The sequence below is a fragment of the Epargyreus clarus genome, unplaced genomic scaffold (genome assembly GCF_041222505.1).
Source record: "Epargyreus clarus isolate Ecla_fem2 unplaced genomic scaffold, WU_Ecla_fem_2.2 ptg000008l, whole genome shotgun sequence".
Taxonomy (NCBI): domain Eukaryota; kingdom Metazoa; phylum Arthropoda; class Insecta; order Lepidoptera; family Hesperiidae; genus Epargyreus; species Epargyreus clarus.
The window spans coordinates 11,962,480-12,029,813 of record NW_027332216.1 but is presented as its reverse complement, the minus strand read 5'-3'; the positions used below and the strand labels follow the sequence as shown (position 1 = coordinate 12,029,813).

Genomic DNA, 67,334 nt, shown 5'->3' with positions numbered 1-67,334 from the left:
CTAATTTGTATATCGGATGAAAATAATTAAAAAAGTAATCCGACGCTTTTGAGATTTAACGATTTTATTACTTTTTCTTTGACTTATATAATAGTACACCGCATGATATGGTATGAAAAATTCACATCAAATTCCATCTACTTACTACTCTTCTACATCTGCTTACTACTGACTTAGAGCTACTATTTGGATGGAAGTGATTTCATATTATCATCTATCATAATAATACCTTTATCATTAAATGATAAAGGTATTATTCTGATAGCATTAATTAAAACGGGGAATCTTTTCATATTTGCACATGCGATGTCCATTATTTTAATAACTAATTAGATGATACACGAATTTGATGATGTGATAATTACCGATATGAACAGATTGGTTTGTTATTCACGATATTTAAGACTGTATTTTTTGTAAGAAACAAACATTTAAATGAACATCGTATAGAAGCAATAAGAAGCAAACATTTACTTAAGAATCGTATAGAAGTAACCAACGAGCACACGGTCTACCTGAGATCGGCCTCAGATGCATTGCTATTCCTAAGAACTAAGATGGAATGTTTCGGATAAGTATGGCTTTATAACACCTTTTAAACCGGGAATGTAACTCTTTACACTGCTGTTATTGCACAGAAATAGTGGCGGTGGCGTGGCGGTGATGCCGCCGGAGTCGAACTACAGAGGACTCTACCATCTTCAATATTGCATTCATCCGTATGTACAATTCCATATGTGTTTGCCTTAATTTGTTATGGGAAAATACATATGTTAACGAATATAACTACTTATATATCGCAACATATTATGTACCTATATAAAATAATATAAAAATTACGTGTTTACAAAATAATGAATTCATAGAGCCGGCGCAAAAATGAATGGAATTATCTAAAAACAAAAACAAAAGGTTAGAGGTTTATGATAATAGCCTATTTATAATATAATAATCTTCAAATGATAACTGATAGGCGATATAACTGTTTAAAATTAAGTGAATGTCTCGAAAATGATTATATTTGTATTTATTTAATTACTGGTTTTTGCCCGCGGCTTCGCCCGCGTTTAAAAGAAAATTATATAACATACTAACATACATAAAAAGATCATCACTTGATCAAATGCATAGTTTACGATTCAATCCTTACTAATATCGATTAAAATAATCGATGTTTTGGGTCCAAAAGATCGATTCTCCGATTAATCGAACTTAGATCGCTATCCCCAGTTCCCGTGGGATTTCCGGGATAAAAACTATCCTATGTCCTTTCTCGGGTCTCAGACTATCTTTGTACAAAATTTCATTAAAATCGGTTCAGTGGTTTGGGCGTGAAGAAAAGCAACCAGACAGACAGACAGACAGACAGAGTTACTTTCGGATTTATAATATTAGTAAGGATTGCGATTAGCGGGATAGCTACGAGTTTGGTGCCTGATTTAACAATTTCGGGAAGATTTTGAAATCTTTTAAATGTTGATTTGAATAGTATAGAGACAGGTTAAGATTTTGAGTTCCGAGTATTTAAGATGTATGTATGTTTGATGATGATGTATGTTTAGCATTTTCCTCAACTATCACACTAAAACTAACAAACCAAATTACTAAAAATGATCAGGGTAAACAAATATGTGAGAAAAAATTAGAAAATGTTAACATATTTATTTTTAAAACGTCTTGCATATTCTGGGACATATTTTTCCTTATTGCAAACAAGTCATAATAAATATTTAAAAGCATAGACATACATAACATGTAGTTTTGAATGGGTTCTTCATAATGTGGTATACATTCTTGTTCAAGTTATTGAAGATTTAAATGGTTTTATTGTTTAGAAAATAAACGCCAAATAGGTTATTTAAATATTTCCTACAAAAGCTTACAAAGTTTTATAATGATAATTGGTTGCAAACTAAGATATATAATGGTTAATAAGTTGGCCTGCATTGAAAAGGCATCCATAAGTTCCATCATTGTATCGTCGGTAATTCAAGAGTTTCAACAAAAAATAAAAAATTAAAGTTATTTAAGAGTAGAAAATTTTATGTTTCTCAATTTCGTTACGTCTCTATATGACAATCACAATATAGAGTCTTAAAATATTATGAAGAAGGCGTAGAGTTCTAATGTATCTAGGTACTATGAAAAAAACCTTTTATTACTTGAGAATATTTTGAAACTTTGTTTCCAACTTTTTAATATTTTCTACGTAGTGAGTAGTAAGACAGGATTATTTTAAAAACCTTTAATTTTTTATTGCTCTATTACTGGAACGATTTACGTCTATTCCACACATCTCCAAATCTCTCGAATAAATCCAAAACGAATTTTTAAATTCGACTTCCTAACCGAGAATAGAATCGAGATAATCGTAACACCATGCGGGCCCAATTTATAATTACAATCATCATAATTACAATCATAAACAGATCCGAAACGATATTTAAATTCTACATTAGAATCTTACCTAACCGAGAATCGAACCCGGAACAGATCGCAAACCAATATTCCAACTAATGCCACGTCTAACTTCACAAGTACAATTTCCTACTTACCAAACAAGATTCAACAAGTGTAAGAAGTCGAAATTTCCAAAAACCGCGTGCGGCGCGACCGCTTAGACAAGATGCGGACGCGTGGCTCGTGTCACGCCAAATGACATACTAATGTATATCATACATACAGACTCACCCTTATCACTATCGAATTACCGCTTGGATAACATCGCTGAACAAACGCTAATTATTTTTATTAATACTAGTTTTGACACGCGCCGCCGGTCACTCTCTGAATTCGTTTTATCGTATCTGTCGCATTCACTTATGTCTCTTCTCAGAGTGAGAAGGGCTTAGTAATCGCTTGACAGTGATAGCTGGTTAAAACTCGGCCTCTCAATCGGTAGGGTCAAAGTTCCATTCCCAGGCACGAATGAACAATTTCTATGCACATAGAATATGCAGTAAATGTAGAAAAATCTGAGACGCTTGCTTGAGATATGATCATCTAGCGTAAGATATCTAATTTGAAACCACCAGCCTCTTGCTTTTACTACTTTTCCGAATTTATGGTAATGAATGGGCAATTCGTAAATACTAATTCGATTGATTATACTCGCAAAATATAGTTATACATTTAAAAGTTATCGTCAAGTTATTCTAATAAACTGTTAAGAAGTACATAGAAAGGAGAGCTGCAATTTTTGTATGCTTCAGTTAAACAGTCTTGATAAGAGTTTACAGTTCAAATAATGTTTTAAATATACTCTTCAGTTTACTTAAACAAGTTAAACAGAAAGAGTCACTGCACCTTGCTTAGTAGGATAGTTTATAAACTAAGTATTTCTCTAAGAACTGTAGTGATTTATTAAACGAATGAATATGTTTTTTTTTTTTTTGTTAACGAGGGGGAAACCTTCAAAAGGTACCCGGTGCCGTGGGAGCGACACGGGGTTATGTGGCACTACTGCACTAAAACCCCCCCGGTGGCCGTCCTCGGCGCTGCGTAGAGGACTCCGGGATCTCCAACGGAACGCAACCGGAGTCCTCTTAGCGCTGTGCCCCGTCGGGCTCCGCCTAGGTGAGCTTGATACTCACCACACCGTCTGGTGTGCACGACGGTATGCGACCACACATACCGCCGTCCTTCCCGGAGTCGCTGGCCGGGCGGTTTGAGCTCCCACTCTTGCCGTCCGCAACCCCGGAAGCCCCCTTTTAGTCGCCTCTTACGACAGGCAGAGGATACCGTAGCCCTATTCTGGTCCCGGAACTACAGGGACAGAATGAATATATCTATGGCTAGATTATCTGAAGCGGTAGTAGTAAATTACTTTCAAAAGGAAACAGTGCTTTAACGACTGATTTACATTTGGATGTGCTTGGACTGTAATTTTCAGAATATTCTCATATGTATGTACCACGGATTAATACAGTTTAAAATTATATTTTTATGTCGACAATACTAGAGTTTCTACAGTAAAACCCCTTGTGGTTCTACTTCGGAGGCAGCAACGCCGTATCTATTTCTGCTTTAAAACAGTGTTAAGCAGTGTTAAGTACTTCTGTGTTCTGGATTGAAGGTTGAGAGAAGAAGGGTACACTTAATCAAGGCATTCGAAGGTAGCGTTCAGGGGTATCAAAGCATCTGTGAGCGACTTAATAACTTCAATCCTATATGAATTTTGATTACAGATATCAATGGGCAGCAGTGGGTATTTACCATCAGGTGGATTTTCGTGCAGCAGTGCTAACTGTGCCCAGCGGTGGAATAGTAATAGCTTGAAGACGTTGAATTGGCCTTTTTCAAATACGTAATGCAGTTGCAGACTAAAGGGGTCACTGGATGACTCTAGATAAGCTTTGAGCAACGATCGTCGTCATATCTTCCAGTCTCGTGATCAGTAAATATACTTCTATATGTGAGGTCTTTATCTCTTAATAAACATTTAAAAGATAAGAACGTTTGCCAGAAAATACTTCGAAACCCTGCTATTAATAACAAGTGTAATAATAAAATCAAAAATTAAAGTCTACTTTAATGACATAGATTAGTAAAGATACTTCGCCGCCTTGAAATTGAATGAAGCCACAAACGGCTTATTAGTAAGTTCTTTTTTGAATTGTTGACAAATAAAAACATTTTTAGAGAAAATTTACGAATAAATAACTCATACTGCGTAATTTACATAATAAATAAATAATTATTTCAAATATTTTAGGGACATTGTTGACAAGTTTAGCACGGAGACGTGGGAAAACTTTTTTTACGCAACTATTTCAATTCTCAAAACTGGGTACATTTTCTTGTTAGGAGTGAGTAATCTTTACTAATCTATGTTTAATGTAGACTACATTTTTTTAGAAATGTGATTTGAGTTTCCATAAGCTGCCTTATGGAACTCAAATCTTAATATGCAAATTAATTCAGTACTTTCAGAGACTAATGGCAATATTCGTATCTCAATCAGACTCTACATTTACATTATTTACATGAGAAATTCAGACATACCTAGGTAGGTATGTCTGAATATCTCATTTTAAGAATGTTTGTTTGTTTGCTTCGCTTAACTACAAAAGCGCTTGTGATGAAATGTTATATACACGTGGTCAGAGGTTCAGCAAAGGATATAAGATACCTTGTATCCCGAAAAAAAAGTACCATTCCCGAGGGATACATAAACCATCTGACTGCGAGCGAAGCCGATGATAAAAGCTGGTTATTTACTCGTATAATCAATTAATGTATTCTTAAATAGCAAAGTTCGAATTTGACTGTCTAATAAAAATAAACGCTTTTCTACACTCACAGCCCCACACTAGGATTCCCTGTGTAGTGGGTGCCATGGACACACACATAGACAAATACACAAACACCCAGACCCAGGAACAGAAATCGAAATTCATCATTTAGATATCTGTCTGGCCGGGGATCGAACCCGGGACCTATTGCGCGTCAGACCGGTATGGTGACCGCTCCGCCACGCGGGTCAATAAAAAAGGAAGCTAGTCGTAGATAAATAAAAATAAAACAAAAACGTCTTTTGTTTCACAATCGCATGAGTACTTCGCTACGACGCTAGCTGAGCTCAGCTCAACACGCGCGCATTTTATCGACTACGAGTTCGCGGCGTAAATAATTCATCGCGGCTCGTGTATAATTCATTTATTTGCTCCGTACAGGATTCCAGCCCGTCGAATGAATTGTTTTATCGAATCTCGGTGAGCGAGCTACTCGTACCTCTTGGATTTAGATTCGTGTACGATTTACAGATGTGAAACGTTTTTACACGTACCTACTATCATCATACATTTTAACAGACTTCAAAAAGGAGGTTTCCCAATTCGACCGTACCTATACTTAAATTTGCTTTTTTTATGTTTGTTTGCGGATAACTTCGTCGTTTATGAACCGATTTCGATGTTTTTTTTGTTGGAAAAAAGATATTTCCAAGGTGGTCCCATTATAAGGAAATCAGGGTATGATGATGGCAGACTTAGAAATATGTACTAAACGAACATTTATTTGAATTATTTTTTACTTTGTGGTGACATAGAAGTCAGTTGTATTTTTTGTAACTGAACTCTATTATAGGCTAATTATATTCGAATGTGACGTCATTAGCAATTTTAGTTGCTGTTATCAATGTTAAAACATCTCAGATTCTGTTTGCGGCTTAAAATGAGTAAATAAAAAAATATTTAAACAGCATGCGATGGTCACGAGCTTGTTTTGATATTGTACATATTTATATTACAAATGGCTGGGTAAATATAGTACTACTCAGGTGGTTGAAACTCGGCTTCTCGAACGAGAGGACCTCTAATTTTTCAAAGTTATGTGCGTATTAGAAATTAATTATCACTTGCTTCAACGGTGAAGGAAAACTTCTTGAGGAAACCTGCATGCATGAGAGATGTACAAATTATAATAAAAATAACAAAAAAAAAATAATAATTAAAAATTGCAATTGCGTCTTGAGCAAATGACCATTCTGAGGAGACACTTGCCCAGTAGTGGGACAGTAATGGGTTGATGAAGGGTAAATACAAATTACTATTCTATTTTTAATGTACAACAACTGTGTTCTAGTTGAAGAGTATAGTAACGGAAACACTATACCAGTATGACGTGTTGCAACTTAGTGTTTAGACACAGAAAGAAGTTCGAAGAAGAGAAATTTCTGTGTGGTCGTTACACAGAAGTACGGTCTTATTTAGGGTCTTTTGATGGGCGGCAGTGACTACTTAAGACCAGATGAATTGCACCATAATAAATTCTTTAACGGCTCCTATTAGATAAGACACGTACTTTTTTCTGCCTGCTGCTTCGATCTTTACACAAACTTTCATTCGGACCAGTGTTATTCCGAAGGATTTAGTTTTTGTAAAAAATTAAAATTATTGCAGATGTCCGGAATTTCATAAAATTAATTTATGCTCTCCATTAATAATGCCTCCTAAATTTACATCGGTTGCATTAAACTATATAATAATGATAGTTTACAATTTACAATCAATACATGATTGAGTTTTTTTAAGAACTTTCTATTTTATGCCGGGCTTAGATACTCGCGAATAATTGGCCGAGTATCCCCTGATCAATAGCGAGTATGTAAACCCCGCACACGATAACAGACGCGAAAATCTTTAATTCACGCTGAAAAATCTAGATATTATTACAAGCGGTGAAGCGAGTACCGAGTGGGTTCATCGGTACATATTTATACTTGTGTCTATTCGATTGGACTCGGCGAATATTCCGAGTAAATCTGGTCCAGTGAACCTGGCATTATAATAATAATGTTATCAGTTGAAAACATTCGTCTGCAAATATTTGCAAACAAAACATTTAATTTTAATAATTTCATTTAGATGCGTTTTTGCAGATGCTTGTAAGATGTTTTTTTAGATAAATATTTTATAATCTATAAATCACATGAGTGCAAAGGCGAAGGTATTGAACGCATCCACATGTGTGTGACGTATTGTCAATGTCGGCTGTCATTTGACTTTGACATTAGACAAACACCGAAGTAGCAGCACGTTTTCCTTGTTTTCTTCACATTTATCTTCTATTATTTAAAAAGCAATGGCGAATATTAGCGAAACTGCTATAAAGAACATCGGGAAGGTTCTAAACGATCCTGCCAGGCCAATGAAGGAGCGTTTTAGGGCTTTGTTCACGCTACGCAACTTGGGAGGAGAGGCTGCTATACTTTGCATCAGCGAGTGCTTCGTGGATGAGTCAGTGCTGTTAAAGCATGAGCTGGCTTATTGCTTAGGCCAAATGCAAGATAAAAGAGCCATCCCAGTGCTAAGGAGCGTGTTAGAGGACAAAAATCAGGACCCCATAGTGAGGCACGAAGCCGGTAAGTTCGATACGTTATCTAGGGAAGGGAACTCACGTACGCGATAGTATGTGATTAAGGATAAGGGTTTTAAATGTAAATTTTGCAACTTAGGTACTTTCTGATTATTTACGTATAATTAATAATATATGTGAAGTGTTCAATGTTTTTAATTTTATTTTTATTAAATGGAAGTTTAAAAACAGCATGCAGTCCAAAATGTCTATTAAAAAGGTCTATAAAGTATATCATTTCGTAAAAAAATAACTACTCTATGAATCCTATTTAAAACTAGATTAGAAATCATGGTACTACATCTGTCCCTTTAATATTTTTCAAACAGTAAGAATACTACATGTATATAGTTAAAGATTTCTACGTAGAGCAGAACTAGTTAAATAACCAACACTTCTCACATTTACATTATTATCTTCTGTACTATTTACTAACTTTAACTTCTTTGACAATTTACAGGTGAAGCTCTCGGTGCGATCGGCGATCCAAACCTCCGTGACCTACTGGAGAAATACCAGAATGATCCCGCCATAGAAGTAGCGGAAACCTGCCAGATAGCTTTACAAAGGCTAAAGTGGGTTGAAGAAGAAAGTTCAAAGGATGCCAATTTATCACAAAGTCGGTACTCGTCGATAGACCCGGCACCACCAAGCAGTGAGAGTGATGTGGAGAAACTCAAGGATGTCATGATGGATGAGAAGAAGTCACTCTTTGATAGATATAGAGCAATGTTTAGTCTACGTAACCTTGGGACAACTGAGAGTATTAATGCTTTGGGTGAAGGTATGATATTTTTTTATAATAGTACATGATCACATGTGAGCAGGCTATTAGACAGTAAGTGGCTACTGTCACTGATCTCTGTTAATAAGCCCTAAATAAGATTCCCATATAACTTCAGGTAAGATAGAGTCCTTGAGGTCAGGCTCAGATGCATAGCTACCCCTGAGGAATACAGAATGCCTTAAATGAGTATCCCTCTCTTATTGCTACCTTCAAACCAGAACATATGGCTTAACACTGCTATTAGGCATGTTAGTCATTAGGCAGAAATAGGTGTGGCGGTGGTGCTTCTGGAGTCAAGCCGCAAAAGGTTCTACGGCCTTAAATATACATTGATCATGTAGTGAAGTGAAACATTGATTTCTTAGAAAAGTGGCGATTTACGAAAATAATTACTGTTTGTGGCCATTTTTGTTTCAATTTACAATACTGAGCTTGGGTCTTCTAATAAATCCATAGAGATATGATAGAGCACATATCAAGACATATCAAGAAACCTGAGAACTAAGATTTATAATTTATTCCAATATAATCATTACAGGTTTCAAAGCAAGCAGCGCACTATTCAGGCACGAAGTGGCATTCATCTTCGGACAGATGCAGGACGAGCGCAGCGTGCCATTCCTGAAGAGGACTTTAGAAGACACCGCCGAGCACGAGATGGTGCGCCACGAGGCTGCGGAGGCGCTAGGTTCCATCGCTACTGATGAGTGCACTGAAGTCCTGAAAAGGTTTGCTTATTCAAATAGTTTTATGGCAAACAGCACATTCAGTAGAGAGAGCCTAGTGGTCGAAATACAGCCTCTCATGTTTAAAGACCAGGCAAGCAACTCTCATTTTTCAATGTTATATGCTTATTAGATAGTAATTATCTTTTGCTATAGTGGTGGAGTAAAACATTGCGAGTAAATCAACATGTCTGAGAGTTTTATAAAAATAATTTCGAAAGCCTCTCAAAGTTTCTCAAGTTGTGAGAAGTGTACCAATTCACACTTGGCCAGTGCAGTTGACTATGGGTAAACGTCACTCACTCTCTTAGAAGATATATGCCCAGCAGTGGGACAGTAATGGGTTAACAACGAGCATATTCTTCATGCAGAGCTCACTTTTCATTTCCTTGATTTAGTATTAGTTTGCTGGCTAACTTACATATGAGTGAACCATCCAAGGCCTCCGGTTTTTAGGTTTTGTTTAGTAAAATAAAGCCGTTTTAAAGAAAAATTTTATATTTTTACTTTTTTTTGTATCCAGGTACCTCAGTGACCCCCGTCCTGTGGTCAGGGAGAGCTGCGAAGTTGCCCTAGACATGTCCGAGTATGAGAACAGCCCTGAATTCCAATATGCCAACACATTACTTGCGGTTGAAGCGTGATGAAGAAAACCTGTTGAAAGAACATAGATATTTAATATTTTTATACAAATAAATGAATGTCGGGGAATGAAGAATTTCAAAAATGTGAATTAGAGTAACGAAATTTGAGTTATAATTAATTGTTAACTGTAATTTGGATATAACTGAACAAATTGTAAATTAATGTTGATAACGCCAGTTTGTATAATATTGTGATGCAAATATGAAGGTAAATGATAGTTGCTGTCTTCACAACGCCATTTATATCGTAACCGCTGCAACCACAGACCTTGTGGCTGTAATGGTGGACAACTTATATACTGATGTCTTTTCATCCGACTTGTGATCAGTGGATATCAGTTTGCGGGCATCTCCATAGCCGCACAAAACAGTTACCTCATGAATTTTGAAATAAAACATCTATTCCACAGCCGCGGTGGAGGCGGAAGAAATACATACCGTGTTTTTTCTGGTTTTTTTCGTGAGATTGGAACTTTATACTTAATGTCCTTTTTGATAAAAATTATGTTATGAAAATAGGATTAAATCTTCACATGTCATAGAACTGAATATGAATGTTGAAAAGATTTTTCAAGCGTAGCCTCACAACTCCTTGTGTGGTAAGGGAGACATACTTTTCCGAGGCGTTCCAGCTAAGTCATCAGGGGTAGGCCATCTGTGGCCGACCTCAGGTAGGAATCCTATCTGGGGCTGATTACAGATGTCCATGGGCAGCAGTAGCCTCTTATCATCAGGTGGACTGCATGCTTGTCCGCTACTCCTAGAATATAAAAAAAAAAAACCTATTTGTCGCATATATCTATGTGTGTAATATCAGTATTTATTTATTTAAATCGCAATTGTTATTATTAAAGTTGTAAAGTATATTCATCACCCAACCTGCATACTTAATTTAACATTCTCAAATTTAAAGTGTACAATATGAAAATGAATAATTATATTGCTTTATTTTCAGTATTTTTGTAAATAAACTGTTTGGTTACGATAAGAAAAGGTTTTTCATTTACTTTGTGAAACTGTATAGGTATTTATATTATAAATCCTTATGTCATATGCATACATTTTATCCACTTTCTATACATATAATATTTTATAGACGTTATGCAAAGTTGATTTCATCACAATGTAACAATATGATTGAAAGTTATAAAAATACAGAACAAAATGGGAGTTTACGAGTAAAAGTTGTTACATTTTATAATGCACCTGTTAAAAAGAGTATATTACATTTTTATAAATATTATTCTTGTGTTACTTCCAGTTGTGGTAAGTTGATCAATGTAAAATTTACGCAGCTAATATTGGATTTTAAAATAAATTAGTAGGGTCGTCAAACCATTGCTTGGTAGGGGGGTGTGGCAGCCGCTGACGAATGCTATTAGCGTACCCATGGTGACGATGAAAAGCGTCTACAGGAACACCTTGGCGTTTTAGCATTGGCGTTCTTTGGTATGGCAATCCGCAGTTGAGGGGTTTTGGCTATACCATGCTGGTTAAATGTAAATTCTGACTCGGACTTCTTATGCTTTAAAGAAAGTACATCCGCGTACCCTACTGGCACCCATACAATGACTTCATTTACCGACATAGCGAGTGAAAATTATTTTCTAATACGCACATAACTTAAATCAGAGGTAAATCAAATACCTGGGAATGGAAATAGAACCTCAGACTCCTTTATTGAGAAGCTGAGTTATCAGCGTGGGAGGTATAAATTTAAACTATGTATTTGTGGTTTACATATAAGTAATCCGTTAGAATAATTTTATAGAAAATCGACTAATACTCATTTATATTCATATGAACCTACGTTCACCTATTTCTGATATTGTTTAACGTTTATTTACCTCCCACGCAGTCTCGTTGAAATAGGTGTGTCAATAATCCTGTTTCGTGGAAGTAATAACCTACACCTACATGTTAAAAGTTTCATTGAAATAGGTTTAATAAAGGGTATTGTCTATGTTGGGACAGTACAGAGTTGCGGGCGAGAAAGGGGATTATTAAATGCTAATTTATAGAAAGTTTAGTATAGTAGAGGTGAGGCGTCGAAATATTAATACCTGTGTAGACTATGTATTGTACACGAATTCGGGGAATTGCAACTATGTTTATAAACAGTTCAAAATAATAAGTGTTATTACAAGGTCATGTTTAAACTTGTTTTTATTTGAAGAAGAAAAAAATAATAATTTGATAGTCAACCCGTAAGTATAGTTCGTGTAAAACTGCTAGTCCGCTCTGAATATAGAAATGAGTCGCGTCGCCATAGCAAATTGTATGACACCTGCTCGCAACAACTTCAGAGCGGACTAGCAGTTTGGCGCAGGATATAACATTTATGATTTATGCCTTTAACTTGTACACGTCATCATCACCATCATGTGCTGGCGTCGATCATCACGCCATCGAGCACGAGGGCGTCCCATGTTATAATTAGTTTATTTATTTCGATTTTATTTAGTTTTCAGATATGCTAGAAACAGAGCGGGCCTCATTCTTCGGTTTCACTCATGAAGTTCAGATACATAGTACAACGTTGGAGTTGGTCGCACAACTCGAAGATGCAGTATGGAGGCGAGCGCGGGGCGATCGGCGCGTGCGCAGATACTTTGATACATACGACACGCCCTTCGTGGGCCAGGGTAGACGGGTGATGGAGAATAAATAGTTAAAATACCATAATTGGGTTACGTGAAGTTATATGTGGCGTTCCAATTAAACAGAATGTGGTTAAGTTCACATAAGGCTTTTTATATCGAATCGTATACAAGCATATAAAACATTTGTTTGGTTAAAATTGTGCAAAAAAATAAAATATTTTAATGATGATGAGGCTAACATTTCCTATTGAATTGGTTAGGTTAGGTTGGAACATATAAGACAATATAAAATTAAGCGAGCAGGGTGCGGGAGCGCCCTGCGAGCGGGTGGGTTCAATCCAGACCTTTCCTTTATTTATGATCACGTTTATACAATTTTATATTATATTAATATAGACTTTAGATTGTCATCAGTAAAAAGGGTGAAAAAAAAGGTAATTATGGAATGTTAGCCTCCCCCGACGGAATATCATCAATGGTGACTAATTGAAGCCACCCATGCTAAAAAAATATTGCATTGATTTTCGGAAAAGTAGCCAAACTGCATAATTACCCGTTTGCCAAACCTCCACAAGGAGTCACAAATTAAAACGTGTGGATAGAGGGTTTAACTTGGTTTGTGTAGGTTTGCAAGCGCTTGCAGAGTAGCTTTTGATTAAGACAAATGTTTGTCTTAAGAGAAGTTTAGAGGGCGTGGCAAACACCCTGAAGACGGTTGACGTTGAGAAAATCAGTTAAGCGTAAACTATATTATCTAATATACTCGTAATATTGCTTACACTAGGTGTGGAAGTTTCTCACATCCATCTCCTGTTCCTGTTAGCAGCGGTTACATTGTAATATATAAAATTAGTGTTGTGTAATGGAGTTTCTTGGGGCGTTTCTTGTTTATAATAAATAAGAACACCTTACAAAAAGCAATGGTAAAATATGAACATATTGTAACACCAGTAGAAACTAAATTAGGTTGTACCTAAGTTTACTTAATACCTTTTTAAATAGGTATATGTTATAATATCCCTATATGTTATAATAAATATAGTTTAAGAAACTAAAAACACGCTTTTATGATAAAATCAACTAAAAAGTAGAAAATAATTTTCCATCTAAGAATCAATTAAGGAACAGTAAATATAATTGTGGAAAAAGTGTGGGGCGCTTTAACCTAGATATTTTCGTTACTCTGAATCTATTACCGACTAGGTACATCTCGTTCTCGGCATATAAGTGAAAGAAACTTGTAAAAATGTTCAATTTTTTCTAAACTTAGCTCGTAAGTAAATACCAACAGGTACATATCTAATAAAATAGCATTACATAATTTATAGAATAAAGTAATACGTTTAAAGGTGGTAGAACCCTTTGTGGTTCGACTCCGGCGGCACCACCGCCACACCTATTTCTACCTAATAACAGCAGTGTTAAGCGCTGCTGTGTTCCGGTTTGAAGGGTGTGGTAAGGGAGACAGACTTTTCCGAGGCGTTCCAGCTTAGTCCTCAGGGGTAGCGGCGCATCTGTGGCCGACCTCAGGTAGGAATATCTAATCCTATCTGGGGTTGATTACAGATGTCCATGGGCGGCAGTAGCCACTTACCATCAGGTGGACTGCATGCTCGTCTGCTACTCTTATATTATATAAAAAAAAAAAAAATACGTAATTTAATGTAACAAAGATTGTTTTAATAAACTTCTAATTACATAGAATAATGTAGTAAATACTCATATAATGCAATTCCAAGATTGCCTATATAACCTGTATACTATATAGGTTTACGAAACATTACTGATAATGTGTTATAGAATAATAATATACAATTTATATAAATGACACAACAATACCTAGCGTATGTGACATTTGCTAATTAATTTCCTCCACATAAGGGAAACGTGACAAGGGTTACATAATCTTAATTATAAGAACCGTGTCAGGTTTCCGGTACAGTCAAATTTAATGTTAATTAAAATTAAGTTTTGCATGTTACGCTTGTAAATTCTATAAAAAAAATCCTCAAAGTTATGTGAAGTCTACCAATTTGCACTTGGTCAGTATAGTGGATCATGTCTAACTCCATCACTTTGAGAGGACACCCATGCCTAGTAGAGACTAATTTGAGGTGGGGACGAGATATCTTTTAATCTTTTACATGGAAAGATGAGGCGAAAGGTGAGACTAATATAAATAACGCGAATTCAAAGGATTCTAGTCTTCAGTAGGAATGGCGATCTGAGATCGATTAATCGAAGAATCGATCTTTTGGACCAAAAAAACGGTTATTTTAGGTAATGGATCGATTCAGTGGATCGAAATTTCATCGTAAATGTTGGAGAATCATTTCTTTAGACTTCGATTTTTATTGCGATTTATCACACTTCGATTCGAATTGATCTTTCTCTTAAGGAATCGCTATCCCTAATTCAGTTTTGTGGTTGTCGCTTTAAGTAGGTGAACTGTTGATTTATGACTTTAAACATAAAATCATTCTAGAACATATTCAGTATATGAAAGGCTGGTCTCAGAACGATTAATGGTTATAGTAACACGCGCTTTCGTTGCTAGGCGAAGCTTAACGCGGAATGGGGTAACTGGTAAAACAAAGAAAAGCGCCAACTCATTACTTTGAGCAGTGATTCGGTAATTAGGCAATTACTTACGCGTCTGCGGGTTGAAAGCATTTGTGTTGAGCTGTCAGTACCTACTTGTTGCTAAATAAGCGAAAATTTCATTTTCCATCGTCTTATGAATTGAAAGGTTATTTAGGTAAATTAACATTGGTTTCAATTTCAATGTGCTTGAATGGTGGTAGAGTCAAAACGTTTGGAGAGGAGAAATACTACCCCCACAATCAAGGGTATAGATGCCGCCAAACTTACATATACTAGCTGACCCGGTAATCGTTGTGTTGCCATATAAATAAAAAAATGTTAACGCGTGAACAACCCTTATCACTTAGGGGTATGAAAAATAGATAGTAGCGGATTCTCAGACCTACTGAATATGCATATAAAATTTGGTGAAAATCGGTAAAGCCGTTTCGGAGGAGTACGGTAACTAACATTGTGATACGAGAACTTTATATATAAGATTATGAGATGACATCTTAATCGTTAGTTCTCGAAAGAACACGAAACATTTCTCCTTACTCCTCAGAGATAGTAACAATGACAATACATCGACGGCTGTAGGACTACCATGAGTTTACAAAAGTATTACTCGCTAGCGACTGCGTAAAATAAATGTATGAAAAATTGTACAGCGCCTCTGGTGGTTACTCGTAGAACTAAAATCCGTAGTGACGTAACTCGATACGTAAAAACCTATCGAAATCAAATCGCTCGCGAATGTCATTATGATCTATTGCCATACAAATTCGGTCCCATGAGTCATTAATTTGACAGACGTTGTCAAGAAATACCGTAACGATAGTAGTTATGTTATTCACTAGCAAAATGACAATAGTTTTCTATTTACCATTTCTATAGTGGCGTTTCTATGCCAACTCATGGTAATGCTACAGGATCTCAGTAAAGCTTAGATAATCAAACCAATTGTTTAATTATCTAAGCAGTAAAGCGTCACTATAATATTAACGTTATTATCGTAAAATTTGTTATGAAATATATTTACTATACCCATCGTCTAAATTAACTATAGCGAAAAGTGAGGTAGTCGTTTTTAATTATTGTAGAGAGGTAAATATTAAATAATATCCGTGCTCGGTAATTGTATGTATAAATGTATGCATACTATTTGCTGGAACATATTAGAATATTATATATTACGTAGCTAACAATACCTACTCGTATATTGTAAGTGAATATTGTTATGCGCGGTAACCTCCTCAGCTATAAATATGTTCGCATCCTTTGACGGTTCGTTGCAGTGTAACGATTTCACGAAAACACACGGTTATATAATTAAGACGTGACCGCAACGGCTTTACGGCGGTATTAAACATCAATTGTTTTAAGACGCGTTTTTGCGAACTTTAAACAATGACGTATGGGTGTACAGTCTGCGATTTTTCGAATGGAATATATTCATTTCCAACGTTACGGTAGATATCTATGGTGCAATTTTTAGGGACATGAAAGGTGAGCAAGCGAGCAAGTTTCCATTTTAATTATTTTCATTTGATGGACTTTATCTAAAAATGAAATCTATATTTTATTGTGACTAATTTAAAATTTATATTCTGTATTTTTATCATATTAAGGATTTAAGTTTCAATGATGATATTCTAGATGCGGCCGCGATGGTGGGCGCGGTTATGCCATATTAGACATAAGTACGACTTTGTATAAAACTATTCATATTTCACATATGTACCTACTCGAGTAATATAAAATGTGCATGAACAGTCAATGTAAACAATCAATAATATACGGTACATCGAAGTTACGCTAAAAATATAGAAGTAAAGCGGTTATTCTTGAGTATTACCTCCCGTATGTTTCCACCGGCACCACTGTTGTTCCACTCCGCTGAGCAGTAACACGAATTGCATTATACCTATAACACTACATATCTATGTCTTAGCAATAATTCACTTATGATAGTTTTATTGAAACCTATTTTACGCTTTGTAGTATTCAATAAACTGCGGAATGGTGTCCAATGAATATTGGCGAAGATATACATAATGTCATATAAAGGAGATGTTTCATTTTCGGCCATCTCATGTACACTATATCTAAAAAACACGAATAATTTGTATAATTGAAGAAAAATACACATATATTTTGATAACGTAAAGTATTCCTGTTTAAAAATATTTAAAATAAGCATTCCTCATTGAAATATTAAATATGGCGGAATACTGTCAATGTCAAGTTTTCAAACCTGTCGATGTCGGTCAGGGAACCTATGTGTACCCCACACATAGGATACTATACTCTTTGGATGTCGGTAATTCAGTATTTCACTGTTTTTGTCGTAAAGTTATTGTTACCTTAGTACTTTACAACCTGGCTTTTGTTTTGGGTATCCCGTCATTATTTCTGAAGTTAATTAATTATTTATAATAATTATAACAAAACCACCTTTTAAATAGTATCTGGTTTAATAGATGTAAGTGACATGTCAAATTAAAAAAGAAGAAGTTGTCAATTTGATATGTGTAAAAGTAAGCGTTGAATAAATATATACTGATGAGAAGATTCCATTTTAATCCTGAATATGTTTCTACTCTGTGCTGTTTACGATTTTGGACTGATTCTACCTTACTTGTTTACCCAGCTTATGGACTCTTGTGATTTTCGTGCGATCGCTGTGGATTGTGTTGACAAGGATTCAATATCATCAGGTAAAATATCAGTTAGTTGTATTAATCGTGAAATAATCGTTAATAATTTTAAACTAGAGAGGCTAATCTTTTTACATTTCTCTTTTTTTAGATAATTACATTAGCAAGACAAGAACATTCTTGGGATGACAAAATAATCAGTTATTATTGCAACTGCATCGCTGGGAAACAAACCGTACTCGTAGGTAGTTGCGCTCACATTATGACCATTGTTTGATGTTTGGGCTGAGCTCATCACAGGATATTACAGAACCTGCTACATGATTGGATGAAAATATTGATAAGGGAAGATATTGAAAATGAATAAATAATGTATCTAAGTGAAGAATAAGTAAAATATTATCAAATGTGTTCTTAAAGTTGTTTTATTTACACACTTAAATGTTTTAACTAAAATAAATTGGTATAGAAGTACATATTTTGGTATGTTTGTTTTAAGTCAAGATTTATGAAAGTAAATATAATTATTTTTTATCAAATATAGGCATTGTTTCTCAATACATACAATACAATATTTATATATCTACGCCCATGCGCATAAAAATATATTAAAAAGTATATAATGTATATAGTAAGTTAAAATAGAATGACAGATGACATTATTACTGTAATCACTACCGCCATGATGTTTTTCCACTGTTGTGTTGCAAGTTTAAGTGTAAATTATTGTTTTTTAACAATTAAACGAACATGATTTGAAGAAAATGAACCCCTTCGAATTGTTCTTTGCAAGTTTTCTTAGTTTTTAGTATAGTGTACAAAAGGTGGCCGGGAGCCCATACATTTTGAAACATCTCCTTTGTATTTGTAACATTGTTTGCGATTCGATTATCATTTATCTTGGAAACGTAAATGATCTATATCTCCCTGAACTTAAGCAAGTCTTAAATACTAAACAATATCATATGAAAAGACAGATTTTGACGCCCTCAAAACGTCAGTGACAGGGCTACACAAGTACCTACCCTGTTTAATACGTTACGATTTTTTTTTTATATTATAGGAGTAGCAGACGAGCATGCAGTCCATCTGATGGTAAGTGGCTACTACCGCCCATGGACATCTGTAATCAACCCCAGATAGGATTAGATATTCCTATCTGAGGTCAGTCACAGATGCGCTGCCACCCCTGAGGACTAAGCTGGAACGCCTCGGAAAAGTCTGTCTCCCTTACCACACCCTTCAAACCGGAACACAGCAGCGTCTAACACTGCTGTTATTAGGTAGAAATAGGTGTGGCGGTGGTGCCGCCGGAGTCGAACCACAAAGGGTTCTACCACCTTAAAATGTTACGACCACCACACGACCTACCACCTTACGATGTTATTGGATCGAATTACAAGCCATTCAAACACAATGAATTATATCTATGATACCGATTCGAGATTGGATCCTATGATCACATGAGATTAGAGTCTTACTCGAGGTAGGCTACATATGCGTTGCCACGCATAAGGCCTAACTTGAAACGCCTCGGAAAGGTAAACAACCTATGTATCTCCGATTTTCTGCAAGTCTGAAATACTAAACAATATAATACGAAAACACAGATTTTGCCGCCCTCAACCGTGCCTGATTGTAAGGCTACACATTTTATACGATATGGTGTCATTCGATCGAATTACAAGCCATTGAAATAAAATGAATCATATTAATGACACCGCTTCGAGATTGGATCGCGTGACGGAAATGTATCTAAATATTTTTTCATTATTTAACCTTAAATAAAACTCGAGATGTGGCTTGAGGTAGGCCACAAATGCGTTGCTATGCAGAAGAGCTACGTTGAAACGCCTCGGAATCGTAAATTACCTATGTGTCTTTGAACTCAAGCAAGTCTAAAATACTAAACAATATAATACAAAAGGCAGATTTTGTCGCCCATATTCGTGCCTGATTGTAAGGCTACACATTTTATACGATATGATGTCATTCGATAGAATTACAAGCCATTAAAACAAAATGAATCATATTAATGATACCGCTTCGAGATTGGATCGTGTGACGGATACATTTTTCGCGAGTTTTCAATTTACCTCGGTATTTAATAAATGTTTCAGAAGATTAATGTACGTTGCATTGTCTTTTACAGCATCCCAAATAATTTATCTTATTTAATGAGATATCGCTTCATAAGTGTAACTCGAAATGGTTTTTTATTGTCGGAGTTCATATAACTGGGAATAAAGTAAAAAGAGACTTTTTATAAAATATGGGAGTAGTAGACGAGCATGCAGTCCACCTGTTGGTAAGTGGCTACTGCCGCCCACGTACATCTGTAATCAACCCCAGATAGGATTAGATATTCCTACCTGAGGTCGGCCACAGATGCGCCGCTACCCCTGAGGACTTAACACTACTGTTATTAGGCAGAAATAGGTGTGGCGGAGGTGCCGTCGGAGTCGAACCACAAAGGGTTCGACCACCTTCTGAATCTGATCTGTGATCGGCTTCAAGTATAACCCCTGTTTTATATAGAGTTCAAATCAAATCAAATCAAAGGAGATGTTTCAAAATGTATGGGCTCCCGGCCACCTTTTGTACACTATACTAAAAACTAAGAAAACTTGCAAAGAACAATTCGAAGGGGTTCATTTTCTTCAAATCATGTTCGTTTAATTGTTAAAAAACAATAATTTACACTTAAACTTGCAACACAACAGTGGAAAAACATCATGGCGGTAGTGATTACAGTAATAATGTCATCTGTCATTCTATTTTAACTTACTATATACATTATATACTTTTTAATATATTTTTATGCGCATGGGCGTAGATATATAAATATTGTATTGTATGTATTGAGAAACAATGCCTATATTTGATAAAAAATAATTATATTTACTTTCATAAATCTTGACTTAAAACAAACATACCAAAATATGTACTTCTATACCAATTTATTTTAGTTAAAACATTTAAGTGTGTAAATAAAACAACTTTAAGAACACATTTGATAATATTTTACTTATTCTTCACTTAGATACATTATTTATTCATTTTCAATATCTTCCCTTATCAATATTTTCATCCAATCATGTAGCAGGTTCTGTAATATCCTGTGATGAGCTCAGCCCAAACATCAAACAATGGTCATAATGTGAGCGCAACTACCTACGAGTACGGTTTGTTTCCCAGCGATGCAGTTGCAATAATAACTGATTATTTTGTCATCCCAAGAATGTTCTTGTCTTGCTAATGTAATTATCTAAAAAAAGAGAAATGTAAAAAGATTAGCCTCTCTAGTTTAAAATTATTAACGATTATTTCACGATTAATACAACTAACTGATATTTTACCTGATGATATTGAATCCTTGTCAACACAATCCACAGCGATCGCACGAAAATCACAAGAGTCCATAAGCTGGGTAAACAAGTAAGGTAGAATCAGTCCAAAATCGTAAACAGCACAGAGTAGAAACATATTCAGGATTAAAATGGAATCTTCTCATCAGTATATATTTATTCAACGCTTACTTTTACACATATCAAATTGACAACTTCTTCTTTTTTAATTTGACATGTCACTTACATCTATTAAACCAGATACTATTTAAAAGGTGGTTTTGTTATAATTATTATAAATAATTAATTAACTTCAGAAATAATGACGGGATACCCAAAACAAAAGCCAGGTTGTAAAGTACTAAGGTAACAATAACTTTACGACAAAAACAGTGAAATACTGAATTACCGACATCCAAAGAGTATAGTATCCTATGTGTGGGGTACACATAGGTTCCCTGACCGACATCGACAGGTTTGAAAACTTGACATTGACAGTATTCCGCCATATTTAATATTTCAATGAGGAATGCTTATTTTAAATATTTTTAAACAGGAATACTTTACGTTATCAAAATATATGTGTATTTTTCTTCAATTATACAAATTATTCGTGTTTTTTAGATATAGTGTACATGAGATGGCCGAAAATGAAACATCTCCTTTATTTTGTAAAATGCTTCATATACATTTTGTCATCACTGACGTACAAAATTTTTAATAAAATTACAGGATGAATTATTATTATTTAAATATAAAATTATACACACAAATATCATAATTAATAAATTAGAATACATTATAATTACAATGTCAAGACTTTTAGCCATTTATACAAAAATAAAATTTCAATTTAATAAAACTTAATATTACATACTGAATAATTTAATCATTTTATGTCAAGAAATTCTTGCACATTGTAAAAACATTTGTCAATTAGCCACAATCTTAGTTTACGTTTGAATTTTGTTAGTTAGTTGGTCACAGAGGTCCATGCGCGGCAATGGTACTTGACCAATAAATGGAATGCTCATTTGCTCCGTCCACTAAAATGTAACTAACGTTTGCTACTTACATTTAAAATATTTTCATAAAAAGTATCTACTAAGATATTTATATATACAGGGTGAATTTTTAAAACGGGCCTTCAGGGCCAAATCCGAAACTATAAGGATTAGCGAAAAATGCTGAAAGGAGTTACGAGGCCGATTTTGATCAAAACTAAAACTGCATCATTAGTTTTTTAAAATATCTTTTTCCCTAGCCGGGAATCGAACGAGTTCATTTATAAAAAAAAATACACCCTCTATATTATTCCACCATCTGATAGTGTCGCTTATAAGGATCAAATTCTGGGAAGTAAAGTTATGTGACAAATTAAAGGAAAAGGAAAATTTTGAAGAAAATACATATTTTCCATACATTGCCATACTAATACTTAAGGATTATACATAACAAATGATTTATGTGTAATTCTTTAGAAACATACGTAAGTCATACCATTATAGAATTTGTTGGTTAATCAACTAATTATTCGATGTTATAACCGTGACATACGGCTTTTAGTATGAGTAAGTAATAGTTTGGCAAGTAAATTACCGCCGTTTTTTGTTTTTTTTTTTTAATAAAAATAGATAAGTGATTAAATAGTAAATTGTTATTGTTTGTTGTTTATAACTACGTTTCAACAGTAAATATAATTTTCTATATCTCTTTGTTTAGTTATCACTCGGATTTGACTCGAAAAAGACATTCTCGCAAATTGTCAATTTTACATCTGTATTAAACGAAACTCGGGCCATAGCAAGTTAAATCTATTATAATGGTCCTAAAAGTAACCTTAACTAAGTCGGACATAAAAATATAAATTCTTGAAAACAAAACGTCCATTTCGAATGATTTGAAACATTGAGCCAAAAAATTATTATTCCCGGAATGTTTAAATTGATGAATGGCGGGAACTTAACTGCCAAATTAATATAAAAAAATATGTATTTTCTTAAAATTGAGGCTTTTCCTTTAGTTTGTCATTTATCATTACTTCCCAGATTTTGATCCTTATAAGCAACACTATCAGATAGTGGAATAATATAGAAGGTGTATTTTTTTTCAAAATGAACTCGTTCGATTCCCGGCTAGAAAAAAAGTTATTTTAAAAAAGTAATGATGCAGTTTTAGTTTTTATCAAAATCGGCCTCGTAACTCCTCTCAGCATTTTTCGCTAATCCTTATAGTTTCGGATTTGGCCCTGAAGGCCCGTTTTAAAAATTCGCCCTGTTTCGCTGTGTCATTTACCATTACTTCCCAGATTTTGATCCTTAAAAGCAACACTATCAGATAGTGGAATAATATAGAGGGTGTATTTTTTTCAAAATGTGCTCGTTCGATTCCCGGCTAGGGAAAAAGTTATTTTAAAAAAGTAATGATGCAGTTTTAGTTTTTATCAAAATTGGCCTCGTAACTCCTTTTAGCATTTTTCGCTAATCCTTATAGTTTCGGATTTGGCCCTGAAGGCCCGTTTAAAAAATTCACCCTGTATATATACATAAACAAATTTACACATATTATGTAATCTATTGCTATATTAAGCAATAAATATAACAATATCATAATATATACACATATAAAATACGTATACAGTACATATAAAATCATATACCTATTATAAAAGTTGAACACAGCTTAGTTAGTGAGTTATATTTTTATTACTGTTATAAGATACATACTAACGAGTAAAATGTCTATAAATAAAAACTATTGCCCTGCATCCAGCGTTTAAATAAAAAAACCCATTCGAATCAAACTTCGATCTAACCCATCTATTTGCGTCGGCGATAAAAATAGAATTCACAAAACCTAGCATCTATCGGTATTTCCAAATATATCGGTTTGAAGTTTTCTATACAGGATTCCGTTTAATGCTCGTTCGATACCTTCCTTTATCATCGACCCTTTATTTTACAGTTGGGCACAAGTTTGCTCGTATAATGAGAAGGGCTTTACTCCATTCTGACCGAGTGTGGATTGGTAAAATTGTACACACCTTTTAGAACATTTTATGTACAGAACCTTTCAAGTAGATTAATGGAGAGATGGTATGTAAGCAGATTTCCTTATGATGTTACCTTCACCAGCCGAGGTCGTGTACCGATCCGATGATATATGATATAAAACGATATGAAAAAAAACATTAAAATATATTTCACTTCACCTTAAAATGTATCCTTAAAGTGATAATAAATTTCGAACACATGAAAATCGATTCAAAAAATTAGTGCTACCTCATTCGAACCTAATTCTTATCCCAAGCCACTAGTCTATTACAGCTAATATCCTATCCCCTATGTACATAAAACATTTAACATCATTTAGGACAAATGTTTCAGAAAATTACAGACGTTCGTTCAGGCATGGAAATCTTTTGTTGAATGTAGTCTCATTTCGTTAATTCAAATTACTGGGCCCCATTTTGATCATCCACGACCTTCCAACAAAGCTGGCCAAACTGTAAAATCGGATCCCGTAAAATTGAATTCGGGCGATATTGAAAACAAGAAAGGCGAAACATTATTCGGGAGAGAATAGGTTTAATCAGAACTCAAATTTATTTCTAATTCACAATCTCATTTTGAAGATCGACTTGGAGGAAAAGTCCATCTTTATGCCTATTATATATGTATGTGAAAATTATTTCGCGTAGTTTTCAGCATTTTTGTGCATAAACCTTGCATGTTTTACCTATAGTTGTGATATGTCTTGCCTAAATAATATTTTATAATTAACCCGTACATAGCTACAAGCTGCGAGGTAGATAGGTACATATATACAATAAGGTACTTTTTGTATTTGTAAAAAAGAAACTGCTTCCCGCTAGAAATATATGCGGTATCTTTGCCGTAGTCATACTATATCTGCCACCTTTTAAACGTACGTAACTTTTAATTTCAAAGTTTTCACGTTCAGGCGTCTGTTTCAGAAAATTTTATGTATTTCTAATTCACAATCTCATTTTGAGTGTGTACGCAGTGTTGCCTTAATACCGTATTGTACGATTCAGTACACAGTTTTAAGGAACTGTTTCAGTAATCCAATCTTTTATTTATATATACCCTCCTTGGAGCAGACAGCCGCGGCAAACTTTGTATTGGAAGTGTTCGAGACATGTGGCGGGACTCGTGTTACACCGTGCTGTATCCTTATAAGCGGGGAAAAAACCGTTGATAAATATAAAATACTCTTTTCTGTTCAAAGTCTGTTTATATCCCATACACGGATGACATCACGGAAACAGTCCGATAACTAGAGGCTTGGAAAATATAATTTTAAAATAGATATTATTGCGGTATTTATATATTTCGTTACCGTTGTTATGATCCATGCTATTAGGCCCAAATGCTTGCATAAACACAAAATTTTATGTATTTTAATGTGTATGTAACGTATTTTCTATGTAAAATTCTTGGAACATACTCCATCAAACTGCTGTTGCGATTGTTGAAGGTAGGTACGGATAGCAGGACGTATGTACAGGCGTTGTTAGACTGACAGTGTGAGTGACAGTTGTCTCCTACCCGCCAATGGTGTAAGGTTTCAACCGTCACACAGTTCTCTTCTAGCCGTCTGGGAGTGCGGACGTCCACGACGCGCGTGCATATTATACTTTCCGGTAAGTAAGCATTCAAATTAATAATTTTTAATTATTTCTTAGTCCCTATGTTCTTAACTATAGCAAACGCAGACAATCACAGAAGTTAAATACCCATAATTCCTGTTAACTGCGCAGTATGAGTTTTTACTTTTTTCTTAATAATTTCCTGTGTTGTCCGAAGATTAACAAGTAGACAATTTTATAAGTGTTTTTCTTAAATATCTGTATGTTTCGCAACGTTTAAATATTGCAATTATTAATATATTGGTTATATTACGGTACGGTGTGATGCAGGCCTCCACCAGAGTATCCAATAAGCACATACGCTACAATTGGCACTCAATGTAAAATGCAACATCAAATACAAGTGTATTAGTTTTTGGCGCAGCACTTACATTTTTCTTCATATAACATAGAATTTATAACATACAATGTATATATGTTTCAACGACTTTGTCTCTTTGTCATATCATGTTTCTAAGTAAATGTTTTATTATCAAAATATGTGTACGATTACATAAAATTGAAGTTTCTAAATTGATGTGATATTTTTCACGATATTAAAACATAAATAACTGTTTATATGCGACTCTTTTTCTACGCGCTTTTTAGAAAAATCTTTCATTTGATACCGCATCTTGGGCCGTCCGCCATAATAGATTTAGAAGACTTGACTAATTTAATTATACTTTGTCATCCAAATCAAAAGTAGCACGAGTTATAAATGCGACTCTGAAATGCGAAAAACCAAATAAACAATGCAAGGGTACAAGCTAGATCATTAAAGTTATTAAAATTTGTGAACGTTTTTAAACGTATTTCGTAAATCCTGGGAAGCCATTTCGGATCATCGTTTATTAAAGTTCAAAGGACTTCGTATAAGCGTTCTTTAATAAATATTTTTTTGAATGATTGCCATAAAATATTGACTATCGTATCATTAATGATATAAGGTACTATTCAAATTGAGTTCTTTGATATTCTTAGCAAATATTCGATATTCCTTTTAGCAAATACGCTTTGTTATGACTTGTATATTATTCGTATGAATAAATAAACGGTGGAAGCCGCTTGAAACTCCGCCTTTCTAACGAGGGGTTCGAGGTTCAAATCCCAAGTATGTTATAAGTGTATTAAAATGTCATGTCATTATTTATTTCTTATAAAAAATTAAAACAACAAAGAAGGGAAAGCTACACGGCTGTAAATTCCTTTAAATAATTGACTACGTGTGAGTCGAAGTCTACATATAACGGTTCTATAGATAAAGCAAAAATACCGAAAAATTTTGGTTTCTCGTATGGCAACCTCCTTTGTAACAACCTTTAGTTATTTTTAGTATTTGTTGTTATATCGGCCACGGTTATAAAGTCTCTGTAAAAAATTCAAGTGTCTATCTATTACGGTTCGAGGAATAGGCTCTGTGACAGATAGGCAGGCGGGCAGCGGAAGCTTATAAAAAGGTAACGTTTTTATTATTTTAGTACGGAACTAAAAAAAGATACGTATTTCAAATGTGTGTTTAGTCTTGACCAGGGCGGTGGACTATGGCCTATACTCCTTTTATTCTGAGGTGACCCGTGCCCAATAGGGGGACAATATGGTTGACGACTTATTCATAATAAACGAATATTATTACAATATATAAGTTACAATTCCTAACTAGTTAATAAAGTACCTGTACTAATATTGATCTAGTGAAGCAATCTCCTAGCTTCTTATGTTGAACTTTGAAGGGGTGTTGAAAGACAAATATTATTCTTTGTCCTTTCATCTTGTATTAAGCGGTCAATGACCTCTTTATATACTCATTCTTCATCCCCCTTTAATATGTTTGCCATTCCCATAGTCTTCGTTGAGAAAGCGACGAGACTTTGGTATGATTATGGGTGATTATGACGTCATTACAATGCCATTGTGCTTACTTCTAATCTATGGGTTGCTTAATGTTTTGGTACGGGTTTGGTCATCATTTCATTATTTCCACTGCGGAGGGTTTGTCTTTTGTTTAGGGTTCCGTACCCAAAGGGTAAAAACGGAACCCTATTACTAAGACTTCGCTGTCTGTCCATCTGTCCGTCTGTCACACGGCTATATCTCCGGAACCGTAATAGATAGACACATGATTTTTTACAGAGGATGCATAACTGTGGCCGCTATAATAAAAAATAAAATAAAGTTGAATATTAAAGGGGTCTCCATACAACAAACCGGATTTTTTCGATCTAACTGTTAAACCGTACAAGGAAGACGGTTCAAATTTTTACAATTCGTTTACTACTATAACGGGTATTATAATAAATACAAATAAGAACCATAAACAATATTTAAATAGTTATTTTAGTTTCATTATACGTTGTTTACGTATCATTCATCATCACCCCAACGCCATGTATTGTTGCGGCATATAACTAAGTATTATTGAAAATGATAAAATTAATAAAAATAAGTAAATAAATAATAGTTAAAAAAAAACTAAAAAATACGCTTTTATAAAAAATCGACCTTCCGGGTCTCAGGAAAACAAAAATCGCTAATCCTGATTATCCTAGTAAGGATAACGGGTCAGAATGTTTAAAATATTGAATTGTCATCGGTCCTTAATAAGTATGCCAAATTTCGAGTTAATCCGACGTTTTGAAGGGGGTTAAAATCATGTTCAAAGATTCTTTTACATACTAACATACCAACATACATACGTCTCAAGCTAATAAAAGCGTATTAATAAAAATAATGAACATTTGGTGGTACGGAACAAAGAGTATAGTAACCATTGGTACGGAAGCCTCCACATGCGAGTTCGACTCGTACTTGGCGAATTATTCAGGTAATAATTTTAAGCAGACTGGTTTTTAGTTTCAATAATAATTACTTACTAATAACTTTTATTAGTCTAAACGGTGAACATGCACAGAGGAAAGCATTTTTTGTGTCAGCGAGTAAAGCACATTTCATGTATAAGAGTATTATTTTGTAAATAACATAATCTATTGTATAGTGACTTATCAAGCAAGCAGTTATATAAGAGTTGTACATAAGGTTGGCTACAGATGCGTTGGACTAATTTTGAACGTCCAATATTGGTATGTCTCCTTTACTTACATTTAAACCGGAACATAATGCTGTTATTAGGCAAAAATGGTTATGCCGGTGGTGCCTCCGGAATCGAACCACAAAGGGTTCTACCACCTTCTTTTTATATATAATTGTACTAATAAATAAAAATTAAACTAAAAAGAACCATTGTAAATGGTAAATTCCTTGTCTTTCATAATTCACGCTTATACTTTTTGTATTAAGACTTATAATTCATACGAAGGAATATCATGGCTGACTTATAAAGTCGTTTTTACGCCGAGAGCCATAAAGTAAATAAATACCGTTCTTTACTTAGTGTCGGCTTGGAATTATGATATCCTTTGATATTTTATGAAACCGTTCTTTTAATAAATAATCTTTATTTCACGGAACATGCATATTAAAAGAACTTTGAAAGTAAATAAAGTGTGGGACTTTAGGTGTGATGTAATTTTTATCATGATTAACTCTTGATTACTTAGGCTACTTTTGAAATACATATTACAATGAATGTTAGTTATTTGTCGAGAAATTTTATAGCGAAAATATATAAGTGTATGAGTAATTTTATCTATTAACAACAAAAATATCAAACAGTATTAGTGGCATTTTCGATGTTTCTCTACTTGTCCTTTTACTACATTGCGCAGGTTAATGTTTTTTTACTATCGCTTCTTTTACTTACACTACAAAAAATACGTTTTTTTCCGTAATTTATCTTCGGAGTAAGATATTGTGAACACCTAATTTACTTAGATCGTTCAGTACAACTGAGTTGTAAGCGAAATGTCCCAACCGAATTCCTTTTCATCTTCACGAATGTTCGCAGGAGTAGAGGTCGACTGATATTAAAGGCCTGACTTTCTTAATTACAGAGATAGGGTCGAGAAATTTATTAACCCTCCGATGACTATCTCCAGTACATATGAGCGTTATTGTTGCGTTCACGAGATTACAGCAATTAAGTGCTTAATTACAGAAGTTATTGTCATCCTACGAAGGAGATATAATATGTAAGGGTACTACTTTGATCATGTTTATAAATTAAAGGGTGATATCATTTGTAGAATGATTGCTTGGCTTAGCTTCATTAATTACTTAGGTCCTATTTTAGATATTTTATAATTTCATTAATTCATTTTCTATTAATTGGTTATATTCTAAAACAGTTATCATCAACAACTCATCACTGTCCCATTGCTGGGCACGGGTCTCCTCTCAGAATGAGAAGGATTAGGCCATAGTCCACCGCGTTGGCCAAGTGCGTAATAGTAGACTTCACATACCTTTGAGTTTTTTTTTTTATAAATTTCTCAGGTATGCACAAGGTTTCCTCACGATGTTTTCCTTCACCGTTTAGCAAGTGATAATTAATTTCTAATACGAACATAACTTTGAAAAATTATAGGTGCGTGCCTGGGATTTGAACATCAGGCCCGTCGATCCAGAGGCCGAGTTTCTTAGCCACTAGGCTATCACTGCTTAAACTGTGGAGTAAAACAGTGAAGGAGTGGATCAATTCATCAGTTATTATTTTACTAACCTCTAAAATTTTAATTATTTGATGATAAAGGAACATATTTTAATTAGCAAGTTTTATATCATACGTTATTTCTATACGATATAACCAAAACATTAAACAGTAAACAAACCATACGTGAAAATTTACACCTAAAACTATTTCGGCAAATATCAGAAACTGGGGACTAAATTCCCAATATCATATGTATTATATCCGTAATATTAACGGTTTATATCGGGTTAAATATCAAATGGGCTATACGGAGAGTTCATTGGAGACATTTCGTGTAATTATTGCTGAATAATACTTTATACGGCTAAGCCTTCAAAAGTTATGTGGGTAGTTTAATGCTGTGTTAAAATTCAGTTTTATTACCTCATTTCAGTGGTACGAGGTTTTCATGGCTTGTAATATTTGAGTTAATGACGGCCTGTTAAAAGCAAGACACTCGAATTTATAACTTTTCAATTTAGGTAGGTAGGTTTTAAGTGTTAATAGGGATAGTCAAAATTAATACGTGTTTTTAATAATTATAATGGTTTATTTCAATCTCTAAGGATCATAAATCGATCATAAAACAACAATTCAGACGTATTAATTAAACAATAATAGAAATTCATAAATTAACATGCTTCAATAAAATATTGTAAATTACTAAGTATAAAACTAATTAAACTAAATTAAATTACATCAAATTAAGTTAAAGTAAATTAAATGAAATTAAATATGTCACATTAAAAAGTTTTTGTTAGTTTTGGAAATAAAATTGTATATACTTCTATAGGAAATTAAGGAGTCGCAACGCTTCCATTTGTGCAAAAGGATTCGTGCCCAATAGTGGGATTTAAAAGAGGTACGGCCATGTGGTTAGCTTGTTGCTCTCCCGCAGATCTGAAATTAAGAGGTTACTACTTCCCATAGATGGTAATCAAGTTGCTTCTCTTGAAGTCCAAGTTAAATTCACAATTATGCATCCTGTATGCCTTTGGAATGCCGACATTCAGAACACAATAATTAATTTTATATTGATATTATAAGGCATTTAAATAGGTGTGAATGACAGTGAAAGATTTATTATATTTACATAGATGAAATATATAAATAAATACAATATATTCTACATTAGGCTTATAATTTGTCTCTTTGAATATATGCAATATTTCTGAATACTTAAAACAGGTACCTACTTATCTATTACGAGAGCATTATCTTCCTGAGTTTATGAATAACAGCAAAGATATTGAAATGATAATTCGAATAGAAACTTTTAAATAGCCTCCAAGAAGAAGCCGGCCTCGTTATAACTGAAACGAAAAGAATGAAACAATCGAAAAACAATATGCAAGTAAAAAGTTTCCGCTGTATCCGAGTGTTTCGAGTTAATTTAAATAACGTTTCAGAATTTACGGATTGAGTGGTATTAATATTGAAATAATACTATTTCTTCGACCAATTTACGACTTTTATTATTCCCGCTCAAAATACAACTCAAACGTCAAGTGCGTTCTTTTTCTTTTTTATGCTAACTCATACAATCTTACAAGCCAGTGACTATATAAATGGGAACTTATTATTATAAAAACCACATCATGGACATAACAGAAATAAATTTGTTGAAATTGAAATGTTACAATTTTTGGTCCTTAGCTTGCAGGCCGAGGACGCAATTTTACTTTTTGGTTGTCAAGGGAGGGTTAGTGTGAAGCTAAATCCGAGTTTGTGGGGTGGCGACTTTTGTTCCGCGGCCGCCATTTTGAAAAATTTATGCAAATGTCGCATAGAAAATTTGTAAGAACAATTCAGGTATCACATTAAATTATTTACAATTTTGGTCTCATACTTATTGTTGCAAAACCAAAATTAACAAAGTTAATAGCGAAAATATATTAAAATTTGTAACAAATTTCCATTTATAACTTCTTACTATTCTTCTTACTATTTTACAGAAAAATGACACCAGAAAATTTTGATACACAGGCTCTAAAAGAAAACTTAACATTTTTTTTTTTAATTATTCCTTGAAAAAAATACCTTGAAAATGTATAGCCCCAATTATTCTTTCAAAAAGCAATGCATCTTAAGCCCATAATGCCCAATTAAGAAGTCAAGTTTCAACCACTACATAACCATTCATAAATTATTCACATGTATTACAATAATTTATCGGATAAATTCTCCAAACTCAATGTATGAAAATTCCTTATATTATTTTCTTGTAACCTATCCTCTATTAATAATCTTCGTTATTTTTATCGTGAGCCAACGGAGCGTGGGGTTCTTTTTTCTTAATTGAAACTTTGCTACGTTGATAGATCGGTGGTCCATGACTTGGCGTTATACTTGCTGCGAGCAGAAAGATATTTCTTTCTAGTTTTACCCTTGATGACTTCATTATTTCTTTAGAGTTTCTCTTATGTTTCACGGTATAGTAACGAGTAGAGACTGACCGAAATGTTGGTTTCGGTTTCGGCCTTGTTTTGGCCAAAGTTTCGGTTAACTGGCCGAACCTTTCATTACTGTCGAAACGTTCGGCCGGGAACTTTTTTTTTTGTTTTTTTTTTTAAAACGCTTTCTACACTCACAGCCCCACACTAGGATTACCTGTGTCCTGGGTGCCATGGACACACACATAGACAAATACACAAACACCCATACCCAGAAACAGAAATCTAAATAAATCATTCAGATGATGTCTGGCTGGGGATCGAACCCGGGACCCTCTGCGCATCCAGACCGGTATGGTTATCGCTCCGCCACGCGGGTCGTCAAACTTTCGGGATACGTTCGGCTGTGTTCGAGTGTCTACTTCACCTTTAGTACGCCGATGAACCACGCTTGACAAGACTTTTGAATGAAAAATATAAATTAATAAGTAACTGGTATAAATGCTTGTATGTGTGTATAAATCTCTAAATTCATTTTTTAATTCTATTACGTTATAATATACCTTTGACACTCTTTCTTGTGTGAGGATAACGTGCATGCTTTCAAATAAAAAAACAAACACCCTTATATTTCCTTAATCCCCTTAAAATACCTACCTAACTACCTACAATTTTAAGTTGATCTAAGTATAGTCAAATACTTTAATCAAATTTGTATCGCTATAGTCTAGAGTTGCTATCCATTACCCTATTTAAGGCAGAATAATTATCGAAGAGAATTCGTAAAGTCATTAGTGCCATCGCTCGGAAACTCTAAATCAAGATTTGGGAGTTCCTTTAATAAATAGGGCTGTACTTTGGACCCAAACTTAATTTGTTGACAACTGTGTCAAAGCTCTGATTTTTGGAATAACTACAGCTGATTTAATATCTTTAGGTATCATTCACAGACCTATATTTCAATACAGTACCCTTACCAGGAGTTTTTACGTTTCGACAAATATAACTGTTTTGGTATTTGTTTACGTATTTGCCCATATAAATTCCAATCAGCGCCCCTAGCGTATTGTGTCAGAACTAGAAAATCGTATTGGCCCATACGTAAACAAATACCAAAACAGTCATATTTGTCGAAACGTAAAAACTACTGGTAAGGGTACAGCTCTGTGGTATTATTCGCTCTGACTTTCTTCATCACCTTCCTTCAAAAGTCCTAACAAGTCTAACAGCTGTCAAATTGAATTAGATGTTTATAAACAAGCGTTAAACTCGTATGTTAAACGGTTTTATTAATAAAACTAATGGTAAGTATTCAGATGAATAATATACGCCTGAATGTAGATTATATTTTGTTTAGTTGATCTAGTATCCGGGTCTATCACCAGATCAGCTCTATTATATAATATTATTGCATTATCGTTAAAGTTCTATAAATATTTAAAATTTCAGTTCAATCATTTCAGTCAAAGACTGTACACTGTACTTATGTACTCACGAAATAATACTTCTTTAGCGTATTAAATATAATAAGTGCGTGTATCAGTGTACAAGAAGTGAAACTATTATGAAACAAAAAAAAATCATATTGATTGTTATATATCGTACTAGTGGTGCCCGCGGCTTCGCCCGCATTTTTAAGAAATAATATGACATACATGAAACTGAAAACTTCTACCTTCATTGGAATGACTGTGGCGCCATCTGTTGAAAATTAGTCTTACCAACTCCCAAACCTTCGTGGGCTCTTGGACAACAACTTTGCTAAAGATCATCACTTGATTCAACGCATATTTTCCTATTCTATAAAATATAGGTATATAGACAAATATTCATTTTTATATAAATAGATAGAAAAAATCGAACTTCGATCTTCTGGGTTGAAAGATCCACAGAGTTACTTTCGCATTTATAATATTAGTAGGATCATATTTTATGATACCTACAAAAATAAAAATAATGTAACTACGTTTACATTTAGCCAACTATATGTCGTCCATCCAGAGTTCGTTTTTTTAAAGATCATTGTCAATTTTTTCCCTACTTATTTCAAATACTTTCAAAAAGTTAGTTACAAAATTTAAATCATACATTGCACGAGTGACGTAGCAAGTTGATAAAATTGTAATAATAGTCCGTTGTATGCTATACATATGAAAATGTCAAACGTAGCGAATTGCTACATGACGTAGCACGTTCTACGAATATGTAGCGTAGCGCTACATATTTTGTATTTTACAACATCGTCTAAAACTCGTTCTAAGTGGACTTTTAGAACAAATTGAATACTAAGAACGCTGAAAATTGTTTACTTGCTTCGCTTCAAAGTCTATAAGTTTTCAAACTAGCAAATGTTGGTAAAATAGTGTTTCAATATAGAACCCTTCAAGGTTTCATGTTAGCGAAATTGTTTCAACTACTTGGGTATTTTATTTGCTGTTTGCATGCCTGTATGCGTTCACCGCAGAATTTACTTCCACGTCGTGATCGCTACAAAATCCCTTTAAGGGGATTACAAAGGCTACTTACCGAATTCTAAAATTATCTTATTTATAAAATTGAAGCTTAGCAATTACGAGCTTTCAGTCCATCCGATGGCGAGTAGTGGACATTTGTAGCCGACTCCATAGAGAACAGGTATTTCTATGATATGATATTAACTAAGTAGGTCACTTTATACGTAAGTCAGTTAGCATCCACAACCCTTCACCAAAACGCAATAACTGCTTTACTTTAGGAATAGGCGTGACGGTTTCCGGTCCAACTATACTTGTTTTGACGACCCGCGTGGCGGAGCGGTCACCATACCGGTCTGACACGCAGAGGGTCCCGGGTTCGATCCCCGGCCAGACGGATATCTAAATGATGAATTTAGATTTCTGTTTCTGGGTCTGGGTGTTTGTGTAATTGTCTATGTGTGTGTCCATGGCACCCACGACACAGGGAATCCTAGTGTGGGGCTGTGAGTGTAGAAAGCGGTTGTTTGTTTGTTTTATTTTTAAATTCTACGTGTGAACCTCTGTTTTTTGTAAATTGTTTAAATATTTTGATATCCTAATCCACCCAATTCCCAACAATTCCTCTTTTAATCAATCAACTATAACTAAATTAATTATATCTCGATCTATGCTTTGCCCGCTATGTACGCTGTAATATTTCATTCAACGTATTATAAATTAAATTTAAGAATTGAGGATTTATAATAAAAAATTTAAAGCTCGGACGCGGAGATTGTAATAAAAAATATTCGTTAAAAGGGATTTTGAAGACTAAGCGTTATTATGGTAAAATATGCGCAGATTAGCTTCATGCTTGTAGAAGCGTTTCTGTCAAAGGAATAGCGAGAAAGAGTCTTGGAGCAAAATACTTTTCATAGTTTATGAGAAAAACTGCATTCACAGAGCCTTGTGCGTTCGCCTTTGTTGTCTTTGTTGTATCTATCAGTGACTTACTGATAATAAAAGGAATTCTGTTTTTATTATTTTAAAACGCTCACAAAATTGCTCATATTTTTTGTAAGAACTATGGCAATTTTATAATTTGGGAGTAGTGAAATCGACACACGTCCAACTGTCCTGTAGTGTATGTTGCTGTGTCCTCATATTCTTAGCCTTTTTACCATAATGGACCATTCCACACATCTTGTCCGTCGCACCTTCTTCTGCGTAATAGTTGTTGTGTGAAGCGTTGCTGTGTTTCGGCCTGGTAAAGGTGTTCCAACTTAGTCCTCAAATATAACAATGCACCTGTGCCCGACCTCAGGTATCGCTCTTATCTTATCTGAGATTGATAACACATGACGATGGCGGCAGAAGTTAAAATGATCAGGTGGGTTGCGTGATTTGCATGAAATATGTAGATATAATAAACATTTTCTACATGTTTTCTTAAATTAAATAACGTAAAGGGATCTTCTAAGAATCTATATATTCTTGAGCAAAAACGTTAAACCTTTTCAAGTGTATTTTAGCGATTTGATCTTGAAAGTTTGAATGTCAAGCAAGAACAGACAATTATTATTAAGCAATGTCTGCGGTGTACTAAAATAAAATTAACAAAACTCTGCGGCCGATGTTAATCTGCTTTTAGGACATAACCTAACCAGCGACTAGTCGGTTTTTAAATCTATACAGCTTAGTTTCATGGATTTTTTAACATTATATTAAACTAGTAATTATAATTTAAGACGAAAAGTAGACCTTTTTTACATACTATACTGAAAACGGAAGTTATCTGGTTTAAGTTACACCCACATTTTGGACCAATCTAATGACACCTCATAATTATGTTGAAATTCGTTAAGCCCCTTTATTTCTAGGCCATGCCAAAGCATGAGATGTACATACATACATACAAGAATTGGTAATCAGTACTTTTTACAGAACGGTGTAGTATGCTTTAACCTTTTCCCCAGTCTCGATCGTGCCAGCGCTATGGGACATCAAAAGCTAAGAAACCATCTAAACCTGGAACAGAAATTACATTTAAACGTCTGCTTAAACGGAGAACGAATCTTTTAGATTTTGTTAACTCCTAGTTAACCATATACTAATGTAAATAGACAGCCAATTTTAATTATAATTTACGACAGTTAATCGTGAATCTGATCAAGGCCTTATACCGCTGAATAAATTATAGGGCGTATCAGAGTTAATTTAGTGAGATACATAGCTACGTATAGTTTTATTAACAAGGGACTACTCGTAATCAGCCGGTCGTAATTAACGTTATATTTATATTAAACAAGTGAATCAGAAATTCATTAATTATTATGTTTATGTTCATATTAATCATAGGGTGTCCCATAGATGATATTTAATATTTTTGATACAGAAACAGAAATCTAAATTCATAATTTATCTATTATTCTTGTTCTATATATATTATTATTATTCTGTCTGGCCGGGGATCGAACCCGGGACCCTATGCGCGTCAGACTGCTATGGTAACCCCTTCACTACGCGGGTTGTCAAAAAGGTTGTTAAGACTCTAAAATGTTAAAGGATGTTCTCTAAAATGTGTAAAGGTTTGCACATACCATACGCGCGTATCGCGCCTTTTGTATCCGACACTTCACGTCTCTGGAACTATTCGAAGATTGACTCTTTATGTGAGTACATATCATAACATTCTCATACACACACACACACATATAATTATCTCTTTGACACTAAACTACCTTATTAAATGATTATGATTATTATGATCGGTACCTGGAATCTTAAGTAACTTTAGTACGACACCATATATCTTAGTATAGCTACTAATCGGTGTCTCTACAAAACGAATATCGTTGTTTAAACGATTATTATAGAAAGACTAGTGGTGCCCGCGGCTTCGCCCGCATTTTAAAGCAATAATATGACATACGTAAAACGGAAAATTTGTACCTGCATTGGAATGACAGTGGTGCCATCTGTCGAAAATTGGTCTTACCAACTCCCAAACCCTCGTGGGCTCTTGGACAACAACTTTGCTAAAGATCATCAATTGATCAAATGCATAGTTTCCGACTCTATAACTAGTTACGAATTAAAAATTAATTAAAAAACCATTTCCCACGGACTAAATTGTGAATCTAAACCATTCTCAAGTCCTCTTGAACACACACAACAAATTTCATCAAAATCAGTCCAGTCGTTTAGGAGGAGTTCAGTGACATACACACGCACATAAGAAATATATATATATAAAGATAATAACAAGAGTTAACAGCAAATATCGGAGTGTATATAAATGCACCCTTAGCCATTAGGCGGAACATTGTAGTCCGACTACATGTCGTCATCTGCATGGATTATCTATTAACCGTCTTTTTGCTACTTTACATTCACAGCTAAGCTTCATTTACGTAATGGACGTTCTTACCTTCATCGGTTTTGAATTTGATTTCGATTGATTTCTGATAGCATTTACTTTGTATATCTTTCCGCTTTTCTTAAATATTCCTAATAAAAACATAATTTAAAATATTTTATTCAAAGTAGATTAGCAACATTTAGTACTGCATATAAGGGCAGTAAATGTGGGACGGTGGAGCCACACAGTGGGCTTTTTAAACACTGTTTTTGCCCACTATTGGGCACGGGTCATTCAACTATACGCCCTGGGGCAATCGATAATAGATAGATAATTTAATAAACGTTTCGAAAACAGTTATGAAAAAATAGTTTGGTATTTTTGTAATGCTGTATTTTTACGTTAAAATTGAAGAGGGTTTTCATTTTTTTGTATGAATGGCGCTGACGGTCCATATTTTGATAATTGAAAAAATATAGATTGGAAACTTTTATATTAGCCACGATTCGAAGGCAGTTATTTCATTTTAGGCATTTATTTTGTGCATATTTTGAGTTATAAAAATGATTAAATAAAAATACATTCATTCTACTTATTCTAAAATTATGATATAAAAATCACTTCTACGGCTATTGAAACTTTCTATAATCTACTAAGTGAAATAAGATAGAATCCTTTTGGTTATCCAAAATTCCCGCCACACCTATTCCTGCTTAATACCTGCAATATTAAGCGCTGCCGTGGCCCAGTTTGAATTGTGTAGTAAGGGAGACATGCTTTTCCGAGGCATTCCAGCTTAGTCCTCAGGTGTACATCCCTGGCCGGCCTCAGGTAGGAATCTTATCGTAACTGGGATCGATTACAGACGTCCATGGGCGGTAGTAGCCACTTTCTATCAGGTGCACATTTGCTACTCCTATATTATAAAAAAAAATATTTATTTAGGAGCGACATCTGCGATCGGCTTCAGAAAAACACCCTGTTCTATATAAAATTGGAGTGGTCAGTGACCGTTACGTTCCTTTGCCATTTAAATATAAACAAATCTTGTAAGCAACAATAGTCTACCATTCCTAATATAACAAAGTTCATGTCAATGACAGAAGACAGCCCTTAAGGCTATATCTAACTTCTGCGAACTATCGAAGTGTCAGATTATTAGATTTCCAACAGGCGTATCGGCTGTAATCAAATTGTAACTATTGGATTATAGAAATAGTAAAACATTTTCACTAGAAATAGGTGTATTCAAGAATAGCTGCGTTGTTCCCAGGAAGTTATATAAATTCTGATTATGTTCTATTAAAATATTATTGAATCTATCTTTTATTGGCAAGCGTGCATTTTTAACATGGATCGAAGTTGCTCGCTGATGTAACATAATTATAAGGTCGTTTGGTTAGTTAAATTTTCTTTTAATGCACACAAAAATATTCTACTATTACTACGAAGAAGTGAAACTTCTTACACGTGAAGATACTTAAGTATTTTCTCTTAGTTTTTTGTAACAAATTCATAGTGGATTTATGGTTGTATACGGCTGTACTTCCTTTCAAAGTACCACTGTTGGGCACGGATCTCTTCAACTGGGGTACTACGTCGGAATAATAACTCGAATGTAAAATAATTGGTCCGCTGCACTGCATAAGCTGTTCGTTATTCAAATCCTTGCTTATTATAATCCGGACTCAAATATAGCATATTTTTCAAGAGTATTTTAACGATCATTTACCCATTAGCTCATAGATAGTTAACATGATAGAATTAATGCGTGCAATCCGTTTGATGTTGAGTTGTCGATATTTCCAGTTGCAATTTGGTCTATATTCATTCAAATAAAATAGGCTCTATGGATCTACAGAAAAAGTGATTTTTATTCTTGCATATGATTTGTAATTTTATTTCAATGTCTAAAATCCTTTATTTTTAAACACCAATATCATATGGGTATCAAACCGAAAACTGGACATTTTCCGAGAAGAATATGAAAAACTCTAAGTGGTATGCCTTTTAGTTTTAGAAACCTAAAATTTCATCTATAGCGTTCACCAAAACCATGTAAAATTTATGACAAAACTTCTTTTCTTTAGGAAGATCTATTTCTAGCAATTGACTAACAATTGCTAGAAATCATCAACATTACAGATGGTTCAGAAACAAAATATTTTTATAAATGTACATATTTTTCTTTCTCCACAATACCGTAGCGAGCTAATGGCGGACAAACAACTTGTTTATTCCTACTGCATAAGCCGTTCGTTATGTAATCTCCGCTTGCAGCTTCACAAATCTCTTGTACTGTAGCTTCTTGCCCTTATAATGATACCCATCTTACCTTGTTTCTTGTTGGTGTTATTCTTCAAATACGAAAGTATTTTGTTGTTTAAAGACACTATTTATGCGGTATTTAGTGCGGTAAAAATCCCACATAACACGGCATCGCTCCCACGTTGTCGGGTACCTTTTGAAGGTTTCCCCCTCGATAACAAAAAAAAAGGACTAACTTCCGGTAGTAATAATTAATGTTAAAGTGCTCAGAAGGGATTCTAAAAATACAATATATTATTCCATAATAATCAATATTTACAATAATACTCGTACATGTTTATCACACTTTCTTTACAGATAATAATATTCCAGAAATATTGCAATGTCTATTGTAAAGACTGAATATTTTCAAATTGAATAATAAAAAAAATGAAAAAAGAATAGAATTAATGAATAGAATTTGAAGGTGGTAGAACCCTTTGTGGTTCGACTCCGGCGGCACCACCGCCACACCTGTTTCTGCCTCATAACAGCAGAGTTAAGCGCAGTTGTCTTCTGGTTTGAAGGGAGACATACTTTTCCGAGGCGTCCCAGCTTAGTCCTCATGGGTAGCGGCGCATCTTTGGCCGACCTCAGGTAGGAATATCTAATCCTATCTGGGGTTGATTACAGATGCCCATGGGCGGCAGTAGTCATTTACCACCAGGTGGACTGCATGCTCGTCTGTTACTCCTATATTATAAAATAAAACAAATCATGATCAATGTGTAACCTATTTTCGTCTATATTTAACGTTATTGAAATGTATATCGTAACTAAAATAGATCTAAAAACATTGATGGATTCTATCTATTGTACGTCACGTTACAACGTGACACTTTGTTTATTTATCAAGCTTTTAACTAAATACGGGGGTTTAACTTTTAGTCAGTTACGTCACGCATAAATAACGCTTTGTGTTTCGTGTAAATTTAAATATAAATTTATATGTTTTTACGAAATGTAATTGAAATAATTAACGAGATTTGCACGAGATGCATGCACGATGCACGCCGCTCGACTATATGCATTGGTGGTGCAAAAAGTAGTATGTTTTTGTTCTATGTTTTTTTTACCTGATGGCGAAAGATAATGATAAATAAAATTATAAAGGCCTGGCTGTCTGTTGGCAGAACGTTTGTTGCGCACGCGCCGCACAGCAGCTGCACCACACTGCGCTGCGCCTGCTTTTACAGATGCCTGATGTTGACATATTTCATGACAACCTTACAAGATTTATGAATGTATGTAAAGTATTCTTGAGCACATGTAATGTTTTAGGTTAAGCCTGTAAATTACATGTTATGTTATGTTATAAATAAATAAATAAATAAAATGTTTTTCGAGGGAATGTATGTCTATGTTCATTCGTGACAAAAAAAATAGATAAAAAAAGGAAATAAATCAACATCCAAACAAATAAATAACGAAATAAAGACTGTGTGCATTGTTGTGCAAAATTTTACACTTTTTTGCTTTTTGTTCTATTTTATTTATTTTACCGATTGGCTGAGTAGGTATAATGCTTTTCGATTATATGTATGTCTTTGCTCATTATTGACAAAATACACTAATGGAAAAAAGTAAGTAAATCAACATCTACACCAATAAATACTCGTAACGAAATAAATACACAATATCATGACAAAAGGGACCGGCGGCTTTTACAACAAGCACATAAATACTTAACATTGATGAAACGTGATCATAAAGATAGCTCGCCAATCTCATTAGCACGGGCTCGTGTAATTCAACAAGGCTGTCACATTCGCATGAAGGCTTTTCGGAGGACATCAATACATCGGTTCGAATACGAAATGTAATCGAAGTAATGCACAGATTTGCGGCGCTGCCCGACTGTGTGCATTGTTAGTGCAAAATTTTACTCTTTTTTATTTTTAGTTCTATTTAGTTTATTTTACCTGATGACGGAGTAGGTATTATGTTTTCGATCGAATGTATGTCTATGTTCATTCATGACAAAAGAAACCAGTAGATAAGGAAAAGTAAATAAATCAACATTAAAACCAATAAATAACAAAATATGTACACAATAACAAGACAATTTCAAGATAAAAGAGACCGGTGGCGGACAACAAGCACATAAATATTTAACATTGATGAAACGTGATCATAAAGATAGCTCGCCAATCTCATTAGCACGGGCTCGTGTAATTCAACAAGGCTGTCACATTCGCATGAAGGCTTTTCGGAGGACATCAATATATCGGATCGAATACGAAATGTCATCGAAGTAATGCACAGATTTACGGCGCCGCCCGACTGGGTGCATTGTAAGTGCAAAATTTTACTCTTTTCTGCTTTTTGTTCTATATTGTTTATTTTACCTAATGGCGGAGTAGGTATTATATTTTCGATCGAATGTATGTCTATGTTCATTCATGACAAAAGAAACCAGTAGATAAGGAAAAGTAAATAAATCAACATCTAAACCATTAAATAACAAAATAAATACACAACATCGCCACAAAAGGGACCGATATAACAACAAACACATAAATACTTAACATTGATGAAACGTGATCATAAAGATAGTTCGCCAATCTCATTAGCACGGGCTCGTGTAATTCAACAAGGCTGTCACATTCGCATGAAGGCTTTTCGGAGGACATCAACACATCGGATCGAATACGAAATGTAATCGAAGTAATGCATGAGATTTGCGGCGCCGCTCGTCTGTGTGCATTGTAGGTGCAAAATTTTACTCTGTTTTGTTTTTTGAGCTGTTTTTTTTTTATTTTTTACCCGACGGCGGAGGATAATCTTTTTTGAGCGTATGTATATCTAAAATATATAGGTGCAAATATTTACCTTGTTTTGTTCTTTTTTGTTTTTCTTTTTGTATTTGTTTCGGACAATGTTTACTTTATTCCTAAAACATTGTCTTCCGTCCATATGTCTCTTAACCTATCTCTCATTATTTGGCACGTACTGTAGCCTAAATGTCTTCAACGATTTTAACATTATGAGGTGTCGTTGGATTTGTATTGTGGGAGGACATAGGCTTTTTCAAGTTATGTTTTTTGTTTTTATAATAATTCTCTAATTAGGTAATCTCCGAACTCCTATGAAACTACGATTTTAAGTTTCATAGGAGTTTGGAGATTACCTGGCATCAAATACAAATAAAATCAATGAGTCACTACTTGAAGACTACTTACATTGGATCGCTTTATGTGCTCAACTGCAGACTCTATTATTCAACCTTATAAATTTATTATATTAAAACATTATTTGTTGACCACTACATAGTCCAAAGCTAGTAAGCAAAACCATACGAGTCGGTATAACAGATTTAAATATAAATCCCGTAAAAGGTTTAAAAAAATGAAACTTTAACTTCAAACGTGTGTACATAGAAACTACTAAAAAGCAACCGTTTTTATTTCATAAGCAGAACTCGTCATTTCTATTACTTTGCAAACTGTTTCAGACCTTCATATTGCAACCGAATCTGTGGAGAATCTGGGGCGTCTCTAAAAGGATATCTCGTTACCGAGAAAAAGTGAGGGTAAGTTGAAACAGATTTTAGATTTAAGTAACCAGCGCCCTCGGAGACTAATGTAATCGTGGCCTTTAGAAATTGAATTGAAAGCTTTACCTACAGGATCACTAAGATTTTTGTTATGGCGTAGAATAGTTCATTTTGCGTGTTTTATTTGCAAATTCTAGCAAAGAAGTATATAAAACTGAAAATATTTTATTCAAAGTGGATTTGTAATTCCTTTTGAACGTCGATAATATACCACTACTCCTAACTTTCTTTATGAGGAAAAAGTACCATTACACAAATATTTTCAAAAAGCTTAAAATGAAATGCCAACATATGCTAAATAGGGCTACGCTATGTGAAGTTACTTCAGCTTCAGATCACATAATTCTATCGGTTAAAAAATCACTTGCTTTTTAATACGTTTTTTGGAAACTGTTTATTTTAACAGTAGCTAAGGAGTTATGCAGTCCACCTAATATAAAGTAGCCGATAAGTCGCAGGTTGTATTGATATTTAACTTAAGGTCAATCATAATTGCGTTTCTATCTCTGTGGATTAAATCGAAACGCCTCTTATAAGTGTCCCCATTATCAAAACACAGCAGCTCTTTACACCGCTGATATAAGGCAGAAATAGATGCGGCGGTGGTACCTCCAGAGTTCTACCACAACCAAAAGTTCTTTCACAAACATTTTAGTACCGGCAAATAGTTGCCAACTCGCGTTCATTTCGCATGTTAATTTATTAACGGAACGCAGCGCACTCCTTGAGTTATTAATCCTTAATGACGCGGTTTTCGATGTTCCTTGTTGGAATTTATTTCCCCTCACCCCTAAATTTTCAGCGAAATCGTGAGACATTACCGTATTTTACGTTGACACGAACTAAATGAGGTTTAACCTAGCTGCGCCGCGGGAAGACTGTTAAATGGGCCGCTTTTATCCCGTTTTACAATGCGGGGCGATGACAACGTCTGAACGTAGAATTAAATCGATGGATTGGTTAGCTGTTTGTTAAGAGGTGAGTGAGTTGGCTTAAATTAGCTTTAAAGGAAATGTACGAGTATTCACATTTAAGAAAGAGGTAAGCGCGCTCATTTGAAGCCCCATTTATATTTATAGAAATCGGAAGCGTCGTGTCGAAGACAAAATCATATGAACATATGTACAAAATTTTGACAGGTCGGACCATATGCGCGCAGTCGTGTTATTGAAGTGACGTGAAGATACAAATACGTTCGTCTTTAACCCTTTATTAGCCTTATGCTGAGCATGGCTCACCTGTAAGAACTATTTTTCTTAAGAACTCTCAGCCAAGTATAAATTTCAAACATAAAGCTGCATGTCTAAATATATTCATACACATTTTATATAAAAATATTATCTTGTCTGACATGCTCTGTGTCTAACACGCGCATTTCCGTAGATATAAATGCACTAATTTCCGTGCTTTATATTACATGCGTGTCAATTACAAGCTGGTGTTTTTACAAATCCATTCATTTGGACACTCCATATTTTGCAGACATTTCTGCTGGGGTTATTATACGAGTGGTGGCATGTGTGCAGCAGCCATCTAACGCACACATCAATGAACTTTATAATTGTTTCTCCCTGTGGTGACCTATGCAATGCCTACGTTGCTATAACGATGTTTTGGATCCGTCCGAGTGTAAATGACGTAACTATTCGAACTGAACTACAAAATGACAGAAACTGCGGATTTCGTGCGTGCAGACCAGACTTCCTGGTTTGAAGATTGTAATTTCCTACTTGTGTCTGTCAGCTGCGGTGACTTATTGGAGGGACTGCTTATTTCATGTTTGAGTTAAATAGAAGAAGCAGAACTCAACAGTAAGAAAGAACTTCTGTCCGAACATCTGATGCCGACATCAAATAACATAGAATTTTTAGCTGAAATTTATAACAATTGCAGATAGCAATTTTCTGTTAAACTTGCAATATTTACTAGCCAACTTTACGGTATTTATTGTGTCCGTTTTCTAAAAAATATTATCATATTTTTCCTAAACACCTCACAAAAAAGGTTGACTTCAAAAATCTACATTTTTTTGGTTTCAGAGCATATCCAGCGACGTAAGTCTACGCGTTTGTAACTGCCATTGTCCGGGTGTGTTGAAACTTGGCAAATGGCAATAAATATGTTGATGACGTCATATAATCCCGCCAAGAAAGGTTTGCTAAGAAATGTCGAGTCGTTATACTCGCCGGATAATGGACATTTCATTGTTGCGTTACGGCTCTTGAGTCATGTCGTGGCATAAAAATAAACGGTTAAACTCAGATGAAGGTAAACTTTTTAAAATACTACATTGTGGAAGAAAAGTTCCTAATTATTATTTCTTAAGTACCTTTTTTTAAGTACCTTTCGATGAGCAATTTTATTCGTATTGGGGTATTAATGGATAATTACAAATACTGTTTTTATAAACATTTATATATTTAGATTTTTTTGTAAATATTTATATATTTACAAATGAGATTGGTACATATAATTATATCTTTTTTACTTCTCTTACTAAGCTATGCTTTTTTCAGCTATTTTATTTATACGCACTGAAAATTTAGTGATAGATTTGTTCTATGGACGTAGGAAGTACCGCTAAAATAATAAATGTAAAGTAATGTAATGTAGTGCTGTAATGACGATATTGTTTTACGGAAATTATTTTTTGTGTACTTAATAGTTTTATGTATTCTTTTATTGCAATAAATATATTCATATGATATTTTACATCTCGCGAGGAAAGGTTTGCTAAGAAATGTCGAGTTGTTATACTCCCCTCTAAAAAAGTCCTCTTTATCTATAACTTAATTTCATAAATACTTTGCAACAGTCCATTCATTAAATTAGTGAAATAGACAAATTATTTAAATGACTTCATTGGCTTCGACGGGTGTTATTCAATTTATCCGTATTATACTTATTAGAAGGGATAGCAATCCTTTGATCCGTACCTTGGATTGAAATTAGCATTCTGGACGCCCGAATTTCAACATCAAACAAAACTCGAAGGCATCGGAAAACTTTCGACATTAGGTAGCAGTTATTTTCGGGAACGACGAAGTTTGTGCTGTTTTGATGATAATAATAGCGTAATTATAACAAGAAAATAGAGAATGGATAACTTTTAACGTGTAGAAGTTACTAGGTACACTTAAAAAAGTGAAGCTCAATGTGGTCAGACTTTGAGAGAACCGATGCAATGTTTCACACATTTCGCTTTATAAGCTGTGTACAGTTTTGATCAGTGTGCTGAAGCATATATAAAAGCCTAATCGTTCCACTTTAGTCGTCGGTTTGTATATTAGTAATTTTAGAAAATTAGCTATACTCAGCTTTCTTCGGATATCTATTAAGACTTTAAGAGATGTTACAATATTGTTCTTTGTTACAAATGCAGTAATTCCTACATTTCACTTGTTTCAAATTAGTCCTCAGGAGCAGCGACACGTCTACGGTTGAACTCAGGTAGGACTTATTTTTTTTTCTAAAATTAAATTTCCTCATATAAAACTAGAGGCACTTAACTTAACGATTAACCGTCGTAGAGTCAACTTACCCTGATGATGCTCCGTTTTGGAGCGAAACACGTGTTGGTGGTGGTATGTATGGTTGTGTATATTTTTGATTTTTGCATCTGCACGCATCCTTTGAGGGAGGGAGGGTGTTACATACTGCATGGTTTAAAATATATACCATCATACACATTTGTAGCGGATTGTTGCGAAGTAGTTTTTATCTTAATTTAAAACTAGAGTCCTCACTTACTGAATTCCCTGGGCGCCAGGCGACACATATCATGAAGTAAACTTCATATTCGTTTGCTACTTCTATATTCTATATTATATTATATATTATATACGTCACGTTTATAGATTTTATAAAAGTCAATGGGTAAGCGATGAAAAAGCATACAAAGTATACGAGTCAATAGTTCCAAGTTAACTCACTACCCGTTAGTTATTTCAGTACCTATGTTCGGTCGTTAACTGAATTATTACTTTTCTTCCACTCCAGCCCGGAGTACCACTTATAAACTACTGGACAGATCTTCAAGTTTCGAGAAATGCACTGCAAGTCCTGTATTAAATATTTAGGTCTCGTATTTCGTGTTATGTATGAATTTTAAGTTTGAAAATGTTTTGAATCATCCAAGATTTTTGTTGAAGTTACTGTGATAGTAAAACATTATCATAACGATACCCTGTAATAAAACCTTCTACACAGATTTTTCCTATCTTATAGATGACTTGGACGTCCAAAAAGGAATACGTAAACACCCAGACCCAGAAAATAAATTTAAATTCGTCGTTTTGGTGTCTGTCTGGCCGTGGACCAAACCCCGAACCAATTTATTTAATATTCGATACAAATATATATTTTGTAACCTAAATATTTACTTCTTTATAAATAATTTATTTTTTTAATGAAGTTTTTTCTTGCAAGGGGAAAATTAGACAATTCTATTGTTTTATGATAGTATGACATATTTTTAAAGGAAAGGTAGTTAGTTTTTTCTCGCGATATCTACCTTTATTGTAAAACCAACTGATAACTGTAACACGCATTGTAACTTAAAAATAGAATTCAAACCCAAACTCCCGTACAAGAGACGGCAATTCACATCGCTACCGCTACTCCCATAGATATAGTATCGTTAGTAGGATAATATATCTATGGCTACTCCAATATCGGATAATATCATATCGATCAGTAATTCTAATGCTACCAAATGGTCTGTATAATACTCAATTTGATTCTATACCCAAGCATAGTGTTCATTAAAATAATTGCAATTTGAAGCCTCAATGGTTATATGGCTATTCGATAGCTGCTATCATGCGGCGTTGACCTATTATTGTATCGTTTAATGTCAACGCCCTAGTTTACTTAAATTTCCACACACACAGTCTCCTCTCAGAATGAGAAAGATGAAAGTGTGTATTGGTGGACTTCGCGTACGTGAAACACATATTTCTGCTCAAAAATAGCCGTGTTAAGCGCTGCTGTGTTCTGCTTTGAAGGGTTTGGTAAAGGAGATATACTTTACCGAGGCGTTCCAGCTTTGTCTTCAGGGGTAGCAGCACATTTGTTGCCGACACTAGGTAGGAATATTTAATCCTAGGGTTGATTACAGATGTCCATGGGTTGTAGTAGCTATTTACCATCAGGAGAAATGCGTGCTCGTCTGCTGCTCCTATATTATATAAAAAAAATCTTTTCATACCTTTGAGATTTATTTTAAATCTCTCACATATACAGGTTTTACATGTATAATGCGATTTATAAATAACGCCTTCCACACTCATAGTTATGTTTCTTGTAATTCTTGTTTCTCATATCGCCATGGACACACACATACTAAAACACAAACACAGACACTAAGATCAGAAATTTAAAATCATCTTTCGAAAACTTTTAGAAGAATATTTATGCTTGTAGGTTTTCTCGGAATATTTTTCTTCATAAGTAATTGACATAGCAAGTGATAATTAATTTATAATTTTAAAATCAGAGGTGCGTGCTTAGGCATCGAACCTAAGACTCCACAATGGAGCGTTCTAGCTTCAAACCACTAGGCTGTCACTGCATTTCTGTCCATCGACCAATCTACAACAATTTTAATAAAAATGTAGAGCGTTTTGTATTGGTTTTAGAAAATAGAGATTTCCCCGAGATATCGTAAAGTCTCCTGGGAAATGTTTCAGCGGAGAGCTTTATGCTTCATATTTACGAGTGCAGTCTATAACTTCCTTGGCTTTCGCACGTGAAACAATTAATGGATGGGTTTTATTTCACGGCTTCATGTTTAAGATCTTATCTATTTTGTCTTATTTTATCTTTAGCCGCCTGCGGTAGGATATATATTTTTCAAGCAAATATTTGGCCCATTCTTTGGTATTCATGGTATGGATTGGTTTCTTTTAATATAGGAGTAGCAGATGAGTATGCATGCACCTGATGGTGGCTACTGCCGCCCATAGATATCTGTAATCAACCCCAGATAGCATTAGATATTTCTACCTGAGGTCAGCCACAAAACGGCGCTACCCGTGAGGACCAAGCTGGAACGCCTCAGAAAACTATGCCTCCCTTACCTACTTCAAATCAGAACGCAGCAGCACTGCTGTTATGAGGCAGAAATAGGTGTGGCGATGGTGCCGCTGTAGTCGAACCACAAAGTGTTCTACCACCTTCATGTCTAAATTATAGGACTGACATAGGCTATATTTTTAAGCAGTCGGGTATTTCGTTTTAATAACCTTATACTCGTAGTATTATGAAATGTTTTGATCATTAACCATTGATCATTGATACATGATGGGTAGAATCCCTGTTCCTGTCCCTCATGGAGTTGCTTACGGATGGTCATGGGCGGTAGTGACCAATAACCATCTGCTGGACTGCATGCTCCTTGGCTAAACAGGAAACATAAATACACATAAAACCAAAAATAAAATAAATCAACTTTACCCAGCCATATTACCTGCTTTTCTGAAAAATATGACTGTGTTTTTGAACAATTTAATCACTCAGCCATATTACCGACTTATCTGAAGAATATGACTGTGGTTTTAACCGACTTCAAAAAAGGAGGAGGTTTCTCAATTCGACCGTATATATTTTTTTTTGAACAATTTAATTTGAACGTATGATAAAATTCTTTATTAAATTGGTACTGAGCAATCTGATTCACTTATTATATCGTAATACAGGATATGTTCATAGACCTTAATTGATTTACTCGTATGCGTATTGACGCATTGACTGAACTGAATTGTCAGTTACATGGGTGATCATGCAGTAAGCGTGTTAAGGCTGACCATACACCGGCTACTGTCATGGGTGATAGTTGCGTGTGATCTTATCGGTTAAGCTACTCAATAGTTGCTACTGCCGCTCAGGCGTTCAGTTAATTGTTTGAGAGAAGAACGGTGAATTTAGAGATTCGATTTTTTCAGAAATCTGGCAACTGTCGATTGTCTACACGTCTGTATACAAGCAACTAATTCATTGCCGAGCAACGTTTGATACTTGCGTTAAGCACTATAGACGCCGTTTATTAATAGTATTTTTTCTATACTTTTGCCTGCTAAAGATAGGCATTTAACAATTTCTTCTTTCTTGTCAAATTTTGATATTTGGTATGCAAAATATTGGATAGGTTGACTTTTATGACGGGCTTAAGTCGCTTATGTTACCGATAGCTGAAGCGATAGTAGCCAATCTGTGGTCAGCCTAATTGAGCGTATTGTTACGGTATAACAAGCAAGATGGTTAGTTATCTGTAGCGTAAGGAAGTTAAGTGCATGGAAGGAATTCTTTTATTCTGTCGTTTTCACATAGTCACTTCTGTACTATCCATTGGTAGATATAACACGGTAGCATATATAATAAAGGAGTAGCAGAATAGAGGAGTAGATAAGATTACATTCCTGCCTGAGGTCGCACATGCGCCGCTATCCCTAAGGATTAAGCTGGAATGCTTCGGAAAAGTATGTCTCCCTTACGACACCTTTCAAACCAGAAAAATACAGCGCTTAACACTGCTGTTATATGACATAAATAGGTGGAAAGGTGGTGCCGCCGGAGTCAAACTATTCTACCACCTATTTTATAAATCAATCTGTAAATATACAAATATGTAAGGATATGTAACGTGAAACTGTAAATAATAAATTAAATATTTGTAAGCGTCTTCTACATATTATATTCTGAGGCAACGTATGTATTTGGCGTGCGCTGTTAGATAATCCCAGTTTAGTGGTCGGTACATCTCCCGCGGGACCGCTGCAACCAACTTCAACCGAAACCACTTGTACGCGAAGACCGCGGGGCTTTGCCAACTTGCGACCCTCGGGACTCGGGACTAACTTAGGTTGGAATATTCGAACGCATGTTTGTATGTACTCGTACGTAGCATTTTTAGATAATGTACGTTAAAAACAAGCATTATTTACACATAACATAAGTAGTAGACGAGGATGCAGTCCACGTATTAGTGAATGGCTACTGCCGCCCATGGACATCTATAATCAACTCCAGATAAAATTATATTCATACTGAAGGTCCGCCACAGATGCGCCGCTACCCTTGAGGACTAAACTGAAACGCCTCGGGAAAGTATGTTTTCCTTACCACAACCTTCAAACCAGTATACAGCAGCGCTTAATACTACTGTTATTAGGTTGCAACAGGTGAGGTGGTGGAGCCGGAGTCGAATTTCAGAGGGATCAACCAACTCATTTATAAAACAATCTACATATATGTAAGAGAAACTGAATAATATAATATAAATTATTTATTTATAAGCGTCTTCTACATATTATATTCTGAGGCAACGTATGTATTTGGCGTGCGCTGTTAGATAATCCCAGTTTAGTGGTCGGTACATCTCCCGCGGGACCGCTGCAACCAACTTCAACCGAAACCACTTGTACGCGAAGACCGCGGGGCTTAGCCAACTTGCGACCCTCGGGACTAACTTAGCTTGGAATATTCGAACGCATGTTTGTATGTATCTACTCGTTCGTTGCATTTTTAGATAATGTACGTTAAAAACAAGCATTATTTACATATTACATAAATAGTAGACGAGCATGCAGTCCACGTAATGGTGAATGGTTACTGCCGCCCATGGACATCTATGATCAACCCCAGATAAAATTATATTCATACTGAAGGTCCGCCACAGATTCGCCGCTACCCTTGAGGACTAAACTGAAATGCCTTGGAAAAGTATGTCTCCCTTGCCACATCCTTCAAACCAGAATACAGCAGCGCTTAACACTACTGTTATTAGGTTGCAACAGGTGAGGTGGTGGAGCCGGAGTCGAATTTCAGAGGGATCAACCAACTCATTTATAAAACAATCTACATATATGTAAGAGAAACTGAATAATATAATATAAATTATTTATTTATAAGCGTCTTCTACATATTATATTCTGAGGCAACGTATGTATTTGGCGTGCGCTGTTAGATAATCCCAGTTTAGTGGTCGGTACATCTCCCGCGGGACCGCTGCAACCAACTTCAACCGAAACCACTTGTACGCGAAGACCGCGGGGCTTTGCCAACTTGCGACCCTCGGGACTCGGGACTAACTTAGGTTGGGATATTCGAACGCATGTTATATATAGGTATATATGTTGCATTTTTAGATAATGTACGTTAAAACAAGCATTATTTACATATTACATAAATAGTAGACGAGCATGCAGTCCACGTAATGGTGAATGGCTACTGCCGCCCATGGACATCTATAATCAATCCCAGATAAGATTATATTCCTACTTAAGGTCCGCCACAGATGCGCCGTTACCTCTAAGGACTAATCTGGAATGCCTCAGAAAAGTATGTCTCCATCACCACACTTTTCAAATCAGAACACAACAGGTTAATCTATTTCTGCCTAATAACACTGCTGTTATTAGGCAGAAATAGATGTGGTGGTGGAGCCGGAGTCGAACCACAGAGTTTTCCATCAAATCATTTATAAAACAATCTATATCTAAGAAAAGCTGAATAATATTTGTAAGCGTCTTCTACACATTATATTCTGTGGAAACGTATGTATTTGGCGCGGGCTGTTAGATAATCCCAGTTTAGTGGTCGGTACATCTCCCGCGGGACCGCTGCAACCAACTTCAACCAAACCACTTGTACGCGAAGACCGCGGGGCTTTGCCAACTTGCGACCCTCGGGACTAACTTAGCTTGGAATATTCGAACGCATGTTTGTACATAGGTACGTTGCATTTTAGCTAAATAATAGATACAAATATTATTTAAAACAAATTTTAAGTGGGCACTGCTGCTTATGGATACCTATATGTAACTTAGAACTAGTTAGTTTTTATATAATAGCTTTAGAAGTAGCAGATGAGCATAGTCCACGTGATGATGTACGTGTAACCGCCGCCCATGATCTGTACTCAGTCTCAGATGAAATTAGATCCCTACCCAAGTTCGGCCATAGATGCGTTCCCTGAAGACTATGCTGGAATGCCTCGGAAAAGTATGTCTCCCTTACAACACCTTTCAAACCAGAGTACTACAGCGCTTAACACTGCTGTTATTAGAAAGAAATACGTACGGCGGTAGTGCCAGCGTCGAGCCACACACGGTTCTACTTCCTTCAGATACTTGATTTATTTAGATCTATTGAAAAAAATGCATGACATATATTAGAAATAACACCACTTGTGTTTTTAGTGAAAACCAATTGACATTTACCAGTGATGTGTATATAGATAGATTCTCTTTGTGAGTGTGGAGTGGGTTGATATTCATGAGTGCTTAGAATCAGGCTCATGAATATAAATGAGATTAAAAAAGTTTTGTGTTATGAGGCATAACATGTAAGTTGTCGTGTGAGCCTGTGCCTATTCACATATTTTGTTTTTATAATATAGAAGTGGAAAATGAGCGCGAAGTGCATCTTATGGTAAGTGGCTGCCGCCGCCCAATAACGTCTGTAATAAAACTTAGACAAATTAGAAATCTGTCTGGCGGGGGATCGAACCCGGGACCCTCTGCGCGCTGGACCAGCATGGTGACCGTTCCGCCACGCGGGTCGCCACATAGATAGTTTTTTTTTTTTTTATAATATAAGAGTAGCAGACGAGCATGCAGTCCACCTGATGGTAAGTGGCTATTGCCGCCCATGGACATCTGTAATCAACCCCAGATAGGATTAGATATTCCTACCTGAGGTCGGCCACAGATGCGCCGCTACCCCTGAGGACTAAGCTGGAACGCCTCTGAAAAGTCTGTCTCCCTTACCACACCCTTCAAACCGGAACACAGCAGCGCCTAACACTGCTGTTATTAGGTAGAAATAGGTGTGGCGGTGGTGCCGCCGGAGTCGAACCACAAAGGGTTCTACCACCTTCAAATAAACTACTCATTTTCATAGGAATTTGCACCCATCCGCACAATTATTGTGGTGTGGTTGTAGTACGTGTGAATAGGAACTACAAGTAATCAAAGTCTGGTTTGTTTTACCCTCCCACGTTGAATTGCTGTGTTTTAAGTGTCAATATTTAATTTACGGGGTTCGGGCTAGGACTAAACCTTATACTTTACTAGCTTTACCAATGACTTCGCTCGTGGTAGGAGTCCGATGGCTATGCAATGTTTACTTTGTCCTTAAGTCTTAACTAGAATCATGAAGTAAAGTCTTAATTTTGTAAGAATAGGTAGGTGATATCCTTAATATAATATGTATCCAAATAATCTTTAACCTTATTTGTTAAATTATGATTAATAATTCAGAAGTTATGACCAAATATATGAACGTACATACTAGTCAAAATCATAACACTTTTTTTTACCGACTTCGAATAAGGTTTTATGTTCGACTGCTTCGACTTTTTCAATATTCAATAATATATGCAATAATGGCGACGTATTATAACATTACGGTAAATCATAAAAAAATCTAAATAATTCATTAAACAAAAAGAATACCTTAGGCAACTACTACACGAGCTACAGTAAATGCCAATGACTGTTTCCGATGATTGCCGACTGTGGTAGCCTGTCACAAGAGTACGAAACATCACAGACAAGAACAATCATTTGGGTATTTGCTCAAAGTCGCTCATGTATTATCACCTTTATATGAGCGTTGAAACACTTATTAAAACGTTAAACAAAACGCTTAATAACAAAATTTTCGTGTCATGCTGCAAGGATTAGTTGCATTCCAGCAAATAGTTTTAAGCGCTTGAAATGCTTAAAAGCACAAGAGCGTTTAAACGAATGCTTTTAGGTGTTGCGTAATGGACTACCACTATTAAATTTTTTCGGTTTCATTTTATAGCAATTTCAAGTAGTAAACCTTTTATATAGATGAGAAATTTGTTTAAAAGCTTGTACACGCTTTGTTGAGGATTGAATTTAGTTTCTATCTTAAATGTTTGGTGCGTCTGTTACGTGTTTGTTTATTATTGGGGATAGCTATTAAAATAATAGTTTTGTAGAGTCAGCGTCAAACTGCTTGTCCGCTCCGAATATAGAAACGAGTTGCGTTAGTGTGCTCTCACGTTACGGAGTATTATATGCGAAATAATCCGGTGCGCAACAACTTCAGAGCGGACTAGCAGTTTGTTGCGAGCTAGGGTAGTATAATTATTATTATTTAATTTTTTTGGTTAACGAATTGTTAGTATAACGTGTATAACTGTATTGGGAGAAATATAGATAGTTTTGAAGTCGTCATTTCGCGGCAGTTCTGACGTACCGCTACGATCTCGTCAACGATGATTGACATTGAAGTGCATCGGCGAGGATTGGTTTTCGTCTGTTTGTAATATCATTGACCGTGGGAAACCATCACATGATGATTTAGATTCACGGACCAATACCAATGATATTATATACCCGGTTATCGCAATATCCTCAGGTACAGTATCGTTAACAGTATTATACTATGTATGCGACTTTTTACACGAGCGGAACAGCCCGCCGTACTTAATATACTAACAAGTGGCGCAATTATTTACATTTCTGTAATACCGTCGACCGTAGCAGCAGATTGCGGGAAACAGTACGTACATTAAGCGTCAGGGCAAACAATAGTCAGCCAGGGGCTCCGTTTCCAATTATTCAACCTAAACACATTCTAGCTAACGTATTTTCTATTGTATACTTAAGAGTTAAGTTCCGCGTCGTGGAATGAAGGAAATATTTAGTTCATGCGACGAGATCGTGAAGCAGAACGGACATCACAACGCCACTTGTTTCTACAAATGAGAATAGTATTAGGAGCGATGGTAAGAGTAAAGAAATTTAATTGTCAAATGCGGGTATTAACTAAAAGTGGGAGTATATAAGGGCACTGTAGATCATCTACTGGGTAGTTATTTTCCTATCTTTGTAAAGAACGTTTCTCTGCCAGTTTTGTTGCTCAGTTAATTTATTCTGGAAAGTTAAGGCTCTCGGCTTATAAAAAGTTAGCGTTCAAATAATTTTCTGACGATATTCCTAACAATAGCATAATTATCTATATTTCGTTGTAATAACATAAACTTATACTATGTATCCGATACTTTTACACGGGCGGAACAGCCCGCCGTACTTAGTATACTAACAAGTGGCGCAATTATTTACATTTCTGTAATACCGCCGACCGTAGCAGCACATTGCGGGAAACAGTACGTACATTAAGCGTCAGGGCAAACAATAGTCAGCCAGGGGCTCTGGTTCCAATTATTCAACCTAAACACAGTAGCTAACGTATTTTCTATCGTATACCACCAACATAAGAGTTAAGTTCCGCGTCGTGGAATGAAGGAAATATTTAGTTCATGCGACGAGATCGTGAAGCAGAACGGACATCACAACGCCACTTGGTTTTGCGAATGAGAATACGAACTGCTAATTCTGCATGCATGACAAACTAGTGTTTCAAGTTAACTGTGATATGGACGTGATTCACTATTAGCGGCTGAGTTATATGAGATATTGAGTTATATGGTGACGACCAGTAGCGGAGCGGTCACAATACCGGTTTGACGCGCAGAAGGTCCAGGGTTCGTCTACGGCCAGACAGATCTGAATGATGAATTTTCTGTTTCTGGATCTGGATGTTTGTGTATTGATCTATGTGTGTGTCCATGGCAACCACGATATTGGGAATCCTATTGTGGGGCTGTGAGTGTAGAAAGCGCATATGTTGATCCTCTGAGCTTGTGATATTCTTACGAAGTTCATATCTGGACATAGGCCACACTCCTTTTTGTACGCTCAATGTAAGGATTTCCTGGAGTTTTCGTTATGTAATTAGACCATTTGGTCGAACGGCAACCTGTGCAACTTTTGCCTGAGCGCGGTTATAATTCAAGAACATATCCATTCTAATGGTAATTGTGGTCCGGGTCTATTTTCTGCTAAATTTCAGAGCTATGTATAAGGTTAGGGACTGCGTTCTGTCACTAATGTTTGTTATTGATAATTAAAAGTTTGGATTTGTTATTAAGAATTAAAATAATTCATTTTTTTTTTTTTTTTTTTTTTTTATTATATAAGAGTAGCAGACGAGCATGCAGTCCACCTGATGTTAAGTGGCTACTACCGCCCATGGACATCTGTAATCAACCCCAGATAGGATTAGATATTCCTACCGGAGGTCGGCAATAGATGCGCCGCTACCCCTGAGGACTAAGCTGGAACGCCTCGGAAAAGTCTGTCTCCCTTACCACACCCTTCAAACCGGAACACAGCAGCGCCTAACACTGCTGTTATTAGGTAGAAATAGGTGTGGCGGTGGTGCCGCCGGAGTCGAACCACAAAGGGTTCTACCACCTTAACCAATTGATCAATCTAGGAGATATTATCTAATTTTACATTAGGTTTTATTAACTTTGATCGTTACTTTTACTAGTCATAGCTTGTGCAAAGTTACAATAGACGAATCAACGTTCACAAAAGCCTAAGGCCCCTATTTAGTTCCAGGTTTTTTTTTAACTTTTCGTTCTAATTCCTTCCTTAAATCCTAATGTTCAGAAGCGCAGCAATTTATTTAAAAGAAGCGGTTTTAATGCGAGCCGTTCCGGTCCGGCGTGTCCGGCACATGCTAACGAGTAACGTCCACCGTTCCGATGTGCGGCAATCTGCTTAATGGACTCGTAAATTATTTGGTATAGGGACCACGTTACTATGGTTTTAACTGGATTTTAAAGTTTTTTTTTAATAAAATTTATAATCGGATGCGTTGTTTTCGTAATACAGGAATCAAAATTGCCAATTGACCTTATTTTTCCCCAGTATTTTTTTAAATTCTGCGATCTACGACTAATCCTTCCTAATGTTCAGAAGCGCAGCAATTTATTTAAAAGAAGCGGTTTTAATGCGATCCGTTCCGGTCCGGCGTGTCCGGCACATGCTAACGAGTAACGACCACCGTTCCGATGTGCGGCAATCTGCTTAATGTACTCGTAAATTATTTGGTATAGGGACCACGTTACTATGGTTTTAACTGAATTTTAAAGTTCAAAAGTAATGGTCTTGGCGGGTATAGGAACGTTTGTAGGTTTAACATACATCAACTTCGGCAGCGACACATGAGTATAGCACGCTTGTATGCTTTTCTAATTTATATATAAATAAAACTCATAATTGGAAGCGTTGTTTCTGCAGTACAGGAATCAAAAGTCCCAATCGCTAGTTTTATTTATTTTATCCCTAGTTTTTTTTTTAAATTCTGTGATCTACGAGTAATCATTCCTAATGTCCAGAAGCGCAGCAATTTATTTAAAAGAAGCGGTTATAATGCGAGCCGTTCCGGTCCGGCGTGTCCGGCACATGCTAACGACCACCATTCCGATGTGCGGCAATCTGCTTAATGTACTCATAAATTATTTGGTATAGGGACCACGTTACTATGGTTTTAACTGAACTGTGAAATTTAAAGGTTGTTTAAATGAACGTTTGTGGTTTAAAAGCTTATGTGCTCTAAAGAAGGAATACTCTGTTGCTAGACACAAAATAAGCCTTCGCCTATTTCTGCCTTATAACAGCAGTGTCAAATATTGTATTCTGGTTTTATGCGCCTGGTATGGTTGCAGGTTGACGAATTAATACAACATAGTCCTCAGGCGTAGTAACACATTTATTTTCGAATGGAGGTAGGTTTTAACGTTGTTTGGGGTTGAAAGGTAACAAGTCAATGGGTGAGTCAATGTGGGACCATGTTACTATGGTTTTAATTTTACTTTAAAGTTAGACGTTTGTGGTAGGTTTTTTTTAATAAGACTGCAGTTGCAAAATACCCTGCAATCCATCTATATCTCCTGAAGTCCTGTCGTCCATGGACATCTGTAGCATCTCCATCTAGAAAGGAAATATTACTTGAAGCCGACCACAGATGTGTGAATCAGAAGCCATTTCTAAGGGCTTAGCCGATATAGACTAAAATTTAAATTAGCCAACTGCATACACCCTTCCATCGGAAGGTAAGAAATTGAGGTGCCTTATCACCTTTTGAAAGGAGGTAATCATAATTTCATGCGTGTGCCAAATTGGTCGTTTCTTCCGGGTTTTTTCGATTGCAAGAAGTATGCGATAAGCGATAGGGATTTAATATGCAGGCAGTCCATTTGATGAGAAAAGAGCGGTGTACATGAAATTATAATTAGGATACACATAATAAGAGTCCTATTTGAGGTCGATCTACGTGCTTAAAAGGATTAAGTAGAAAATCTTTCTTATTTTAATAAATACCTTAAACCAGGCCACAGCAGTGCTTACCTCCTAGTAATATTATATAGTATTATACGGAAAAAGGTACGGCGGTGGTGTTCGGACACTAACTGTAAAAGTCTTCTACGACCTTCAAAGATTCTCTACGGTTCTTTTCACGCTTTTTACGCTAAAAGCTGTATTTCTTTATCTCCAATTCTTCAGCGGGTCAGACGCGTGACATGTCAGATAGAGATACACATTTTAAAGTGTAGCTTAAACTACAGAAATATTGTAAATACATAATAATAAATAAAAAAATAATAAAGCGGACTGCTTAAAAATAATCTATCTTACTTTTAACGTAACTAACGACACCATATCATATCAAAATATCCGTCAATGCCTTTGGGCTGCAGGCGTGCCAAAGAATGTACATACATGAATGTACAAAATACATACATACATTCAAAGAACCTACTTTACTACCTACGCTCCGCAAAAATGTATTTCGCTTTATCGCCACAAAGTCCTCGGTCGTGTAAAATCTCAACTTGATGCGTATCTACAAATATCACGGAACCACATTTTTATTATTCAGATCGGGCCTTCAACTTTTCCCCCACTGGATAGTACCAAATTACTTAAGACGACCCGCCCGTTCGGAGTTCAGTATATTTTTTGCCTATCCAACAAAGTTTCAAGTCATTAGGCGCGGTCTGAACGTTTTTAAAAGTTCCCCCCGGTTACTGAAAGGGCATTGTTAGGGAAATTGTGCCGCAGACTGATATGTGTAAAGTGTTTTCACGGGAATCTCGGGAGTTATGGAAATCTTTGTTTAGGGTGTATTATTTTTGTTTTGTAACTGGTTGTGTTTTGACGGAAGCGTAATAATATAGATAAGACACTAAATTGCATTGCATATTACACTAGCTGACCCGGCAAACGTCGTGTTTCCATATAAATAAAAAAAATGATAAGGGTGAACAGCCCTTATCACTTGGGGGTATGAAAAATAGATAGTAGCCGATTCTCAGACCTACTGAATATGCATATAAAATTTGGTGAAAATCGGTAAAACCGTTTCGGAGGAGTACGGTAACTAACATTGTGACACGAGAATTTTATATATAAGATTACAACACATCACATTCTATCACATCACATTTCATCACATTCCAATATATGAAGCGATCTATCTTAGGGTTAGATCTCACGTAGTGGTTTTTGTTGACTCCGCGGGCGGACACGGAATATATGAAAATAATGTTAATGTTAGTTCTGATTTTCGAAACAAATCAGCTCAGAAACGGAATAAATACACTTTGTACAAAGATAAGTATAATAAGAACAAAAAAAATGTGAGCCGTCACGGGACGCCTGGCAGATGTGAAACATCGACATTATTTTGTAAAAGTAATATGCAGAAAAGAACATATTGTGATAGGAACTAAATATGTCATAATGATAAAATAAAATATTACGATTTTTTTCCAGATAACGATGACTATTTATTGAATAGACATTTATTTTCATTAAATACAAAAATTTACGAATTTATTTCAAATCGTGACTACTTAATTCGTTTAATCAGTGACTTCGGTAATAGTTATATTCGATGTTGCCTCTGAGGACGGTATTACTGTGACAATTGGTCGATGGTAACTGAAGTATGTTACAAAAGTATTGGACATAACATTATCAAGATATTATTTTGAATTTTAAGCCTCAAAATGCCTTCTTGTGCAATGCGTAAATGCAAAAATTATGCTCGAAAAAGAAACAAGCTTCATGGAATCACCTATCACACGTAAATAAAGAGAAATTATTAAATTTTGTTTATTCTTCGTGTTCGATCCGCCATGATTACGTGAGTAACCAGAAAGAGACAAAGTATGTTTTTGTCAATGAAAGTGATAAAGACGCAAAATGCATGGTCATAGATCAACAGAACAGAAGTGACATTTTATTGAAGCTCACGATGTTCATATGTCGTATGTTATAGTTTAAGATCCCACTGCTTAATTTTTATATTAGTGTGTTTTTAGTCAAAATATAACTTTTTATAGTTTATTTTAATAAAATAAAAGCGATATATGGGAAATTCTGTATCCTAATCTCTAAATTTTCTTCGATACCTGTGGTAAATAATAAAAAATATTACCATAAAATTTATATAGGATAGTATACGGTATTTTAAAATTTCTTTAATTGAATAAATTAACCTAAACATAATTTAATAAACAATCTTTGTATAGCCAGAAATTAATCCTCAAAAAGACCACGGTAAGATTCGAATCTTATATATAAAATTCGCATGTCACGATGTTAGTTACTTTACTCCTGCGAAACGGCTTTACTGATTTTCATCAAAATCTATATGCATATTCAGTAAGTCTGAGAATTGGCTACTATCTATTTTTCATATCTCTTAAGTGATAAGGGTTGTTCACCCTTAACATTTTTTTTATTTATATGGCAACACAATGTTTGCTGGGTCAGCTAGTACATAACATTTATAAAATGTACACAACTTTGCAATTAATGGTCGTGTGTAAAATAAAACTGAAAATAATAAACATAAATTAGTAAAGATACTTCGCCGCCTTGAAATTGAATGAAGCCACAAACGGCTTATTAGTAAGTTCTTTTTTTTTAATTCTTGACAAATAAAAACATTTTTAGAGAAAATTTACAAATAAATAACTAATACTGCGTAATTTACATAATAAATAAATAATTATTTCAAATATTTTAGGGACATTTTAGCACGGAGACGTGGCAAAACTTTTTTACGCAACTATTTCAATTCTCAAAACTGGGTACATTTTCTTGTTAGGAGTGAGTAATCTTTACTAATCTATGATAAAAATATAAACAATTTTTAAATCGTATATTTTAAACCAGTCGATACATCTGTATAGATACATTCTTTCAAATTATATATTTATATAATAATAATTTATTTAGTTAAACTGTACTATAACATTTCTACGTAAACGATGTACTAAAACTATTATCGACAGTTTTGGACATTTTTTACCTTCTGTTCCATTATTTCATTGTCTTTGACAAGCATGCGTATCAATGGGAAAACCACCATACGTCCCGTTTTTAACGGGACAGTCCCTTTTTTCGATGCTTCGTGCCGTTGTCTCCGAAATGAACCGTTGCCATTGTCAATTAAGTAACAGTATATATTATAATTATGAAAAAACATGGGGTGCTCCATTTATCAGTTTTCATAAAGCGCCCCACATTTTTTGCACAATTATACTATTTACTTTTCCTTAAATGATTCCTAGATTGAAAATTATTTTCTACTTTTTACCCGACTGTCAAGGAAGGGTTATGTTTTTCGCGCGTATCTTGTATGTTTGTCTTTCTTTATTTGATCCGATCTAACAAACGGCTGGATGAATTTCAACAGTTAAGGTGTCATTATATTTGTCTCAATGACCCGAGTGTCCTTAGATAGGTATTAGTAAAAAAAAAAAAAAAATGGCGGATTTTTGGCGCGAAATAGTAACACATTTAAAAAATAAAGTTAACCGAACCTATCGAGTAGGGTATCAAATGAAAGGAAATTAAACGGAGATTATAAAAACATATTTGTATATATATAAAACAGCAAGGTGACTGACTGACTGACTAACTAAATGACTTTTTCATTTTTCAGAAATCAACGTAAAGCCTAAACCAAGAACCTTACAGTTCTGAAATTTTGCACATAGGTTCACTATATAGCGTGAATAAGTACTAAGAAAGGCCTTTTGGAAATTCTTCCCTTAAGAGGGTAAAATAGGAGAAAACAGTTTTTTTGAAATCCTTTAATTTGGAAACAACTACTATAAAATATTGTATTTGGCTTTCTGGATAGGAACAAGGACACACTTATGTATCCCCCTCCGAAAAATCAACCCCGTAGAGGGTAAAATAAGGGTTAAAAGTTCATTTGAACAATCGTCAATTTTGAAGCAAACATTATGAAATTTTGTATTAGGCTTGTTGGATAAAAATAATGAAATTCTAGCTATAATGAGATAAAATAATGACCGAAACTTTGATTTACTGAAGTTATATATTTTATAGACCGTAAATGGTGGATTTTGTCACGAAATAGCAACACGTTTTAAAAAAAGTTTTAACCAAACCTATCGAAATCGTAGGGTGTCAAAATAAAGGAATTTAAGAGGAGATTACACATACGTTATATAATATATCTTATATATAAAATTCTCGTGCTAGTTACCGTACTCCTCTGAAACGGCTTCACCGATTTTCACCAAATTTTATATACATATTCAATAGGTCTGAGAATCGGCCACTATCTATTTTTTACCCCTGAGTGATAAGGGTTGTTCACCCTTAACATTTTTTATTTATATCGCAACACAACGTTTGCCGGGTCAGCTAGTACATATATACTCGTATATGCACATCGAGATGACATTCTGACTAAATGAATGAGTTGCTGTGCCAGAGATCAACGCAAAGGGAAACCGCTGAACTTAGCGTGCTGGAATTTTACACATAGGTTCTTTATATAGCGTAAATGAGCGAGGATAAAATAGGATAATATCTTTTGTTTTTGAAGCAGACACCTACTACAAAACTTTGTATTTGGCTTTCTGGATAAAAATAATGAAATGCCTATTTCACTGCTTTTGGAAATTCTACTTCAGCCTTTTTGGTGCAGTCGGGTTTTTGATTTTTTTAATTAATTCCTTGTTAGTTAATTTTATCATAAAATCGTGTTTTTTATTATTTTTAACTATATTTTTTCAAGTAAAAAGTATTTGACATAAAAAAATCGATGTCACGTTTTGACTGAAGTAATCATTGGTCACTATATTCCATTGTCAATATTTACGTTTGCGTACACTTGAAACGCAAGGTCAAACACTAGTTGTCTTTTTTTATCACATTGTTCTAATAGCTCTGTCCCTTATAGAACATTTGTCTATGTAGTTAAAGGTAAGCGTCGCCACGCCAGAAATCTTTTTTACGTGCGGCTATAGATGTTTCACATCAAAAAGTGTCGCATCCCTTGATAGTTCTCCTTAAAAGTACAACTACATTGCCACAGTAAAATACAATGCATTATTTATTAATCTTCATTATTTCGCTCCCAACTCTCAGTAGTCAAAACAAAACTTCACAAGTACAAAGATAACATTTGGCGAATTACAGGAAGATATTACGAACAAACTTAGCGGCAATAATAACTTGTTCAACGACTGTTTTATTTGTTTTATCCCCGAACTTGCACTCGCTCACTGAATATATAAAATGATTGAAGTCAAACAAAGTAGTTCGTAAACAAAAAGTAGGTGGAAGTTTCGAGGGCGACGTGTTAGCAGGTGGTTTCACAAACTGGAACAAAGTAGAGATGGGTTGTACTAAGTAAATTTGGGAGTAGGTATGCCTGTTCCTAGTATTTAAAAATACGTGATCCAGAAACCTGTTCACCTAGTTTCATAAAGTGTTCCGTTACCGTAAAGTGTTTGTTTACAATCAAATACAAATCCTAATTCGATGTTCTAATCTCGCCTATGGTCATGACAGTGACGGATGACAGATAATTTCACCTGTCATACACGGCCGTCACAAACGTCACATTCGTATTAACGTCTCCTAACCGAACACCGATCGGACGCGCGCGCGCTGCTAACGAATCCGTTATTCTTCAAAATTTCGAACCCCATCATCCCAGAACCCGACATCATCAACCATCGAGCTTGTGAACTATCGCCGGTGGGAGTCATCGAGGCTGTATGCAGATTTAAGGTACGTGCCGTGTATGTGCCTGATCTGTTTGGCCTACAGCTAGTGCGAACATCGTCTTTAGATTTTCGATCGTTCAGACTCCTGTCTGTCCCAGCTGTGGGATTAAAGCCATCCGCCCGTCTGGTGGATGCGTATCCTACATCTTTATGGTGCCGAAACCCGGGACCCCACCTAATCTAATTGTGTAATTAACACTGAATACGTGGTATTTCTGGTCATATCGCTAGCTTAGAATTTTATAATCGAACTATCGTTTTAAACTGTACTTATCCATCACATTCTAGGCTATTCCATCCCGTCAGAAGTACATATCAAGTGTTTTGTGTAGTAATATCGTACTTAGTTACACTATAATATGTTCACAAACTAATTTTCACCATCGATCAGGGTTCTTAAATCGTATTAATCGTAGTTATACACGTAGTATTTATCGTTAATTATTGTGAGATCAAATTAGGCAATCACTTTTCACTTTATCGGTGCTTAATTTAACATCGGCTCGCAATAATATCACTTTTACATACGTTGTTCATCATTATTCTCGTAGTATAACCCTTTTTACAAAGAATATTCTCGAAATTAGAACAATAGAATCGAAGTTTTTTGTAATTTGCACAATCATCTAGTGTTAACATTTTTGTCACAAAGTAGAAGGTATCTCGATATTTTTACGCGTCGACGCTGCGAAGCGCGTTCGGATACTTGAACTTGTATTTGTATAACCGTTTGAATATTTGTACTAATCACTTTGTAAACGATTAATTTAATCGAATATATACGGAATTATTTTTTCGATTTTATTCTTTTGTATTTAAATAATTTCCGTTATACCAACTGCTTCCGTGAATCATCGTGAATTATCTTTTATAAAATTGAAA

At 35.1% G+C, this 67,334-nt stretch overlaps 2 protein-coding genes across 3 annotated transcripts in view; one reads left to right on the top strand and one right to left on the bottom strand.

Moving 5' to 3' along the window:
• Positions 1-2,822, bottom strand: part of Glob1 (globin 1) — a 6,959-nt gene extending 4,137 nt beyond the window's left edge. Inside the window, exon 1 of one of the 2 annotated variants that reach the window (XM_073075471.1) lies at positions 2,692-2,822. The gene's annotated coding sequence lies outside the window, so the exon portion shown is untranslated. Of the gene's footprint in view, positions 1-2,555 lie in introns of both variants that reach the window. The other variant, XM_073075470.1, reaches the window with a different exon arrangement.
• Positions 2,823-7,492: 4,670 nt separating this feature from the next.
• On the top strand, positions 7,493-10,255 carry nero (deoxyhypusine hydroxylase nero). The gene is made up of 4 exons (XM_073076057.1): positions 7,493-7,864; positions 8,318-8,641; positions 9,183-9,372; positions 9,893-10,255. Exons 1-4 carry the CDS (start codon positions 7,585-7,587, stop codon positions 10,011-10,013), a joined length of 915 nt encoding a protein of 304 aa, XP_072932158.1. The 5' UTR covers positions 7,493-7,584; the 3' UTR covers positions 10,014-10,255.
• Positions 10,256-67,334: the final 57,079 nt, after the last annotated feature.

What these genes read in the sequence shown, in the direction of transcription:
- nero (XM_073076057.1), top strand. Translation starts at nt 7,585, where the DNA reads ATGGCGAATATTAGCGAAACTGCTATAAAGAACATCGGGAAGGTTCTA. An exon ending in CATAGTGAGGCACGAAGCCG is followed by an intron (nt 7,865 to 8,317) that starts GTAAGTTCGATA and finishes GACAATTTACAG; the next exon opens with GTGAAGCTCTCGGTGCGATC. An exon ending in TATTAATGCTTTGGGTGAAG is followed by an intron (nt 8,642 to 9,182) that starts GTATGATATTTT and finishes TAATCATTACAG; the next exon opens with GTTTCAAAGCAAGCAGCGCA.